Source organism: Eschrichtius robustus, chromosome 3, assembly GCF_028021215.1.
Source record: "Eschrichtius robustus isolate mEscRob2 chromosome 3, mEscRob2.pri, whole genome shotgun sequence".
NCBI lineage: Eukaryota > Metazoa > Chordata > Mammalia > Artiodactyla > Eschrichtiidae > Eschrichtius > Eschrichtius robustus.
In genome coordinates, this window is record NC_090826.1 from 165,826,509 (window position 1) to 165,898,597 (window position 72,089).

The 72,089-nt window shown below is 43.2% G+C and overlaps 1 protein-coding gene, 1 long non-coding RNA gene and 1 other non-coding gene across 3 annotated transcripts; 1 reads left to right on the forward strand and 2 right to left on the reverse strand.

Annotated features, from left to right (window-relative positions):
- Positions 1–17,326: 17,326 nt before the first annotated feature.
- H3-3A (H3.3 histone A) lies at positions 17,327–25,276 on the reverse strand. The gene is made up of 4 exons (XM_068541739.1): positions 25,164–25,276; positions 23,481–23,631; positions 22,144–22,297; positions 17,327–17,778 (listed from the first exon to the last, which is right to left on the reverse strand). The coding sequence occupies exons 2-4, from the start codon at positions 23,606–23,608 to the stop codon at positions 17,650–17,652; spliced, it is 411 nt and encodes a 136-aa protein (XP_068397840.1). The 5' UTR covers positions 23,609–23,631; positions 25,164–25,276; the 3' UTR covers positions 17,327–17,649.
- Positions 25,277–26,991: 1,715 nt separating this feature from the next.
- Positions 26,992–39,073, forward strand: LOC137761602 (uncharacterized). Its single transcript, XR_011073432.1, has 3 exons — positions 26,992–27,051; positions 33,452–33,554; positions 38,905–39,073. It is a non-coding gene; the product is annotated as an uncharacterized lncRNA (long non-coding RNA).
- Positions 39,074–70,748: 31,675 nt separating this feature from the next.
- Positions 70,749–70,821, reverse strand: TRNAE-UUC (transfer RNA glutamic acid (anticodon UUC)). Its single transcript has one exon. It is a non-coding gene; the product is annotated as a tRNA-Glu (tRNA).
- Between the last annotated feature and the right edge of the window lie 1,268 nt (positions 70,822–72,089).

Genomic DNA, 72,089 nt, shown 5'->3' on the forward strand with positions numbered 1-72,089 from the left:
AAAGAATGTGTGGACCATGTTTGGAAAATGCCACAGGTCCCATGGAGCCTACTTGCTGTCAGCTGCAGTGAAGGGGGTAGTGTTTCAGAGAGCTGGCTGCTTGTAACACCAGGGAAGGCAGATCCTAGATGTGGGAGGCCCAGCCTCACCCAAGAACCCCAACTTCATAAGAGGCATGGAAGCAACAGCACCTCCAGACCCTTAGGGACCTTGTGAGCTGGGGTCATGGGTGTCACTGCTGATGGTACTGATGAACCTAGTCGCAGGGCAGGAATAAAGAGGTAGATGTAGAGAACGGACTTGATGACATGGGGTGGGAGGGCGAAGCTGGGGGGAAGTGAGAATAACATCGACATATATACACTACGGAATGTAAAATAGTTGGCTGGTGGGAAGCAGAAGCATAGCACAGGGAGATCAGCTCGGTGTTTGCGATGACCTAGAGGGGTGGGATAGGGAGGGTGGGAGGGAGGCTCAAGAGGGAGGGGATATGGGGACATGTGTGTGCATATGGCTGATTCACTTTGGTGTACAACAGAAACTAACACAGTATTGTGAAGCAATTATACTCCAATAAAGATCTATTTTTTTTAAAAAAGGGAATATGGATACATACCTTATACCCTTCACAAAAACTACCTCTAACTGGATCACAGACCTAAGTATAAAAGGTAAAACTATAAAACTCGTAGAAGATAACCCTGGAGAAAATCTAGGTGAACTTGGGTATGGTGATAGCTTTTCAGGTACAACACCCGACACTGGCTTGTCCCGTGGAATGGCACGTGAGAGGCTGGGCTCGAGCGGGTTCAGAAGACACAAGTAGGTTGTGTGTGCAGGTGGCTCAGATGCGTGTAACAGAGACTCTTTCTTCATCGCCTGTCTTCCCTTAATCCCAGGACTTCATAGAAAGTTCCCTGTGATCAGTTGGCTGAGAAGGAAAAAATTCAGGTCTGGTTTACAGAAGGTTCTACATGATCTACTGGCACCAACGGAAAGTGGGCAGCCGTAACCCTACAGTCCCACGCCAGGGTGGCTCTGAAGGACAATGAAAGAAAATCCTCCTAGTGGGCAGGGCTTCAAGAGGCACTTTGCCCACTTTGTCTGGGCTGAGAGACGGCCGGAAGTATGGGTCTATATGGATTCATCGGCAGGGATGTGGAAGGAATATGATTGGAAGGTTGGTGACAAGGAGGTCTGGGGGAGAAGTATGTGGACGTGTCTCTCCAAACGGGCATGGAATGCCAGGGTATTTGTGCCCCATGTAACTGCTCACTAAAGGGTATTCACTGCAAAGCAGGCTCTTGCCAATCAGGTGAACAAAGCATGTTCTAAGGATGTCAGTCAGCCTCTTTGCACAGCTACCCCAGTGCTTGCTCAAGGGGCCCATGGAACCAAGTGGCCATGATGGCAGGGTTTGAGTCCAAGTCTATGCACGGGCTTCCCCTCACCAGTGCTGACTTGGCCGTCTGCCGTCTAATCAGCCAGCAGCAGATACTAACACTGAGCCATACTGGGGGCCCCAGCCAGCCACCTAGTGGCAGGTTGATTACATTGGACCCTTTCCATAATGGAAGAGGCAGAGATTTGTCCCCAGTGGGCTATACACACATTCTGGATATGGACGTGCGTTTCCTGCTCATAATGTTTCTGCAAGCAACCCCATGCATGGATTGGCGGAGTGCCTCGCTCACGGTCCTGCTGCTCCGCACAACACTGCTTTGGATCAAAGAAGTCACCTCACGTCAGAAGAAGAGCAGCAAAGGGCTGATGCCCGTGGAGTTAACCAGTTTAATCACATACCCTATCACTCAGAAGCAGCTGACCTAATAGAAGGGTGGGATGACCGACTGATGACCTAGTTATGGTGCCCGTTGGGAGTCACCACTCTGAAGGGGTGGGGTTCTGTCTCACAGGCTACAGTGGATGCTTTGAGTCAGAGACCATCACGTGGTGCTGTTTGTCCCACAGCCACGACACGCGGGCCTGGGAATCAGGGTGAGAGTGGCTCCTCTTGCTTTTATCACACCTAACACTCCACTCGTGGTCCCAATTTCCGTATCAGTCAAGGGCCAGTCAGGAGACGGAAGCCGCAGTAGTTTTTTTTAACAGAGAAAATTTAATATAAAGAACTGTTCATTAACACGACATTGTAAATCAACTCTACTTCAATAAAATAAATTTTTAAAAAAAGAACTGTTAAGTAGGTAAACATTTAACTAGTAAGTGAAAGAGTAAAAAGAAAGCTTTAAGGTATCACAAAGGGAGCAACTGCAGGAAGCAGCCGCCACTCTAGAGCTGGGAGAATTAAAGTGGTCAGAATGATGAAAACAGAAACTCACACGAGAGGCCCGGAGCTGACACACAGACCTCAGAGAAGGGGGTACTGCTCGGCTGGTGCTGGCGTCTCTGAGCTGGGAAGAAGGGCCCTGTGGGTCTGGAACCCAATCTTCTGAGGAGGGGGCGTTGTCCAAATAGTGCTGAGATCTCCGGTAGGTGAGGGGGGCGGGGGGTTGCGGTGGTACACGATGAGGATGTAGGAGAAACTCTGCAAACTGGGTTGAGCCGCTGCCACAGGAAAGAACTGCTATTGCTGGGCTGAAGAACTGAGACCGGGGTGATGCCCCCAGAAACTGCAAGCAGATGGAAAGCCCACAGGAAGCCTCCGGGAAGAAGTCAGTCCCCTTCGCCCCCTCTAGGCTGGCAGTCTCCTGCCCTGCTCCCTGGCGGGGTCTACAGGGGAGCCAGCGGGAAAGCAGAGGCGCTGCCCCGCACTGCAAAGTGGAAATGGCACAGGGCAACCCAAGGGGTTGGGGTGCGTTGGTCATTCCCGTTTGGAAGACCCTGCTTACTAAACCTGTGGCTGGGTCCATGTTTGTCCTCATATGCTTCCCAAAACCTAACAAAGGTTTCATCCATTTCCTAATTATCTAAATTTCTCCTTCTACCAAGATTGAAGTCAAGACCTGTCTTATAATTCTGATTCTGCCCCTCAATAGCTGTGTGATTGGTGCCCGTCATTTCATAACTCTGAGCTTCAGTTTCCATATCTCTAAAATAGGGAAAACAATACTTATTCCTCAGCGTTGCTCTGACGATGTGAGAATGAAAGCTTAGCATGGTGTTTGGCTCATGGTGAATAAGATATTCAAGCACATCTCTTCATCCTGAATATGAAGCCAAATATCTCCCTTTAAATTGTTTGTCAACCATTTTCAACATTAAATTCCAGGGTCCTAGAACTCTTGGGTTAATCCATCGTTCTTTATTTCCCAAGAACAGACTACTGGGAGGCTTCCGGAGTGTCCCCACCGCTCAACCAGCAGATGGAAGGGAGGGAGGCTCTGCGGAGATCCCAGGTGGCACCTACCTGAAATCCCCAGGAGTGGAGGTGGCATCGTCTCTCTGGCTGTGCCCTTTCCTTAGAAAATTATTCCCCTGCTGTGCTGAGGACTGTTTTGACCTGCTCTTTCTCTCAGACTCATTGCCAAGTGCTTGATTCTGTGAGGAGGGAGGAAATGGTCCTGTTAAAACCTCTGGGCAGGGGCTGGGGTGGTACAGAGGCAAAGCTCCGTTGAAGGTGGTGTTCCTGCTTGGGTCCCCACCCAGGTCGTCCCAGGCCTCCTCCCCAGCAAGTGGGAGAAGCTGAGCTGGGCCGTTAAGGCACCCTTGGGAGACAGCCCCCATCCCAGGACCCTTCTACATTTGATGTCCCCAAGATGACTCCTCCAGGACTTAGGATTCCCTCTCCCCCAGGGGCAGCTCCTCAGGCCTTGCCCTGACCTCATAACTGATCACTTTGCGACAATCCCACATGACTGATTCCTAAGTAAAATCCCGTCCTACTCCCCGGTTGCCTCTCCTGACCTGTATAAATCTTGCTCATCCTCGAGGGCACGGGGAACGCTAACCTGGACGACCGCCCCTCGCCGCTTCCCTCAGCACTGGCTCCCCTCTCCTGAGTGTCCCCTAAGGACTCGCCTTCTCCAGACCAGGAACCGCCTGGTCATCCTTTCTACTAGCTCCCAGCGGGGCGGCTGAATCAAAGACCGAAGCTCCGGGTAAAAAAAAAACTTAATCCGGAGCACTGGGAATCGGGCCGGTCCGGGCGAGCCAGGGAAGCGGTCCCCTCCGCCACAGGGGAGGCTGGGGCGCAGTGACTGCGCCTCGGAAGCCTGCGGCGTCCTGGCGTTTTCTCCGACAGCCCTGCTTCCTGATCAGTTTCAGCCAGGTCCAGGTGGGTTAAAGGCTGAAGCCCACCTTCGAGGGGCAGAAGGAGGCGGCTGCCGGAGACGACTGCGGGCGCGGCGGGACCAGCAACTCCTGCTCCCCGGGAGCCGCGGCAAGAATAAACGCAGTTTACATGCTCATGGCTTCTCCGTTCATAAATGTTACATTTTCATCCACAGTTTTCATCTGAGGCAGCTGAGCACTAACCAGCTTCGTTTTCCAAAACGCCAAGTGTAACCCCTCGGCGGGACGTGCGGCGTCTTCGGGGCCGCAGCTGCAGCTCGCGGGCCTCCAGATGGCCACGAGGGCGGGCCGGGAGCGGGGAGGCCCTGAGCTCGGAGCCGTGCGGGCCGCCAGCCCCTCGTCGGGGAAAGGGGCCCCAAACCTGAGGGCCGGGAGAAGCTGCGGGGACAGCGAGCCCGGGCCCTGCCCCCCGGGGAGGCTGAGGTCTGGGAAGCAGGCCTCATCGTGGGCGCGTGTGGCCCTGGCAGGGACGGCAGGGGGCGTCCAGGATCTTCCCTCCTGGGCGGGCGGGGAGTGCGCTGCAGAGCCGGGACTCCCAGCGCTAGCTCACCTTCCGGAGCTCCAGAAGAGCAGCCGGCGCGGAGGGGCGTGGTCTAGGAGGGGCGTGGACGCGGAGGGGGCGTGTCGGGATTCCGAGGGGCGTGGTCTGGGTGGGGCGGCCTCCAGTGACAGCGGAGGAAGGTGGCGGTGCTGTCCGCCGGCCTGACATTACGTTGGAAAGGGCTGGAAAGATCAGCTTGGCGTCGTAGGAAGGTCCCTCAGGCGCTGGACAGTGGGTGGGGAGGGAGAGATCGCAGGGAGAGAGCCCAGGTCAGGAGGCGATTTCAGAAAAGTGCGGAAAAGGAAAAGCCCTCATTAGAGCAACAACAGGGGCAAGGAGCGAAAGGGGTGGGCTCGAGAGGCGAAAGGCGTGGAGGACTGCCCTCCCAACCTGAGGTAGATGGGGTGTGGGCGGCGAGGGGCAGGGAGGAGTCTGAGCGCTCGGTTCTCGAGGCTCCGTCCGTGCCCTGTCCCCCGCTGGCTGCTCCCGGGGGCGGGCTGGCAGCGGCAGCCTTTCCCGCACCCGATTCCCCGAGACTGGGCAGCGCTCCTCCGGAATCCGTCCTTGGCAGGCGCCGCTTCGGGCGCTGAGAGCCGCGAGTCGCGCAGGAAGTGCAGGAAGGAACCTATGCGCGGCCCTCTGCTGACCAGTCTGGAGCCAGCGCGGTCGCCTCGGCTCAGCTGGCCGTGAAGCCACCGAGTTCTCCAACACGCTGTCGGGCCCCACCGGGGCTAAACCCGGGCCTGGGACGTCTTGAGGGTGCCCTAGGCTGGTGACAGAAGTCCTGGCCACCTCTCTCTCTTCCCACTCCGTCTCGGTCCCCTACACTTGGAATCAGAACTGCTTATTTCAAGTCCAAATGTGATGATGATAACCAATTAAATCAGTGCATTGAGTTCTCACTGTGTGTGCGTTCTGGCTCTGTGCTAAGCATATTTTCATGCTTTTTCTCATAAATTCCCCTCCTCTCCTACCCCTTTCGTCATTTTGGCCAGCACCACCTGTACTATTATTTACTTATTATAATTTTTAATCCACTCAAAATGTAAAGAGGTGCTATCTGAAATCCCAGGTTTGATGTACAATGTTTATTTTACTAGTTTATAAACTATTATATATATATATATTTTTTTTTTTTTTTTTTTTTTTAATGTTCACTCATGGGGGTTCCCCAGCGGTCCAGTGGTTAAGACTCTGCGCTAAGAACTGCACGGAGCGGAAGTTCGATCCCTGGTCTGGGAAATAAGATCCCACATGCCCCGCGGCGCGGCCAAAAAAAAAAAAAAAAAATCACTCATAAGCCACATGAAATCACCTCATGTCCCACCAGTGGTCCCTGTTTTTTGGACTGGTAAACTGAGGCTCATGGAGGTTAAGTGTCCTGCCCACGGTTGTGGCATTGGCCAAGCTAGTGCCCTACTTAACTCCTGAAACTGCCCGCAAACCAGACACAGGCGACTACAAAAGGATGCAACCTGGAGGGGTCCAAACAGAAGGATTCTCTCAAAGGGGAACCACAAACACAGGGATGTGTCCAAGACACTAGGGCTGGGCAGGGATAGGAAGATGGGGATACTCAGCCTCGCTTCTCCCATCTCTGAAATGGAGGTAGTAACAGTCTCCTTCCTGAGGTCCTTGTGAGAACTGAGATAAAGCAGAGTTTAGTACATTGCTTGGCTTGGCACATAGCAAGCCCTCAATAAATCCCTCCTGTTGCTATAAAAAGTTGGGTAAGGAGCTCTGAAGCCATGCTTGTGAGTGGCTCCTCTGCCAGAATATCTAAGATTCCAGAAACTCTGCTCCCCTTAGGCTACCACTGTTAGCGGTTTGGTGCATCTTTCCAGACCTTTCCTATGCATATGCATGTAGTCTCTGTGTATATATAATGTGTACATACACACACGATTTACAAGTGATTTGCGGTTTTGTTGCTGTTTTTGTTGTTAGACTCATAGAAAGAAAAATGCTACGCTTGTTGCACATCTTTCTTTTTTATTTAACAGTATAGTTTGGAAACCTTTCCACATCAGCATGTATAGGTCTCTCTGCCTCATTCTTTTCAATGGCTATATAGTATTTCTTTCTTTTTTTTAAAATATTATTTATTTATGTGGTTACACCAGGTCTTAGTTGCAGCAGGCGGGCTCCTTAGCTGTGGTATGTGAATTTTTTAAGTTGCGGCATGCATGTGGGATCTAGTTCCCTGACCAGGGATCGAACCTGGGCCCCCTGCATTGGGAGCACAGAGTATTATCCACTGCACCACCAGGGAAGTCCCGACTACATAGTATTTCTTAATATCACTCCATAAAATTTTATTTAGCCGTTCCTGTACTGATGGACATTTAGGATGTTCAAAATTTTCAGCTTTACAAACAGTGCTGGGAAACATATGCTCATCCTAACTTATCTTTGCACTTCTAGGGGACAGGTTCATAGACGTGGAGATTTTGAGGAAGAATATTAAACTATTCTCTAATATTTCCTTTCAGTTCTCTGTTAATTTTGTTTTTGATGTTTATTCTTTTAATCAACCTGAAATTAATTTGGGGGTTATGAAATAGTAATGCAACTGCTGCCTCATGAATAGTGCAATTATCTTACTTTTTCACGATTGAATAGTTTCACCGTTATCCAATGATTTTTTTTTTTTTTTGTAAATTTATTTATTTATTTATTTATTTATTTATGGCTGTGTTGGGTCTTTGCTGCTGTGTGCAGGCTTTCTCTAGTTGCAGCAAGTGGGGGCTACTCTTTGTTGCAGTGCACTGGCTTCTTATTGCGGTGGCTTCTCTTGTGGCAGAGCATGGGCTCTAGGCGTACAGGCTTCAGTAGTTGTGGCACGTGGGCTCAGTAGTTGTGGCTTGCAGGCTCTAGAGCTCAGGCTCAGTAGTTGTGGCGCACAGGCTTAGTTGCTCTGTGGCATGTGGGATCTTCCTGGGCCAGGGCTCGAACCCATGTATCTTGCATTGGCAGGCAGATTCTTAACCACTGTGCCACCAGGGAAGCCCCTATCCAATGATTTTTTAAAAATAAGTTTATTTATTTATTTTTGGCTGAGTTGGGTCTTCGCTGAGGTTCGCGGGCTTCTCGTTGTGGTGGCTTCTCTCCTTGCGGAGCACAGGCTCAGTAGTTGTGGTGCACAGGCTTAGCTGCTCCACAGCATGTGGGATCTCCCCCGACCAGGGCTCGGACCCTATTCCCCTGCATTGGCAGGTGGATTCTTAACCACTGCGCCACCAGGGAAGTCCCCTCAAAGAACTTTAGAATTAATCTGTAAAGCTCCATTAAAAATCCTGTTAGAATTTTTACTGAGATTGTCTCAATGTATAGATTAATGTGGAAAGAAGTGAATTCTTTACAGTATTGAGTCTTTCCATCCAGGAACATATATCTTTCTTACTTTATTCAGATCTTTTCTATGGCCTTCAACAAAAGTTTGTGTTTTCTTTAAATAATTCTCCACACATTTCTTAGGTGTATTTTTTGATGTGTTATAGGTTAGTGGACATGGTAGATAGTATTTTTTTTTTTTTTTTTTTTTAACATTTGATGATTCCATAGTTTTCTGGGAGGACAGTTTTATTTTATTTTTTTTAATTTTGTTTATTTATTTATGGCTGTGTTGGGTCTTCGTTTCTGTGCGAGGGCTTTCTCTAGTTGCGGCAAGTGGGGGCCACTCTTCATCGCGGTGCGCGGGCCTCTCACTATCGTGGCTTCTCTTGTTGCGGAGCACAAGCTCCAGACGCGCAGGCTCAGCAATTGTGGCTCACGGGCCTAGTCGCTCCGCGGCATGTGGGATCTTCCCAGACCAGGGCTCGAACCCATGTCCCCTGCATTGGCAGGCAGATTCTCAACCACTGCGCCACCAGGGAAGCCCGATAGTATTTTTTTTATATTACATATGCATATGTTAATTTATAACCAGCAATTAGTTTCATTATAAATTTTTAACTAATTATTAATGTATAGAAATTATATTGACTTTTTAAAAACTGGAGTATAATTGACTTACAACATTACATTAGTTTCAGGTGTACAACATAGTGACTCAATGTTTTTATACATTACAAAATGATCACCACTATTGACTTTTGTATATTTTATTACCTACCATCTTATTGAGATCTCATTAAAACCAATAATTTTGTAATTGAGACTCTTGGGCTTCCAAAATAAATATTATTTGTTAAAAATAACAATTTTATAATAAACATATCAGTGAATATTTATTGAGCATTTACTATGTGCCAGGAACATTCCAAGCAGTTGACATGTTTTAATTCATATAATCCTCACAACCCCAATAGCACAAGCATACAAAACACACAATAGCAAACAAATATTCTATTTCTCCCATCTTACAGGAAACAAAAACAAAAACACTGAGCTCCACTTTCCTCTTCATTTACTTTCCATTTCTCTTTATTTTAAGCAAAACTCCTGGAGTTACCAATTCATTTCTTCTAATTCTTTTTAAAAACATTTCCAACTGATTGTTTTGAAAATTTTAAGCCTATAGAAAAGTTGAAAGAATGGCACAATGTAAATTTACCAATTGTTATTTTATCATATTTGTTTTATCTTTTTCTCTATATATGTTTTCTTTTTTTAATTGAAGTATAGTTGATTTACAATGTTGTGTTAATTTCTGCTGTACAGCAGACTCAGTTATACATATATATACATTTTTAAAATATTCTTTTCCATTATAGTTTATCCCACGACATTGAATATAGTTCCCTGTGCTATACAGTAGGACATCATTGTCCATTCATTCTATATGTAATAGTTTGCATCTACTAACCCCACACTCCCAGTCTATCCCTCCCCCACCTTCCCCTCTACATATTTTGGATTAAGCTGCAGCTATTATGACTCTTCACTCCTTCAGCATGAGTGAAGAACAAGTACATTCTCCTGTATAACCTTAATACCATTATCATACTCCAAAGAAATTTGAAATTGATATATTATTTAACATATATTCCATACTGAAATTTGCCCAACTGTCCCCAAAGTTTCTTTTTAACTTTTTTTTTTTTAATCCAGGATCCAATGAAGGATTGATTAACATGCAATTAATTGTCATGTCTCTTAGGTCACCTTTAATCTGAAACAGTTCCCCGGCCTTGTTTTGGTTTGTGAAATTGACATTTTTGAAGAGTCTAGGCCAGTTGTTTTGTAGTATGTCTCACGCTTTGGATTTAGCTGGTTGTTTCCTCATGATTATATACAGATTAAACATTTGGGGTAAACGTTTGGGTAATGTTGTGTCCTTAGTGTTTTACATCAGGAGTTTATAATGTCAGTTCGTCTCATTATTGACAACGTGAAGTGTGATCATTTTGCTTAAAGCCCCGGTTGCTCTTGCATCCACTCTAATCAGGTTTTGTTCCCTCGATTTCACCAACATGGTTCTTATCAAGATCACCAATTACCTCCACGTTGCCAAATCCAATGGTCAACTCTCAGACCGCCCTCTTCTTGACACAGCAGTAGTATTTGTCACAGAGACCACTCTTCCTTGGAGTACTTGCTTCTTCGGGCTTACAGACATCACGGATGCCTGGCTTTCTTCCTGTCTGCCCACTCGTATCAGCCTCCTTCGGAGTGCTCCCCTCGCTCCCTAAACTCTGAATGTTGAGTCCCTGAGTGCTTGGACCTCTTCTCTAATTTCTATCTACACCCACTCCCTTGGTGATCTCATCCAGCTTCTTGGCTTTTAGACCATACATTTACTGATGACTTCTAAATTTCTGTCTCCAGCCCAAACCTCTCTCTTAAACCCCAGGCTCGTATCCAACAATCTACTTGAAATCTCCACTAAAGTCTAATAAGTGCCTCAATCTTAACATGTCCATAACTAAGCTCCTTATATTCCCCTCCAACCTGCCCCGTCAGGTTCCCCTGTCTCAAGCAATAGCAACTTCATTCTTGCAGTTGCTCAGGCCAAAAACCTTGGCACCACTAACTCCTCTCTTTCTCATGCCCACACCCGTTAGCAAGTCCCAGCCATCCTACCTTTCAAAAATATCCAGCATGCCACTTCTCACCACCTCCACTGCCATCACTCAAGTCCAAGCCACAATATCATGTCACATTTAGGTTACTGCCAGTAGCTGCCTAAGGGGTTTTCCTTCTTGCTCTACCTTTATTCTCCCCATTTTCCACACAGCAGTTGGAGTGATTTTGTTAAAACTTAAGTCACACCATATTATTCTTCTGCTTAAAACTTTCCCGAGGCATCTCCTCTCACTCAGTGTCCTTACTAGGACCTCTAAGTCCTGCAGGATCTGGTCCCCATTGCATCTCTGATTTCTCGCCTACTCTGCTCACTTTTTCCACTGCACCCATTCCTGTCTCCCTGTGGCTCCTGAACACACCAGGCTTGCCCCCGACAGGACCCCCAGTAGGGCCTGGAATATTCTTCTCTCACATCTGTGTGGCTTGCTCTCTCATTTTCTTTAGGGCTTTACTCCAATGACACCTCAGTGATGCCTTCCTGGCCTAACTCCCAACACCCACCTTCCTTGTATCACAACACTTTTCACCATGTTAATTTTTCTCTTTAGCACCTACCGCTATCTAATAAACGATGTACAGTCGTCCCTCCGTGTCTGTGGGGGATTGGTTCCGGGACCCGCCTCGCATACCAAAATCTGCCGATGCTCAAGTCCCATAGTGGGCGCTCCGTATTTGAAGATGCGGAACCCAGGGAAATCGAGGGCTCACTGCATATTTATTGAAAAAACATCCACCTATAAGTGGACCTGCACAGTTCAAGCCTGTGTTGTTCAAGGACATGAGTTTGAACTGTGTGTGTCCAAGGATACGCGGATTTTTTTCACTAAATACATCCTACAGTACCACACGATCAGTGGTGGTTGATTCCCTGGATGTGGAACCACGGCCGTGGAGGGGCCAACTGTGGGACTTGAGCATCCGAGATTTTGGTATCTGTGGTGGGTCCTGGATCCAATCCCAGGGAATTCAGGGGAACAACTGTATTTTACTTCTTTATCCTTTAAGGATTTTCCTTGTCTATTTCCCTCACTAGAATGTAGCTCCATGAGGACAGAGAACTTTAACTTTGTTTTGTTCACTTCAGTATTCCTTCAACAGTGCCTGGCACATGGAATGTGCTGCATAAATACTGAATGAACAAGGCATCGGGTGGACCTGAACTCCCCCCTGCACCTCTGGTCTTGCGAGATCTTACTTCCCCGACAAGGGGTCAAACCAAGGCCACGGCAGTGGAAGCCCGGAGTCCTAACCACTGGACAGCCAGAAAACTCCCAGAGCCGGAACTCAGCTATGAAGCTATACTGCAAATAATTATTTCCTTTAAAAAAAAAACATTTTCTCATTGACTAGAACTTTCCAAAGAATGTTTAGTGATACTGGTGAAAAAAGTACTCATAAGGACTTTAAGAGAATGCCTCTTACCTATGGTTTCACCACTAGTTATGTACTTACTGATTCAACTGACTGTCGTGATAAGGGTGTTACCTAAATCCTATTTCACTTAGAGACCAATGCTTAATGGCATAAGAATGATAACTATTCAGCAGGGTTTTAACAGAAAATGCATGCTACTTAGAAAGATGGGAAGTTGGAGGCATTTTTCTCTACAACTTTGCAAGAAACAATATATATCTGACTTGCTTTATCGGAATTTAAAATTCTAGCCCAGCATTTTTTGAATATTATGTGCCAAACCTCACGTTTTCACTTAATCTTCAAAACAATAAATCAGTTACTATATTTTAAGGTTATACAAGCTTAATGTGAAAATCTGAAGGACAGCAGGAACATTCATTCTAGCATGAATGCAATTGATTTTTATTTAGGTTTACTATGTACCAGCACTGGGGCTACAATGGAGAAGACAATGAACCCCTGTTTTGTAGCACATTCTAGTAGGGGTAGAGTCAGGAAGAATGTAATGTAATTTCAGATTTTGATAAATAAGGAAATAAAGCCAAGGGATGTGACAAAGGGTATGTGGGCAGAGGGTTTGGCTACAGCTTAATAAGTAAGTGGTGGAAAGAGAAGATTGACAAGGCCAGATCACACAGGGCCTGCCTCATGAGCAAGTTTAGATGTTAATCTGTGAGCAATGGGAAGCCACTAGAAATTTTTAAGTGCGGAAATGATCTGAAATGATTTATGTTCTAGGAACATTCTCTGGGGGCTGTGTGAAGAGGCCGGAGGGAATGAGTGGATGAATGCAGACTGATTTAAGTTATGGCAATAACTTAGCTGCTGATAGCAGCTCGGACTAGGATGGTAGAAGGGTTAAGTGGAAAGTTTTGGATGCACTTTTGGAGGAAGTCAACAGGATTTAATGGAGGTGAGGAAGAGGGAGGAATTAAGGGGGTAGCTCAAGACTGAGCTGGTGGTGAGCAGCATGTTTTCAAATGAAGAGTTTTCTTGTAATTTCTATAATCTGTCCCTATCATTCCCAGTTTTGTCTCCCCTGGCCCCCACTTGTTTCTACTGTCAAGACTTTCCTTAACTTCTTCTAGTGCTCCCGACAAATTAACTGCTCTTACTTGTATATCTCACACTTAGAGCATGGGAATTAGAAAGCAAGGCCTTGGATTTAGTCTATTGGGGAACAAATTCCATCCCCTCTATTTACTGTGTGATCTTGGGCAAGTTTCACCTGTAAAATAGGGTATATAATAGTACCCACCTTACAGAGTTGTTGAGAATTTAAATTGGAGCAGCTTTATACCTTTACATACTCAGCATCTAGCACATCCTCGATATATTCAAATGTGCAAAGTTGATTTCCTCTCAGATTCTAGGCTGTCAGGATGAGAAGGGCAAGAGCTTGGACATCGTTCAAGCACTAACCCACCTGACAGTATTTAGCCAAGGGAAGATTTCCTCCCCTCATTTGCCTAAGAGAATGACATTTCCAAATTCCTTCCTAGAAGTTCTTCCAGCATTCCCTGATTTCCCTAAAACCTTACCTAAAGTTTTTATCTTACCACATGATTTCATAGGGTTTTTCATCTGTAAACTTGTCTTAGACTTTAGGAATATTTTCTGGAAACTTTTACGTATTAATCAGCTATTTTCATAAGATACTTCATATTCAAAAGCTGGTTACCACCTTGTTACAGATGCTAAAAACTGAACTTAATAACGAGAGGTGAGTTTAGCTATGGTCCCCACATATCACTTTGGGCCCAACTCTAATTCACTATAGATTTTTCCTAGGTAAATTCTCATGTAGCCAACTCCAAAGCATAGCAGGTAAGAGGATTTTCAGGGCTTCCCTGGTGGCGCAGTGATTAAGAATCCACCTGCCATGCAGGGGACATGGGTTCGAGCCCTGGTCCGGGAAGATCCCACATGCCATGGAGCAGTTAAGCCCGTGCACCACAACTACTGAGCCTGCGCTCTAGAGCCCGTGAGCCACAGCTACTGAGCCCGCACGCGTAAAGCCCGTGCTCCACAACAAGAGAAGCCACCGCAATGAGAAGCCGGCGCACCACAACGAAGAGTAGCCCCCGCTCACCACAACTAGAGGAAGCCCGGGCGCAGCAACGAAGACCCAACACAGCCAAAAATAAATAAAATAAATTTATTAAAAAAAAAAAAAAAAAAAAAGGAGGATTTTCAGGCCAGGTTAATAAGCAACAATGGGAGTGGCAGATCACACTCATATCTAAGTCAAAAAATAACCCTGACCTCAAAATTATGCATATTGTTTAGACCCTAGTCAAATAAGAATAATCCTCCCAAATTTCATTGCCTCTTTAGTTAAGTAGGAAAGAGTTATCTACCTTATAGGAATAAGAGAATACCTATCAAGTATTAACAGACCATGGTATATTGAGACAAGCTCAGTACATTGACCAGACATCTGTGTACCTGCTTTGAGTGCCAAGTTCATCTATTTTGTATCAAACATACTTCAATTGGCTCTTAGTAGCTTATACTGCAGTGAACATATGTTCCTGCCAATACTCCAAGTAATACTAGTGCCTGCCTGTAGAAGCCTATACAAACGATCACACTAAAACTAGGATACCATGTCAACAAATTAGAAACAGGCTCTAAAAAAATCTCATATTTCTCACATTGATTTTATAATGACATAAATTCTAAAAATGAAGTTACTGCTAAAAACCTTAACACCAATGTTTACGTTTATAAGCCCAATATTGTATCTTATTGACATGAATCTGTTCTTAGCCCATTGATTAGTTCATCTCAGTTCACTTCCAGAGCAGCTTCACTCATATGCTACAACTAATGTCAGAGTTCCCTGTGCTATGCTGTAGGTTCTCATTAGTTATCTATTTTATACATTGTATCAGTAGTGTATATATGTCAATCCCAGTCTCCCAATTCATCCCACCCCCCTTCCCCCTTGGTATCCATACATTTGTTGCCTACATCTGTGTCTCTATTTCTGCTTTGTAAATAAGATCGTCTATACCAATTTTTTCAGATTCCACATACATGCGTTAATATACAATATTTGTTTTTCTCTTTCTGACTTACTTCACTCTGTATGACAGTCTCTAGGTCCATCCACGTCTCTACAAATGACCCAATTTCATTCCTTTTTATGGCTGAGTAATATTCCATTGAATATATGTACCACATCTTCTTCATCCATCCCTCTGTTGGTGGACATTTAGGTTGTTTCCACATCCTGGCTGTTGTAAACGGTGCTGCAATGAACACTGGGGGAGCATGTGTCTTTGTTTTTGTTTTGAACTTTTTAAAAATTAATTAATTAATTTTGGCTGCACTGGGTCTTCGTTGCTGTGCGCGGGCTTTTCTCTAGTTGCAGCACAGACTACGCTTTGTTGCGGTGTGCAGGCTTCTCATTGCAGCGGCTTCTCTTGTGGAGCACGGGCTCTAGGTACACAGGCTCTAGAACGCAGGCTTAGTCGTTGTGGCGCACAGGCTTTGTTGCTCCGCAGCATGTGGGATTTTCCCCAACCAGGGCTCGAACCCGTGTCCCAATCAGGTGGATTCTTAGCCACTGCGCCACCAGGGAAGCCCCTTGTTTTAAATTTTATCTTTTACACAGCAGGTTCTTGTTAGTTATCTATCTTATACCTATTAGTGTATATATGTCAATCCCAATCTCCCATTCATCACACCACCACCCCCTCCCCCCCTGCTTTCCCCCCTTGGTGTCCATACGTTTGTTCTCTACATCTGTTTCTATTTCTACCTTGCAAACCGGTTCATCTGTACCATTTTTCTAGATTCCACATATATGCATTAATATACGATTTGTTTTCCTCTTCCTGACTTACTCTGTATGACAGTCTCTAGGTCCATCCATGTCTCAGCAAATGACTCAATTTCATTCCTTTTTATGGCTGCGTAATATTCTGTTGTACATATGTACATCTTCTTTACCCATTCGTCTGTCGATGGGCATTTAGGTTGCTTCCATGACCCGGCTATTGTAAATAGTGCTGCAGTGAACATTGTGGTACATGACTCTTTTTTGAATTATGGTTTTCTCAGGGTATATGCCCAGTAGTGGGATTGCTGGGTCGTATGGTAGTTCTACTTTTAGTTTTTTTAAGGCACCTCCAGTGTTCTCCATAGTGGCTGTATCAATTTACATTCCCACCAACAGTGCAAGAGGGTTCCCTTTTCTCCACACCCTCTCCAGTGTTTACTGTTTGTAGACAATTTTTTAACGATGGCCATTCTGACTGGTGTGAGATGATACCTCATTGTAGTTTTGATTTGCATTTCTCTAATAAGAGATGTTGTAAGTCTTAAAAGGTTCACCATCCTCTTTTCACATTAATCACCCCAATGCTAAATAAAACACAGTGCTAAGAATGAACTATAGGTGCTTGATTAATAACTTCAGGGTTAATATACAATATCTTAAAATAGCCAGCTTTCTGATGCACTAATTTTTGAGCTGAAGACTGTTACATTTGCAGTTAAATTACCATTAAATATTCATAGTTTAATAACAGATTATGTTTATAAATGTACTTTCACTACTTATACAGATTTAACTATTTTCATGTGATTCTGCTGGCCAGCTAGGTTTGGGAATTGCTGGTTAAAAGTACACATATCCATAGTCAAACTCTGGTTTTGGAAAATAGATATACCATCTTCAAATTTTTAAAAATTTGGAGGAAAGCCAGTAGCTCCAGTTTCCTTCCCATACAAAGCTTATACTTTCCTCCTCTCTCAACAGTATCAGATAAAAAGTGACAAAACGCTTGATACTAAAATTATTCTGAATATGGAAATTTCAAGTAAGTTAATTGTACAGACAAGGCTGATAGTAAAGACCAAAAGCAGGTATAGTTTAATGTATTTTAATAGCAAACTTACAGGAACAGCACAGAAGACAGACAACATTAAAAACATGTACTTGCATATAGGACAACTCAGTTAGAAAAGTATAGTGAATGGATGGAATCTACTGTATGATAAAAATGCTACAAACACCATTTAGTTGCAGTCAATAAGAAATTTACTTGTTTTAAAAAAATCCAAATGCTGGCATTGTCCAGAAAAATTTAACAGGTTTATTTATAATTGTTATAAAGTTGAACTGCTGAAACTTGTTCACTGAAACATTTTGACTTGCATTAATGCTTTATGTCCCCGCATTTATATTAAAAATTCACACACAAATGAAAATGGAAAAACTGCCAATACCTGATTTCTGTCCCCCATTTTTCCACCTGCAATCATATACTTAGGTACCTTTTGACCCCACGGGAAAAAAAAAAAAAAACTAACGTTCAGAACTACCAATAACAGGAAGAGAATTTTTTTTTTTTTTTTTTTTTTTTAAAGAATGAAATGTTTCCCATCATAGTGGATTCTTAAGCACGTTCTCCACGTATGCGGCGTGCTAGCTGGATGTCTTTTGGCATAATTGTTACACGTTTGGCATGGATAGCACACAGGTTGGTGTCTTCAAAAAGGCCAACCAGATAGGCCTCACTTGCCTCCTACAACAGGAATAAAGAAAAAAATATTAACAATAGTTAAGTTACATCTGTATCAGTTAAAAAGATGAGGGTTTTGAGCCCTTAAAAAACCTACTTCAGAAGATGTTGACTATTTTACCAAATGCTTACATTTTAAAACCTGTGCGACTAGGCTGAAAGGCAGCTTATGAAAGTGAAAACTCAAGTCTTTATCAAATAATACAAGTCAAATAATTTCACTACTAAAAAAGTTTAATTTTTTAAATGTTATATGTGATTTTTAGTAAACTGAAATGTGTCTTGAGTAAAGCAAAAAATCCAACTTAAATTCTAACATTCATTCTCATCCTCACAAAGATAAATGGAATCATGTATCTAATCCAAAGTAATATACTCTCCTACCCTGCTGTGTCCTCCTTTTTCTGAATCTTACTCACACTTCATTATACCTGTTTGACCACTGGTTTCCATCATGGTCCTCATCTACCTTTCCTTTAACACCTCAGTTTCACCACTAGAGTGCTGTTGGGTCCCAGAACACACCAGATTTGTGTCTTACTTACATACATTGACCTATTTTGCCGAGATATGCCCCCATGTCCCCCACTAACTGCACCTTCCTCTATGCACCCCTATCTGTAATGGCATTTTTGCTACCTCCCAGCATTAACATTGATCCCTCTGGTTTTTCTCTCTGAAGGCATCTTCTTATCCCTACTTTCACTCAAAAACTGGTAGCTACATGAATCATTCACCAACACTTGGCATGTAAAGAGGAAAAAAGGGGAGCTTCTACTTATAATTAACTCTTAAATTGTTAGTACATCTTACAGCTGTCTGAAAAGCTGAAGAATCCTTTAGTCTAGGTTAAAACATCTGCTTACTCATTTTGAAATGTACCTACTGTTTTACCAGTCCAGTCATCAGTCCAACTGTTTTAGTGGATTAGGAACACACTAAATGAAAGACATTATTTGGCTTCTATATAAGCAAGTTATTTCTCTGTTTGAGATATATTTAGGGGAAAAAAACCAGATTTTTGTAATTGCTATTTTTGTCCTAATTAAAAAAATTATTTCCATTTTGGAAACTTTAGGTAATAAAACTAAGAGAGAAATACACAGAATACTTGAGCAATTCAAGCCCAAAATACTACATAACACACAAGATACAGAGATGGGAAGAACCAGATTTGCTTTTTACAAACATTTTGACTTTGCCAATAAAACTCGAGATTCTGCTTTTAAAAGCACTAACACAGCAACAATTAATTCAAACGGTTTACGTTATTCCATCTTACGAAAAAAATTATTTCCTACATTTATATCTTCATTCTTTTTAGCCTAATCTCTCTCTTCTATAAAAATCTGTTTCACCCAAAGTTTACTATCCCCTACATGTCTTTCTGCAGCATTTGTTATCAAGAGCTAAGTCTTATTTACCTACCCTTTATGGACTACCTCAAGATTATTCCATGAAGGAGAAAGCAAACACTCCTCTTGCCCCTGGTTCCCAGGTGCAGGTAACTTTGAACTCCTAATTCCTTGGCAATCACATTGGCCTTGTACACTAGCCATCTTTTAATGACCTTAAATTACTTAACAGAGATCTCTAACCCTAACTGAAATTTGCATCTTTTCTTTTTTTTTCTTGGCTGGGATATGTGGCTTGCAGGACAGTTCCCTGACCAGGGATTGAATGCGGCTCCTCAGCTGTGAAAGCGCGGAGTCCTAACCGCTGGACCACGAGGGAATTCCCGAAATTTGCATCTTTTCTATGCAATTAGTTCCGTGTATCTTACCTATTCCAAAGAATATATTAAAAGCAAAAGTCCTTAATGTTCAGGGATTAATTCTTGGGATATTCTAGAAATGGGTAAAAAATTTAGGAAACACAGCATACTGTAGCCTACCTACTCTTACGGGTTCACAACACACATCAGATACTAGGACTGAAGTTCCTCAAGAAAGAAACTAGTTTCTTTTTTGTTTCACCCAGCGTATCTCAGGATTATGCAAATCTAGAAGGCTTCTACAAAACACAGCACTATGAGCTGCTATATGGACAAGCCAATAGGTCCTCCAATTCTGAGACCATTTAAGAGTGGAATAATGATCTACTGGCTCCCCTAGTACTACTCAAATGTGGCATGTGGCAGCTGGGCCTCTCACTGCCATCTTACAACCTGGCTATAGGTTTTATAGAGTTGTGTCTGGTCAGCTCTGGGAGAAGAGTCAATACTCATAGGGAATTTAACCATGACTCATATATTTCTAATTCTATTGCCAATGTGCCAAAGTCTCCTAAACATTAAGGCTATGATGGGAATTAAAGACTGACACATTAATTTATAGCCCAATGAACGTAATTTTGAGATAACAGCAAAAGAAAAAATATCTTATAACTGGAAGGAAATGTTAATTTACAACATTTTGAGTATGTTCAATATCTGACTCTTCCACCACTTCAAACCACCAATGTCCATTTTTAACACGATACCTTAGTTCAAACTCTCAGATATTAGGGGCAAAGGCTAAATTTCAAGTTAGCTAATTCTTGATTATTTATGGCAAACCTAGACTAAATTCTCTCCCATCCTCACTGGACTACTTCCCCTCCTCATTTAGTTGTATTAGAAAAGTTGTAAACTGTGTAATTCTAAAGGCAAAAATAGTGACTTTTGGAATTCTATTTCAACTGCTCTCTTCTATTGCCCTATTTCCATTAGCAAATTCTCCATCTCTGTATCTTTAAGAGAACTGATGTATAAAAAAGGCAACACAAAACAAAAAAAATTTCTAACAAAGATTACTCTTCCAATAAAGAGCTACCTAATGCAAGAGTACTACAGGCAGCAGAACTGAACATTTTGCTCAAAACCAATACAACCACACTTACTGACAAATATAAAACACACACCTTAATAACAGCAACGTGGAAGTTTACACATGAATTTTAAAAAGACAATAGTCTTTTACTCAGACTGTTCAGTAATCAATTTACAAAGCTCTATCATTGACACTTAAGCTCAACAATGTTGGACTTTCAAGTATAGTGTGTTCTTCAAGCATAGCCCTGCTAACTGTAACTACAAAACAAAATTGGCAGCTTTAGAGCAATGCTTGAGAATATCAATAATATTTCTCTATTTAAAATTAGTGGGGAAAATGTGATTAGCAATTGTAGTAATAAACAAAATGGGATCTAAAGATAGTCAATGATTAAAACAGAAAATAAAGGTTTTAAATAACAGCACTGGAAGATTTTAGTAGTTTGAAATTTCAGTAATTTCAATTCATTGAGAATTTAATGGATGCCTACTCCTGGAATTCACCAATCAAATGAAGTTCAGACTAACCATAGAAACAGCTCAACCAATTACACTTCAGGGTAGAATCCACCTATCAAATCTTCCTCACACATAAAGGAAAAGCTTGGCAACAGCAGCCTTGAAAAATCCTCCAATGGAGTGTATGTAGATTCTGGACCCTCCCCCAAAAGAGATTCCGATTCAGGTCTGTGGAGGTGCCTAGCAATCTGCAATTTTAATCACCTCAAACCCCACGCTCTGAAGGAGGTGGCAGTCTTACCATACTTTGAGTTACAATTATCTAACGAATGCCAAACTCGTTAACATTATAGGTTACTCAAGTGATTGATGTCAATTATACCCACATACCTAATCAAATATCTTACTTGTGGGCATTTCAAGTTTTAATCTTGGCACAAACCACCAGTATTTTCAAATACATAACCACAGCTAAAACAGTACTTCTCAAAGTTCTGACACACTGGAGCTAAGATTAAATTCACTATGTTTCCCATTTAAGTGGAAATCCATACATAATCCCCTTTAGCAAACTACAAGTCTTCCAATTTCTCTTTACAAGCCTAGTATCTTTTTCTCCTTATCGTCAACCTAATCCTAACTACCTACCATTCATGCTTCTTTTACCTCAATGCACAATTCTTTTATGCTGCCTATTCCCATCCCAGATATTATGTTCTCTCCACTTGCAACTGCCTCTTCAGGTCCAGGAAGCCATTTATTCTAACATTCCATTTATATCAGTCACTGTTTGAAACTAATTACCAATACAGACCTTTAGCCCCATGACTTCCTGATGTCCTGCAGCAACTGTAAGCCAAACCAGAAGGTTCTTTTTCCCTTTAAACACTGCAACGTCTAAAATTTTAAAATCCTATGTCTGCTTGTATGACCTTGAGCAACTTAACCTTTCTGACATCTTAACAGTGAAATAGATAAGACCTACCTCATCTGCTTGTGATGATTAAATTTAACAAGCACATGCAAAGATTTAGAATTGTTCTTGGTACAAAGCAGGAACGGCCAACTCTTAGAGCTTTTCCCACCCGCCATTTTACCTGCAAAGCACCAATAGCTGCACTCTGGAAGCGCAGATCTGTTTTGAAGTCCTGAGCAATTTCCCGCACCAGACGCTGGAAGGGAAGTTTGCGAATCAGAAGTTCAGTGGATTTCTGATAACGTCTAATTTCACGGAGTGCCACGGTACCAGGCCTTTAAAACAAAACACAATAAAGACATGGTTACCAAATACATAAAAAACATAAAAGAGTGGTCATCAGCTTTAAAAAGACGCAGTCACTTTTCAAAAAATAAATCACCCAACTATTCTTCAGCTTCTGTATCAAATTTCACTATTAATTTATGACCGGAATATTCAAGTCTGTTAAGAGTAACACAATACCTTTAAAGCAAAAAGCATGATATTAAAGTAGATTCCTGGCAGAAGGTTTAATCAAAGTCCCCTTTATTTTCTTCCTCTTTAACATATATATCACTAACTTGTTATAATTACAACTTGGGAAAGTACTAGGCCACAAATAAAGAAGTCAAAATTGTTCAGACTCTTCTCAATTTGGCAGCACTCTCCTCCTTGCCACTGGCACCCCCAATTCTTCTAAAAGACCTACCAGCACAACCCAATGAGTTTCCTTTAAAAAATACACTTATGGCATTTAAGTCTGATTTCTCAGAATACCTTTGAATACTGCACACACCTTATGAATGATTAAATGTGAATACCCTTTTATGGTGTATCTTCCATATGGAAGTTTTCTTTCTTTCTTTTTTTTTAAACTAATTTTAAGCAAGAAATTTACCTCAATTCTGACTTATTTCTTCCACTTTTATTTTAGGCTAACTGTAAAATCATTTGCAGAGGACACCTAAATACAGACAACTTCTGCCCTCTAATGGCAGATGCCCTTAGCAACACTGCTCAGGGTAGTTCAAAACTGTGCTAACAGAAGGAAATAAACCAATTCAAGTAAATGAGGGACTTACCTAAAACAAAATGACCCCCAATCTTGATTAAATTACCGAGAGAAAGAGTATCCTCAAAAATGTATTTAAAAACAACACTTTACTATTTAAAAAATACACATTACACCTAACAGCTAAATAAAATGTTACCCTATCCCATTAATGTTATTAGTGGTATAACCTCTCCTTTGGGCTATGGGCAAGATTATGGCTTCAAAATTAAACATGTTCCCAATAAAACCTAACACTAAATTATATATATATATATTTTAAAGTATTAGTAAATATTCAAAAGGAAAAATTATCAGTTTCTCTAAAGCAAAAAGTATGATTATACATCTTTTTATTAAGTTATATAGATACTGCTTCGGGAGATAGGCTTTGTCCCATTTTTTCCCTCCTCTTGTTTTAATACCTGTAACGATGAGGTTTCTTCACCCCTCCAGTAGAGGGCGCACTCTTGCGAGCGGCTTTTGTAGCCAGTTGCTTCCTCGGTGCTTTACCACCGGTCGATTTGCGGGCAGTCTGCTTTGTACGAGCCATGGTATAGAGACCTCCTTACTTACCTACCGGCATCAAAACACAAAAATCACCATATGCAACTACCAAACATACAAGTTTTCCTGCCACTACCACCGCCCCCCCCAATCTGGAAATTATGATCAGTATAAAAAAATAATGTCTGTAACGTTACATAATTTGAAAGTGTGCAGATTACGTCTACCACCCAAATATGACTTCCTGAAACAAACTGTAGTACTAGAAAATTGTTAGCATTAACACCAATCATCTCTCAAAAATGCCAAATGTGAGCGATAAACGGCAAAACAAAAAGACCCCTAACAGCCTTCGCTTCAGTTTCTTTAATTAAAGCAGAAATTAGAAATGTCTGTAAATATTCGATCCACTAACAAGTCAAGAGAACGAAGCCACAAACCACAGAAAGGTCGAGTCAAATTACAGCAAGAAAGGTTTTGGTCACCCCCCCCCGCCCCCCCCTTTACGTCTGGCAGTTGATAGACTGCTGTAAATATCTGAAAACATTCCTGCTTTTGCATCTCTACAGTTCTGTTGACAAAAAGGCGTCTCAAAAAACAAGAGGGGAACAACAGCTACCACCACCGAGCATTCTACAAAGCACCGTCCTGGCGTCCAGTCCTCAGAAGCTTCGCAGTGAAATAAAAAAAAAAGTGCCCCGCACCCAGGCTTTAATTAACGCACGAGACCGGCCGACCAGTCCACCCCAAGCACCACATAAACTTTTGGTTTCGCCTCCTCCGGCCCCTCGGCACAGGGTCCCCCAGCCTGCCCGCCTCGCTCCCAGCGTCTCGCGCAGGCACAAACTCGGCTCCCAGACCAGAACAAAATGGAAACAATCGCAAAACGTATCCGATTCCCTACCGAAGAGACAAAACACCAAATCGCTCGAAAATAGCCCGATCCCCTGCCACGTGCCGCCCTCCAAAATGCAAAAGTTTTTTTTGTGCATTTCAAATGTATCAAGTTTCCGCTTCTCTAAAAAAGGAGAAAAAAATGTTTCTCTTTAAAAAATTTTCCTCCTTTTTTGAAATGGGGAAGAGAGAAACGGGGGAAAAAATATGGTCGGTGACCAGAGAAGAGAGACAAGATGGTGAAGCTTAGCAACAACTGTGGGGAGGCAGCAAAAAGCGAGTTACCCCAGGGTGGGAAGCAGCGGCGATTTCCACCCTTTTCCCGCTCGAAAACTGGGGTCCGGGGTCCGGGGGCGGTAGTTAAGAGGCCCGCGCGGGTCGTGGTGAAGGTCTGGGGTCCCGGGAAGGGGCGGCGGGCGGGATTTCACCGAAGAAAGAGGAGCCAGGGGCGCGGGGAGGGAGAGCAGGCTCGGCGACGCGGCGGTTGCTGCTGTTGGGCTGAGGCGGCGAGAGACTCGGGAGCCGCCGGAGCCGCCGCCGCCTGAGGGGTGAGGGAAACTCGCTCCTCACCTCCGTTTCTGGGCCAAAAAGTTTGTGGGCCAAGCCAGAGGGACCGTGGGTCCCCTCACCGCACCGCCGGGGCCCGGCCCGGGGTTGACGGCAAGCGGGGCTCGGTTCCGGGGAAGCGGGCAGACGGGGAAACTTACCCCCCTTCTCCTTCGGCTGGAGCTCAGCGAGCGAGAGGCGGCGCTGGCGTCGGAAAGCGACAGCGGCGCGGCGGCGGCAGCGAACACAATTGAAAGATGGCTGACACCGAGGCTATCCCCCAACACACGCCGCCCCGCCCCCGCGCCGCGCGCCAACCAATCACACACAATGGAGGGAAGGCTCGGCCCCGCCCCCGCCCCCTCGCTCGCGCCCCGCCTCCGCCCCTCCCCCCGCGCGCCCGTTCGCTGGCGCGCGCTCGCCCCTCCCCCGCGCGCCGCCCGCTCCCTCCTCCCGGCCGCCTCGCGCAGTGTGTGTACAAACACAAAAGACACGCCGAAGGGCCGCCGGCTCGAGCCGAGACGGCTGCCCGCCCGCCCCCGTTTTAACTCCGGCTCTCCGGCCCCGCACTCCCACCCTGCTCCGTGCGCACACGTCTTGGAACTCGGGAAGCCCGGGTTTGGGGCGCCGAGGGGGAAGTGAGGGGGGAGGGGCGGGCGGGAGGAGGTGCGGTCGGTGAACGCCCGGCCTGCGGGCGTCTCGGGCCGCGGCGGGGAGGGCGAGCTCCGCTCCGGCGCGGGCCCAGGCGCGCGTCCCCGAGGCGCCCCGGGCGGCGTGGGGGCGGGGAGGAGGGCACCGCCAGCCGGGTCGGTGCACCCCAGTTGAAAACACTACCCAACAGGAAGCTTGCAAATAGCAGCCTAGCGTCCCGCGTCCACTTTCGGATGGGGCTGCTCTAGCCGCTGGCAGGGCTGCCGGACGGCAGTCTTCACGCTCTCTTTCCGGGCCAGGTGCGGCCGGCCCGCCCGTAGACAACTTTAGTCACTCAACACACCGGCCCGGGCCGTGGCGGGCCCCGCGGTGCGGACTGTAGGCAGTCCGCAAGGGCTCTGCCACCTAGGACGCCCGGCCCCGCGCAGGTGGCATCTCCAGGGCCGAGGGGACGGGGCTCGCCTTCTTCCTGAGCCGGGATGCCTGATGCAAGATGGCTGTATTTTGTAAGCCTCTAAAACAATGTGTGGAATACACAGCTAACTGCACCACAGCCTGACTACCAGTCCTGGCAGCTTGTCCTACTAGCAAGTTCGGCCTTTTAACCTTTTCAGTATTCGGTAGAATTGCCAAATACTGGATAGTCAAGTGTTGTCAGCAGCTTCTGCATAGTTTAGATGCGGTGGAAAACGGCAGAAATAAGGAAAACGTGGTTTGGGGATTATCACATTTATCCATTTTCCAATTCTCAGTAGCATAGGAAACAGACTTCAGGTTCAAGTCATCCACGTTGTCAGCTCATTGGCCTTAGAGTATCTGTACCGTCCCTAGATGGTTTTGACAGCACTAGCAACTATGTGTGAAGGTTTTCAATAGAAGTGTCATGAAGACATCCCATAGGATAGTGAAGGAGATAAATTTCATAGATGGAGGGCATAACTACTATTGGTAGTCTGAAGATCTTATAAAGCATCTTAGTCATAAACATTATCCTGAAACGGATATATGGAAATCAGATATGAGAGATTATCCTGAAACGGATATATGGAAATCAGATATGAGAGAGGGAATAGATTTGTCCAAGGACACTTGAGTGATGAACAGACCCAGGAGAAACCAAAAAAAATCCAGGCCTCCTGTTTCATTATTATTTAATGAATGTTAAGTGTCTGTGGTTGCTCTGCAGAATACATGCAATCTGCAAGCCTGTCTTAAAAGCACGTATGCAAAAAAGCTTAGTTCCTATAATTCGGGCCAAGAAGAGGTTTCTTTGCTTGTTTTATGTTTTGTTTTGAGGAAACCAAAATATTTGTTGGTTTTTTTTCCAGGAGTTTTCCAGGAAGGCTGTTATATATCAATTAAATTCATCATATCTTCAAGAAATGTTCAATGACACTGGTAACGTTCTCTCTATATGCTAGATTTTTCCATAGCTTCTATTTTTTGTCTTCAAAATATTTCTAAGGACAGGAAAGACTATTTTAGGTGAAATAGTTCTGATCTTGGATTATCTGAACCTACTTAGCTGTCCATCTGTAAAACAGGAGTGATATTTATCTGTGTGAAGATAGGCCACAAGTTTTTTCTAGTTGTAGGATCAAGTACGTTTAGCACCTAGGTAGGTGCCTGGTTACCTACCTAGTGGCTTCTGGAAGTTTTCTCACTGAGTGAATGTTTATTGGGTGCTAACTGTGCTTGGCACTGTTCTGGGTGCTGGGAGACAGCGGTGAACAACACAAGCCCTCATGGGGCTTATGATCTCTGGAAGCATTGCTTTGCACAGGGAAGTAGCACTTGGAAGAGGGAAGGAAAGAGGTCCTTTGGAGTCCTAAGAGTGGCAAAAACTGTAGCTGAAGGGAGAAGAGGACTTTAAAGTCAGATGATGGGGGAAGGAAAGCTGTCAGGGCAAAAAGGGATTCTAAAGGGGGTACCAGGGTCAGTCCTGAATTGGCTCTACTTCTAGAACTCTTGGGCTAATAATGGCTTCAAAATTTGGAGTTTAAAAAACAATGGAGGGACTTCCCTGGTGGTCCAGTGGTTAAGGCTCCATGCTCCCAATGTAGGGGGCCCGGGTTCGATCCCTGGTCAGGGAACTAGATCCTGCATGCTGCAGCTAAAGATCCTGCATGCTGCAACTAAGACCCAGTGCAGCCAAATGAATTTTTAAAAAAAAAGAAAAAAAAAAAAAAACCAGTGGAGAGGAGGGGAGCAAAAGCTTTTAAGTTAAAGCATTTTCCCTAGAGTAGAAAGCTTATGGTCACTAATTCAGATTTGTTTATGAGTAAAAGTTTAAAAAGTAGAATGGAAAGGACTTTAAAAGCACCACTGTTGATATCTGTTTAGCTCATGAGTCAGTCCAATGCAAAGATTACTGCCTCAAGGAGCTGTTGCTTCTGGCCACTCAGTTGCAGTACCCATGCACACTTTATCACATCACCCTTCCTCTTTATCACATTGATTTAAATCTGTCATATTTGTTTACTTGCTTGTTATCTGTCTCTTCCCCAGAGAATGTCAACTCTAGGACAGCAGTGGTCTTATGTCTTTCTTTCCACTGCACTAGCACTGCCACCTCCACTCCACCCCCAGTGTGGGGCTGTCCCCATTTGTTGAATATTAGGTGATCTCATCCAGTCCCATGGAATTGTCAGACATACACAAAAGGAGAGTAGTATAATGAACCTCTAGGTACCCATCAGCTAGCTTCAAAAATGATCTGCTCATGACCAATCTTGTGTTTCATCTACACCTGTACTCATTCTTCCTACTTCCCCCACTCAAATGATTTTGAAGCAAATTGCAGGCTTTACATCATTTTACCTGTAGATATTTCAGTATGTATTGTAGGAGCCAGATAAATGATTCATATGCCCATTAAATCTCTTATCATCTATAATTCTATTTGCCCTTTGTTGAAAACTATGTCCTGAGACTTTGGATCCCAGTCCTCTTTCCATAACTGTCCCTCCTTCAGTGTCGCCCAGTAAATGGCATTATGATTTACTTAACTGCTCAAACCAAAAAGTGTAGGCATCCTACTTAAGCCTCCCTTTCTTTCACTCCCATAGTCCTATTGGTCCTACCTCTGAAAAGCTTCTCAGAATGACCTACTCCTTTCCTCCTCTCCTCACCTCTCACCTGGCCCCCAGTTACTTCCTATATGCCCTTTCTCTTTCCACTCTTGCACCTCTGTATTCCATTCTCTACACTGCATGCAGAGATTAGATTTATAGAATGTAAATCAGATTAAGTCACACCCTTGTGTAAATGCATTCCGAGGCCTCCCACTGCTTTTGGTTAACATGCAGGGCCTAGCATCACCCCTGCCCTCTCTAGTGGCATCCTGCTCCCCCTCCCTGGTGGTATCCTGCTCCAGCCCTGCTACCTTATCTTTCAAGCTCTTCCCTCCTGAGGGTCATTTCACTGTGTTTTGCAGCTTGAACGCTCTCCCCAAACTTTTCACAAGGCTGGCTCCCTCATCTTCTAAGGCAACTTTTCCACTTTTCCATGTCTCTTAGAAAAAGATCCTCTTTGTACGGTACACTGAGGAAAAGTGAAGGGGATTTGGAGCGATTCAAATAGAACTTGATTAAAACTTTCCTTATATATTTTTATATTACATAATCACTATGAGAGAAAATAATTACATTTTAAAGAAGATAATAAATATCAAACTTGTGTAAAACTCCCAAATAAAATGTTTTCAAAGTTTTTAATGGGAAATGTTGAGCTTACATCCATGAGCATAATTTTTTATATCAGGTTTTATACTTGAAATGGCCACATGCCATTCCTGATCAAGATTTTAGGATGAAGGGCTCTTCAAATTCTTGATGATCTTACTGAAAAACTTCAAAATAATTGTTTTCAGTCATTCAAAAAAGTGATAACTGTTGAAGTTATATATTTAAAATTCTTGCCTTTCTTTCATTGACAAATGTAAACTTGGAATTTCTTGTGAATGGATTTTGAATCTAATTAAACTTTTTAAAGGTCAGGTATTTTAAAATTATGATACAGCTCAAATTTGCAAAATGTACATGTTGCTAAGCAGTCACCCTGTAGGTGCCTTGGTCACCACCAAAAAGAGTCTAAAATAGTGAGAAGTACCTGGTAGGAGGACAGAAATTCAAATCTGCACCAGCAGCCCTGTTCAGCCTCCTTGTCCCCAGCCCCGACTGGCTGCATTTTGGGCTACACCAACGCTCCTTGGGCACCTGGCATGGTATTCCTCTGTCTCCTTGTGCATGACGGGCAATGTTCCCTGCTGCAGAACTAAAGCAGGGACGAGGGGCTAGAGCACCTCCTGGGCTGTGCTCAGCATATCACATGGAACAGTGGGTCGTGGGCACCGCTTATCTGCTCAGCTCTGTGCCAACCATGGGGCACAGGTCAGACCCATGCCTCTCAGGCTGCCCTCCAAGGAGCCTTGGAAGGGGCTGCTCACAGCCAGGAGCCCTGGGCCATAGGGCTGAGAGGACCTATCTCCTGGTACCTACATAGCCCAGAGTGAAGACCACTGGATGGCTCTGAGGTCTCAGTTCCAATGTCACCCCTCAGAGAAGCACCCTGTCTTCCTTGCCCCCCACCCCTCATGTTATACTCGGTCACATTTCCATGCTTATTTCCATCAGCAGTTCTCACAAGCTGATGTTTTGATTCATTTGCTGATTAGTGGTCTCCCCAACTAGACTGTAAACTTGATGAGAGCAAGGACCTTGATATTTTATACACTGTTCTGTCCCTGTCAACTTGCATAGTACCCAGTCCATGCTGGACACTTAATAACTATTTGATGGATAAATAAACAAGAAATGACCATAGTTTATAGAGTTTTATAACCAAGTTTTAAATGTATTTTGTTTGCAGGATATTCACATCTGAGAAAAAATGTACCTCTTAGAGTTAATGAGCTATGATATCTTTCTCAGTATTCTCATCAGTATAAGGAAGGTAAATATTTTTCTCATGGTGAAGTTGTGAGGATGAATTGTGCTTTTGACCAGGGCTGACTGTCACTATTAATGTTTTTTTTTTTTTTAAAGATTTATTGATTGATTGATTGATTGATTGCTATGTTGGTTCTTCGTTTCTGTGCCAGGGCCCTCCCCAGTTGCGGCGAGTGGGGGCCACTCTTCATCGTGGTGCACGGGCCTCTCACTATTGCGGCCTCTCTTGTTGCGGAGCACAGGCTCCAGACACGCAGGCTCAGCAGTTGTGGCTCACGGGCCTAGCTGCTCCGCGGCATGTGGGATCTTCCCAGACCAGGGCTCGAACCCGCGTCCCCTGCATTAGCAGGCAGGTTCTCAACCACTGCGCCACCAGGGAAGCCCACTATTAATGTTTTATAAATTTTGAACACTCATTAAATGACTAATGGCATCTATTCTTATCATTATTTTCTGCTCACCAAGCAGCCTTGGGATTGCAGTTGGGCTCCTTATGTAGATTGGAGGTGCCTTCCCCAGTATCCAGGAGATTGTCACATTTCTTTGTAAATGAATAAATGGGTGTCCCAGTTCTACATCAGTCTTGGTGAAGTGAGTTGGTGTAGGTCTGCCCTGAAGAAGGACGGCCAAGAGGTTAAGTGGTTTCTAAGACCACAAGGTCCAGAGCCAGGCCTTTGAACCATTGTGAATTCATACATATAAATGGCACCTGGTGAAGCTTGTTGGACATTAAACAGCCTTTGAGACACTCCCCAACCCCTTCCTTCAAACTCCAACATTCTAATATAACGATCTTGATACTTGCTAAGTATTAATAAACAGGTGAGAAAATTCTATTTCATAAAAAGCCTTTAAAAGAAAAGAGGATTCTCTCTTTTTAAAAAATCCCCCCTTTTCCAAGAACTGGATTAATTGTCCAAGGTCAAAGAAAAGTAAGGTTCAAGAAGTATACTGCCTTTGGGACTTCCATGGTGACGCAGTGGTTAAGAATCCGCCTGCCAATGCAGGGGACACAGGTTTGATCCCTGGTCCGGGAAGATCCCACATGCTGGGGAGCAACTAAGCCCGTGCGCCACAACTCCTGAAGCCCGCGCACCTAGAGCCCGTGCTCCGCAACAAGAGAAACCACCGCAATGAGAAGCCTGCGCATCACAATGAAGAGTAGCCCCTGCTCTCTGTAACTAGAGAAAGCCCATGTGCAACAACAAAGACCCAATGCAGCCAAAAAAAAAAAAAAAAGTACTACCTTCTCCTCTGGGAAAAAGAGGAGTTATGCTTCCTTTGACAGACAGAATGTTCTACTCTATAGAGCTTGCCTGTCAGAAGGACAAGGACTTGAATTACCAGGGAACCCTGAACTGCCTGGTACCATTTTTTAATGGTTCAAGCAGTGGTGTTCCCCTTTTCTAGTATCAAAAAAAGAGAGTAAATTCTTTCTTCTATAATCCCCTTTCTCACTCCTAGCATTTATAAGAATACCTCAAATACCAGACAAGTTAACATCCCTAGTATATTAAGATTTTTTTCTTTTCAATAGACTATTTTTTCCCAATTATATTAAGAATTTAAATTATAGAACACATGGGGACTTCCCTGGTGATCCAGTGGCTAAGACTTCACGCTCCCAATGCAGGGGGTTCGGCTTCGATCCCTGGTCAAGGAACTAGATCCCAGATGCCGCAACTAAGTGCACGCTGCAACTAAAGATCCTGCGTGCCACGACTAAAAAGATCCTACACGTGGCAACGGAGATCCCACATGGCACAACTAAGACCCGACACAGCCAAATAAATAAAGATATATTAAAAAAAATTATGGAACATATGTTATCAAACCTTAAGTATGAAGTCTTTACCTGGAAAGGAAAATTTCTAAGTCACCTCAGTCTAAAAATTCATGCACCTCTGCTGTATTCTTAGATGGCTTGTCCTACCCTGGGCTGGAATGAGAGAGCTTAGGGCTCAGATGGCTCCCTGTTGAGACAGTAAGTTTCCCTAACACCGCTTCCAACACTGACATCCACCAACAGCAAGACCCATCCTGGACACACTGTCCCCTCATAGAGGGAACTCTTTCTACTCAAGCTCAGCTCGGCTAGGGTTTCCAGATAAAATGGTGCCTGGGACATATTTATACTAAACAATATTTTGTTGTTTTTCTGAAATTCAAATTTAACTGGGCCTCCTGTATTTTTATTTCCTAAGTCTAACAACCCTTACGCATGCTAAGGGGATATTTCTCTCAACTTTCCATGACCCCAGCTCCCATTGCTCAAGCTTCTCTAAGTTTCTTTAGCAACTGAATCTGGCTTCCTTTCAATGGGCTGGCAGGGCTGGTGTCTGCTGGCACTCTTGCCACACCCATCTTACCCTTTCTAGAAAGCAAAGTGTTCCATGTAAGATCTCCACACTTGAGGAGTTTCCAGGCCCTCTCAGGTCTCTTCTGGGGCCTTTAGAACCCTCCACCGTCATGGCGAAGTGCCGTAATAGCTGAGGTTATTACTCTGTTCTCCCTCCTAAATATTCTGCCGAGAAACTACCCCAGGAAGCAGTCTGGAGTCCTTGTCACATCCTGCCAGTGCTGTGAGGTTTGACAGCGCTATCTGAGTTCAATTCCTACTTAGTCCTTCCCCCAGCAGAACCTACCCAATGATGACTGACACCCATGGCACAGCCAGGATCAAAGGAGACCAAGTAGGAAGGGAGGGGACTTTGGAGTCAAACAGGACTGAGTTTGAATCCTAGCTCTGCCACTTATCAATGGAGCGTTAACCTTTCTGGGTCTTAGTTTCCTTGTCTGTAAAATGAGCAAAATTACCTTAAAGTGTAATAATAATCCTACCTTGCCAGGTCACTAAGGATCAGAAAGAATAAATACAGAGCACCTGACACAGAGTACGGGCTCCACAAATGACCATCATTGTGTCAAACCTGTCTTTACTGCTTTCAAAAGGTATGATCTACTATGTATCATTGCAATTTAAAGTAGCTGTGTTAATAGTTCCCAAACACGTGGGAAAACTGTAACCTTTTTTGAAGCATGAAGCTTAGCTTTAGAGAATTTGTCATGCTTTGTTTAGCTTCAGTCCCCTGCTAGGTAGCTAGTCAGCGTCCCCCCCAGGACATAGTATGGGCCCAGTACTTCTACATAAGGTTTAGGAAGAAGCTTAATTAAGCAATAACCACATTATTAGAAGCCCCACAATGTCCCCCAGTCTCTGAGGTAGAACAGTAATTGCAGAATCAGGAGGGAGGAAGATCTTTCTATGCTGGATCCATAGGAGTGTTAACATCTCAGAGAGAGAGACAGGGAGAGAGAGAGACTGACTCTGCCTAGGTGATGTTTTGGCCTGTGAGTAGTGTCCTTCCCTGGATATTCTCTGATGACCCTTGGAGGTCATCAAGGACACCCTGCTGCTACTCCCCTTATTCTATGGAGGAGGCTCTTCCTGACTTTATATATGACTCAGTTATCTTGAAATGATATGTTTATGTTTCCTCCAAGAGTGATCGGCTTTTCCTTGCCTCTGGGTTATCTTGAACACCAAAAGTAGCTTCTTGACACCTAGTTACCAGGATTCACTGATGAGAGATCTGTTGTCATTTCAGAGGCAAAGTTTCTCTCCCTAGGTGCCTTAAACTTATTAGGAGATGAAGAAACCCCGACGCATTAAACATGGTTTATACAAAGATTATTAAATATCTTTTATATGCACTATTGCCCCCTACAAATTTTCATGCGTGGGCATAGGCTCCCTCCATTTCCTAATCAGACCAGTGCTGGGAAAACTTAGAAGTTAATATATGTGCCAGGAAATGGGAAAAGAAAATTGAAAAACATTGATTTAAATAATTCTGGTTAAAAAATAGTATTTATTTGGACTGAATAGATCTTTTTTTTCTTACTTTATTGCAGTATATGCTTTCCAAATTTTTATTTTTATAGTGAGACTGTATTACTTCTATAGTTAGAAAAAATGGAAGTGCAAAAACTGGGAAAAGGCACCCACGGCTCCTGTCAGAGTGACTGGGAATGGCAGACACAGAAAAATGGCTCTGCTCCGGGGTTTGCCTCTTGCAAATGTGTGCCCAGGATCTGCTAGCTGCTCACTAGGTGTGAACAAGGGCAATTCAGGTCGGTTCAACAAGCATCTATTGAGTGCCCACTGTGTGCCTGGCACTATGCTAGGCACTTGCTACAAAGGCAAAAAGATAGCCCTTGTCCTATTGAGAAAGGGATAATCTCAACACGGTGTGATGTGTTCTCCATTCGAGGCATTTCAGGAGTTCTGTGGGAGCACCAAGGAAACCTCAGGGTCAGGGAGCATTTGGGAAGTGGTGACACCTAAACTTTCTTTAAAATATTTTCAACATTTAAAAATATTTAAAATATTTTCTTATAAGGAAGAAAATTATTACAGATAACTACTTCTAACAGTTTGTATTTTCAAATATTTTGACTTCTTTTATACATTAACATGCATAAACATGATATTCATATGCAAACTTTTCTTTTGGCATTTTTTACAAAAAATAGGAATTAGCCCTGAAGAATGAGTAGGAATAGAGCAGGTGAAGAAGAGATGGAAGGGTGTTCCAAGTAGAGGGAATAGTATGAGTAAAGGTAGTGAGGCAAGCATTTTCATGAAACCAGGACACATATATCAAGACAGGAAGTCTCAGGAGAGGAGGCTGGAGAATGACCAGAGACTTGGTCCTAGATGGCCTTGTCTGTCAGCCTAAGACACTTGGGCTGTGGGGAGGGTTAGGGAAGAGACATGATCAGGTTTTCTTGTATGAATATCACATTGGCAGCAGGGTGAGTGGTGAGTTTGAGAGGGTTAAGACTGAAGGCAAAGAATTTGCAACAATATGGATGGACTTTGAGGGTGTTATGCTAAGTGAGGTAAATCAGACAGAGGAAAACAAATACTGTATGATCTCACATATGTGGAATCTAAAAAGAAAACCCCCAAACACAAAACCCCCAAACCAAGCTCCTATGTACAGAGGACAGACTGGTGGTTGTCAGAGGTGAGGCATGGGTTGTTGGAGGCATGGTGTGTGTGTGGGGTGGGTGAAATGGGTGAAGGGGGTCACAACTTCCAGTTATAAAATAAATGAGTTATGGGGATATAATGTATAACATGGTGACTGCAGTTAAACGTACTGTACTGCACATTTGAAGTTGCTAAGAGAGTACATCTTAAAAGCTCTCATCACGAGAAACAAAGTTTTGTAACTATGTGTGGTGACAGGTATTAAGTACACTTTTTGTGGTGATCAATTTGCAATATGCAGATGCCCCTTGAATTACACGGGGTTGGACTGTGCAGGTCTACTTATAGGCGGATTTTTTCAATAGTAAATACTACGGTACTAAAACAACCGTGGTTGGTTGAATCCGCGAATGTGCAATTGTGGATACGGAGGGCCGATTGTAAAGTTCTACGCCGATTTTTGAATGCCGGGGTGTGTTACCCCTAACCCCTGAGTTGTTCAAGGATCGACAGGATATAAATATTGAATCATTTTGTTATACACCTAAAAGTAATATAATGTAACATGTCAATTATACCCCAATTAAAAAAATTTATCTCTATTCAACAAGTACAATTGAGCATCTACGAAGTACCAGACACTTAAAAAAAAAAAAAGACTGAAGGTAAAGAAACTCATGAGGAGACCTCAGGAATGCATATTTATTATTATTATTATCATCTTTGGCCGCGCTGCATGGCTTGCAGGATCTTAGTTCCCCGACCCGGGATTGAACCCGAGCCCTTGGCAGTGGAAGTGTGGAGTCCTAACCACTGGACTGTCAGGAAATTCCCAGGAATGCATATTTTTTATACTTAAAGATGTAGTCAATTTCACCTCCCTAATCAAGAGGAATTTAGCTTTTTAGCAAAAATAGTTTAATGATTTGATTGTATCAAAGTCTAAGGGATTACACATCCCTGCTTATCCTGTGCTTTCATCTGATGGGCTCCATCATCATCATCATCATGTAAAACAATAATAATAAACATAGATAATATTTATTGAGCATTTATGGTATGTCAGGCACTGTGCTGAGTACATTAGATATGTTTTCTCAAATAATAATAAGTATATATTATTCTGCCCCATTTACAGATGAGGAAACAGGCTAAGGAAGGCAGGACTAGCAAGTTGCAGATCTGGGAGCCCATGCTTTCCTGCCCACATGATTTGCAAACTTTAGTCACAGTTATCGGAAATTTACCTTGAAAATCTTTCAAATGGCCACATTTCATAATATTTTTACCTACTAAGAATTGGTCAGTTTTTCTAGGGTGTCATGCAGATATACTAAGAACATCACAATAAGTTGCTAAAATCTGGAATGTAAACCATAACGCTTACTATTAAAAGCTGTAGTAATTTTCAGAGATTAGCATCTAAATGCAAGAGTCAACCAGTAAAGAGGGTGAATATCAACCATTGACCATGTATCGGCAGTTAGCCTATTAGCCTAGTACTTAGTAAATACCCTTCTATCATTTTAGAGGTGCAGTGCCTGAGCCTGGGGAGCCCCAGCCAAGAAGCCCAAGCTTAGTCACTCTGTACCCCTGGAATATGGTTTTCAGAGCTGCCAAGTGAGGCTGAAGGGCCAGCACATTTGATCCAAGCCCATTAAATGGACAAAACCAATGTGAAGGGCCTGGCTCTTTGTAGGTACCCTGTAAATACTATTTTCCCCTTCCTTTGTCAATGAATTGCTGTTTAGTTGTATCTAGCCACTACTTATTGTTGTATTAGAAAATAATAGAGTCGTTCCCATATATTACATCCATAAGTAGCGTTGAAAAGACCAGTGTGTGGCAACAATGCTTTCCAAGGTATTTACATAGAAATCCGACCCTTCGTATGAGGCAGTGTGCCTGGAGCTGTTTGGAGTTTGGCTTCAGACTCAAATCCACCAAAAGACTTTTCTTCTGAAAAAGCTCCCCTAATTGGGATTGCTGCATGCTGTTTATTTGCCTGCCATAGTTTTGTTTCCTAGCAGTCCTCAGACACATCATTGGAAATTGTGGTTTAGAGCATCATTTAAGTGCTTTTTATTTTTTCCTACTCATCTGACTTGAAAGATAACCTTTGTCAGTTTACCATCGTAGTATATCATCTGTTTATAATCCATTTTGTACCTGTACTTCCCCTTCTAAAACCGGGGGCCCTTACTCAATGAAATTATCATGAGATTTGTTCCAAAACTTCACCTCAACACATCGGTTTGTTGGTGGTGATGACGTGGAACAGATACCCTCATGCATTGCTGATGGTTGTGTATGTTAGCTCAACTCTTTTGGGAAGCAATTTGCAATATGTATTGAGAGTCATTAGCATATTCATACTCTGAGCCTGGAATTCAACTTGTAAAAACTAAACTAAAGAAAAATTTTAAATATAGAAAATGTATCACAATGGTATATATTGTGGATTTATTAACAGTGAAAATTATAAACAAATATAAATATGATTAATGTATTTTAGTAATCTTCTGAATGAAATATTACCCTTTCATTAAAATGCATGCTTTAAAAATGTTTATTAGCAATGTTTTTTAAAAAAATGTAATGTTGGTTGGAGAAAGTAGAATATAAAATTGTGTATTTATTTTGGTAATATGCTGGGAAATTATACACTGGTATATATACCTATACAGCAGGATGGCGGTATTATGGGTGCTATGTTTTTCTTCCTAGTTTTGCAGAATTTTAATAATATGATTATATTTTTTTATAGTGGAAAGATTTTTAATAAAAAACTCTTACAAGTACAATTAGAACCATATGACATTATGATGAGAATTTTTAGAACTAAAAACCCCAGGATACATGGCCTGACTTATGGTCTGGCAACAGGACACAGGATTTGAAATTGGAATATTCCTGCAGATCCAGGACACGTATGTACACGTAAACTGGCAGTGATGGCTGTAAGCCAAAAGTGAATCAGGTTACAGGGCTTTTGGAGGGAAGCCCTCCAGGCACTGTATTGTCAGTGACTCAAGGCCACCCATGGTGCCTTAGTCCCAGGGTGGTGCAAGCTGTCAGGGGACCAAATAAAATCGATACCCTCCTGTGGCTAAAACAATGAATCTTTTGAGCAAGTGTCCTGTTCCAGAAACTTCTCTGTTGGTGGTGTCATCATTCTATACAAAGGCAAGTCCTAACTAACATAAACACTGGTACAGAAGCATTACAATGCCTTACCCATAATTTAGAAGCTTTTTGGTGGAATTCAGATGATGACATTCTGCTACTTTTCCCCTCTCCCAGCGCATTCACCGAGTTTGTCCTGGAAAAGAGCCTTCCTCCCGGCCCCTGCGTTAGGCAGCGCAGCGAGGATGGTGCCTGGAGACTACGCCAGATGCTCATTGCCGTTGCTGCTTTCTGTTCTCCCCCGCCCCACCCCTCTCTTTCTCTTTCTCTCTCTCGCTCTCTCTCTTACTACTGTTACATACACTCCAAATTAAGTTTTCATTAAAAGGGATTGCTGAATGTCCTGAAGACTGATTCAGTCATTTGTTCATTTATTAAAGGATTAATTTAAATGGGCATAATTTATTACGTACTGGAATTAAAGACCACAGAAAAACATCCCCTCCCCTCCCCCTCAGTTTATAGGTTAAATCAGAGTCACAGAAACTGCTGGGGAAAGGGGGGCAGGGTAGGGGTGTCTGTGTGCTTAGGACCCTGATCCCATGAGTCCATGTAGAAAGGGCTCAGACGGGGAACTGCCTGCAGAGAGTGGGCCTCAGGGTTGTGCCTGAGGAAGGCCTTCAGAGGGCTGGTGACTTACTCTTAGTGCTGAGATTAGCTGGAAATTTAGAGGGAAATTCAGAAAGGGGAAGGAGGGCTTCCCTGGTGGCGCAGTGGTTGAGAATCTGCCTGCCAATGCAGGGGACACGGGTTCGAGCCCTGGTCTGGGAAGATCCCACATGCCGCGGAGCAACTACGCCCGTGAGCCACAACTACTGAGCCTGCATGTCTGGAGCCTGTGCTCCGCAACAAGAGAGGCAGCGACAGTGAAAGGCCCACGCACCGCGATGAAGAGTGGCCCCCGCTTGCCGCAACTAGAGAAAGCCCTCGCACAGAAACGAAGACCCAACACAGCCAAAAATAAATACATAAATAAATAAATTTAAAAAAAAAGAAAGGAGAAGACACTGAGGACAAATGTCACATACTGGACAATATTGTTTGCTAAGTGAGGGAACAGTAGGACTTTCGCTTTTTCTTCCTTGATTCGCCTCTGGATTTCTCCTTAGGGTGGTTCTGCTAATAGAAGAGTGTTCATGGCCACTTGCCTAGGAGGCTTTCTAGGAATTTATTGACCAGAGTTCTTTGATGCCTGAGATTTGATGCTTACCAAGAGTCAGTCTGAGCAAATTCCTAAATATTAGACCTGAAGACAACATTCACAGGGGCAGTAGATGATGCTAATCGCTTCTTTCCCTACCAGAGACTGGCAATAGCACGGGCTACCTCTAGCATGTGGGATCCTAGCTCCCCGACCAGCGATCGAATCCACGTCCCCCGCATTGGAAGGCGGATTCTTAACCACTGGACCACCAGGGAAGTCCCTAAAAAATTTTTAAATGAAAAAAATTAATTACAAAGCAGTCCTACATTAGAAAAACATTTGGAAAAGAAATAATAGATCAAGAAAGGAAAAATCCACCCATAATTCCATCACTCTATTATGATCTCTCTTAGCAGTCCCAAACCTTTTAGTTATTAGTTCAGCTTAGTGCTCTAGTGGGTACATAGGGTCAACATGAAGGTACCCACAAAGTCTAAACTTAAAAAAAAAGACTAGTTTTTGAGAATAAAATTAGGAAAAATTGTTGAGATTAGCCATCCATAGAAATGGCCCAATTCATCACACTGTCTGAAGTAAGTTTGCTGAGAAATTTCAGCTTTCTCATCGGTAAAATGATACTTGAATTCCCTTCCTTTTAGAGTTGTTGTGTGATTAAAATGAAATAACTTCCTAAGCATCATCCCTTCATGTACAACTGGCTGGCCCTCAGGCTTCTCCCATCAGAGATCAGGGTCGAATCACTTTGTTATGGACTGAATTGTGTTCACCCCAAAATCTACATGCTGAAGTCCTTACCCCCAGTACCCTGGAGTGTGACTCTATTTGGAGATAGGGTGTTTGCAGATGTAATTAGTTAAAATGAGGCCATACTGGAGTAGGGTGAGTCCCTGACCTGATAGGATTGGTGTCCTTATCAGGGCGGGAAATTTGGAGACAGACACACACACAGAGAAGAGGAGGTGAAGAGACAAAGGGAGAAGACGGCCATCTACAAGCCAAGGGAGAGAGGCCTGGGAGAGATCCTCCCCTGACAGCCCGTAGAAGGACCCAGTTGTGCCCACACCTTGATTTCAGACTCTGGCCTCCAGAATTGTGAGACAATATCTCCTTCTTATACAAGGCACTTTTACTCATTTCATGATTGGTTCCAGGGAGGAACTTCCTGGAGAAGCTGGGCAGGTCAGTGAGAGCTCAGCCTCTCTCATGGGGCAGTTGATTTCCAGGCTGCCAAGGCCCACCCAACACCCAAGAAGGTTGGTGATATCCATGTGAGGCCTGTGAGTTTTGGCACACGGTTTCCCTTCATCTCTGGCACAGACTGATCCTAGCCTAGAATAACCCACATTACCCTCCCTCTCTTGACCTAGACTTGACCACCATTCCTGAGACAACAAACATAGGTGTCATACCTTCTTGAGATTTTGCTTCATCAGAACTTCCTTTGGCCAGAGGCAAGCCAGCTGTGAACCACTGATTACGCAAACCTGCAAACTAGAAACTCTACAGGGCGTGACAAAGGATGCAGAATGTGGACAGAGCTCCAAAGAAATGGCCTGACTTTTCCTTTCCCAAGGCAGAACATTAGGAGATACAGATAGGACATCTTATCCCAGAGTCCTCTGGCCTTTTCTCGTGGTTAACTTAACCTTCCTTGGTTTCTACCAAGAGAATTTTCACTATGAAGAAGAGGGCAGCTGGGTTAAGTGACAGAATGTAGTTTGGAGGTGGGAAGATTTAGGAGTACAGAGTCAAACAGCTAGGGCAGACAATCGGGGCAACCTAAATATGAACAATATATTAGATGATATGGAATTGCTGTTAATTTTATTGGGTGCAGTAATGGTACTGGAGTTATATAGGAGATTGTTTTTATTCTCTACAAGGAGAGGGAGAAAGGGAGAGAGACAGAGAGAGAAGAAAGCAAATATGGCAGAGATGAAGTGTTGAATCAAGGTGTAAATTCTCTGTTTGTTGAAAATTTTCACCAAAATGTTAGGGGTGGGGAAGAAAAAAGGAAAAAAAAAAAAAAAATTCAGGGCAGAGACACGAGAGTAACCAGGAGAGAATTCAGAAGAATGACATAATTTTGAAACAGAGGTAGGAAAAAGGCTCTGGAAAGAGGGAGAACTTGGAAGTTGGAGAAAGTGGACGGAAAAGCGTGGACCACCGTTTTCATCCTTCATTCAGTCCCTCTGTGTCTGGAGGAAGTTCTGATGAAGCACAAGGAACCTCAACAAAATCACCTCAAATTTCTGTTTTTACTTTGACACTGCAACATAAGAATGAAAATGCAAACTTACTTTGTACAGGAATACTAACTGTGCAGGAATACTAACTGCATAATGAGATTGCTGAGATGAAAGGACAGCCTGCCCACTGCTGATGGACCGGGTTGGGTATCTAACTGCGAGGTCACCCGCTATGCTGTGAATCAGCTGCAATCATTTTGTAGATAAGAGTGGCCGTTAGAGAGAAGATTAAGCAGAAGACACTGGTCAAGAGAGAGGTGAGCAGTCCAGCCAGGAGAGGCGGAGCTGAAGAAACCAGAAGCCCTGGGAGAGCAGAGCAACCTCCCTTGGGGTCTATCCGGTCCCCTAAGGCTCCTGCTGCTGCACCGTGTTTCCTGCTCTTGAATCTAAGAACATGCTGTTGCCGGCTGTGTCCCCATGACCCCTCCCGCCCGCCCACCCTCTTTGGGCCAAGCAAACTCCAGCAGGTACCGGTCTCTCGTGACCCAAATCACCTGGCCTGGCGCAGCATGCCGTCCCCGTCCCTGGGCTGCCAGAAGACTGGACCCACTCGCACTTTCATAACCCCATCTGTGTGGATGGAAACTGTGCAGTTCATGGCTGTGGTGCCAGCTCCTAGCAATCCCTAGCAGATGGTAAACACGCGAGGACAGTCTTAGAACGAATGAGATGCACCTCAGCTGGGATCTTTCTTCTTCTCAGCATTTTTCACCTGCCTCAGGGCTTCCTTCCTTGCCCGGGCTATTCTAATAATTTCTGCAGTCCCTCACCCTCCCTGCCTCTCCCGGCAGTGAGAATAGATGACGTGTACTGAGTGCACATGATATGGCCAGCCACTATGCTGAGTGCTTTCCATGTGTTAATTCCTTTAATCCTCCTGAAACCTAGGAGGCAAATCCTGTTATTAGCATCCCCGTTTTACAGATGAGAAAGCTAAGGCATGGAGACTAATTTACTTGTCCAACGTCACAGAACAGTGATAATGAGGATTCGAACTAGGCAGCCTGGTTCCAGCGTCGAGGTCCTTAACCCCTTCTTAGTTTTGTGATAATAAAACCCAGCTGTGCTCAGCAGCCTAAATAAAGAGCAGAGAAAAGGCTTTATCCTTCAGAAAAGAACAAGACTAATTTTTTCTGGAAGCATGTTTGTGAAAAGGAGTGATCAGTCTCTAGCTCTAGTGCCTGCACAGTCACTGCCTCCTAGTTGACCAAGGAAACTGAGGGAATTGGGTGTGAATTCCACTGGCTCCCACCTGCAGACATCTCCATTGGACCACCCTCACCTGCCTCCTCGGGCTCAGAGAACTGGGTATCCCCTCGGTTTAGGTGATCTGGGTCCCTCTGGCATGCTCCGGGGGCTGGCCTCATCGGATGCGTGAGCCAGGGTCCTGGCAGAGGGAGCTGGCTGCTGAGCACCACTAGGGCTTGATGGAGAGACCGTCCCCAGGGATGTGGGCAGGGTAGGAGGGGGCACCTGGGCACAAGCAACAGCAGGGAGCCGTGGCTTACTCTAGGCTGAGGGGTAAGGGGCGTGGGGAGAGGTGACACTGTGAGGAGGGGCTGCCTGAGAGAAGGGGGGCCTTAAAGTCAGGCGGAGCAGAGCTGTGTTTGGGGGCACAGAGGACAGAGGAGGGAGGGTCTTGGATAAATGGAGGAGATACTCCTTCACTCCTGTATTATCAGCCTCTCCCCTTTCTTTTTTTTTTTTTTAATTTATTTTTGGTTGTGTTGGGTCTTCGTTGCTGCGCTGGCGATTTTTCTAGTTGCAGCGAGCGGGGGCTACTCTTCGTTGCGGTGCACAGGCTTCTCAGTGCGGTGGCTTCTCTTGTTGCAGAGCACAGGCTCTAGTCACGCGGGCTTCAGTTGTTGTGTCTCACGGGCTCTAGAGTGCAGGCTCAGTAGTTGTGGCGCACGGGCTTAGTTGCTCTGCAGCATGTGGGATCTTCACGGACCAGGGCTCGAACCCATGTCCCCTGCATTGGCAGGCAGATTCTTAACCACTGCACCACCAGGGAAGCCCGATGGAAGTGTTCTTGACTAGTGGTGGTCACACCAATTGACCATGTGATAAAATTGCACAGATCTAAATACACATATACACACACACACACACAAATAAGTGTGTGTAAAATCGGTGAAATATGGATAAGGTTGATGGATTGTATCCATGACAACTTCCTGGTTGCAATATTGTACTATAGTTACCTAAAATGTTACCATTGGGGGAAAATGGGTGAAGATCTCTCTGTATTATTTTTTAAATAAGTTTTATTGAGCTATAATTCACATCCTATAAAATTCACCCTTTTAAAAATATTTTTATTTATTTACTTATTTATTTATTCATTTTGGCTGCGCCAGGTCTTAGTTGCAGCACGTGGGATCTTTTTAGTTGTGGCATGTGGACTCTTAGTTGTGACATGCATGCAGGATCTAGTTCCCTGACCAGGAATCGAGCCCAGGCCCCCTGCATTGGGAGCGTGGAGTCTTACCCACTGGACAACCAGGAAGTCCCAGAATTCACCCTTTTAACATGTACAACTCAGTGGGTTTTAGTATATTCACAGAGTTGTTCAACCATCACCACTGTCTAATTTTAGAACATTTTCATCACCCCAAAAAGAAACCATGTGCCCACTGTAATCACTCCCCATTCCTCCTTCCTTCCTAACCCCTGACAAGCACTAATCTACTTTCTGTCTCTATGTATTTGCCTATACTAGATATTTCTTTCTTTCTTTCTTTCTTTTTGGCAGCACCACGGCATGTGGGATCTTAGTTCCTTGACCAGGAATCTAACCCGTGCCCCCTGCAGTGGAAGCTCGGAGTCCTAACCACTGGACAGCCAGGGAATTCCCTATACTAGATATTTCATAAAAATGCAATCATAAAATGTGTGGCCTTTCGTGTCTGACTTTTTTTACTTAATCTGTCCTCAAGGTTCATCCATGTTGCAGCAGGTATCAGCACTTCGTTTCTTTTTATAGTCGAATAATATTTCATTGTATGGATCTGTTTCCACATTTTGCTTATCCATTTATCAGCTTATGGACATTTGAGTTGTTTCCATTTTTTGTCTATTATGAATAATGCTGCTATAAACATTCATATGAGGTTTTTTTCTTAATTTTTATTTTATTTTTGGCTGCGTTGGGTCTTTGCTGCTACACGCGGGCTTTCTCTAGTTGCGGCGAGCGGGGGCTACACTTCGTTGCGGTGCGCGTGCTTCTCATTGTGGTGGCTTCTCTTGCTGCGGAGCACGGGCTCTAGGTGCGTGGGCTTCAGTAGTTGCAGCACACAGGCTCAGTGGTTGTGGCGCATGGACTTAGTTGTTTCGCAGTATGTGGGATCTTCCTGGACCAGGGATTGAACCCATTTCCCCTGCATTGGCAGGCGGATTCTTAACCACTGCACCACCAGGGAGTTCCCTCATATGAGTTTTTGTGTTTGCAATTCTTTTAGGTACATACCTAAGGAGTGGAATTGCTGAGTCATAGGGGAACTCTACGTTTGACTTTCTGATGAACTGCCAAGCTGTTTTTCAAAGGGTCTGCTCCATTTTACATTCTCACCGCCATATGAAGCTTCTGATTTTGTCACATCCTTACCAACATTTGCTAGTGTCCATCTTTTTTATTATGACCATCCTGAGTGTGAAGTGGTATCTCATCGTGTTTCTGTATTATCTGGCCTTCTATCTTCCACTGTCATTCTTTTCCCCAGCCCCCATCTCCTGTCCTTTGGCCCCCACAGTCCCATGTGCATGCAGGCAGCTATTAGAGCACTCAGGACACCATGTGTCACCTGTGCACGCACTGGACTTCCCTACTAGGTCCAAGCTCCTGGAGCATAGGCTGCCTCTTGCCCACATGCTTGGTCATCCATCACATTGCTCAGCACACAGCAGTCACTTTAGGACTGTTTGTTAGATGAATGCATGGGCAAACCTCCCCAGAAAGGAACACCAGTGGGGTAGGAAGATAAGGAGCCTCACCTAATGGCAGGTGGCCTCATGGAGGCTACATGGAGGTGGAATGGAAAGTGCTTTGTGAGCAGCAGAAAGAGGGACAGTTGGAAAGGAAGAGGGAAGAGAGGAAATGCCTTGGGGCTACCACCTGGGGACTGAGAGCCTCAGGGACTGCAGGACAGTCTTCCTCCACTGCTGTCCTGGGTGAAGAAGGAAGAAAGTGGAAAAGTAAGGGAAGATACAGAGAATGCAGACTGCCTCTGCTGTTCCTCCTTTGCTAAACTCAGCACCTAAATTCTAAATTTGGAAGCCCTTTATTTACTGAAAAGATATTCAGGAAGAACGGCCTCAAACACTTGGCACTTCTTTTCTCCTTGGATGGAAGGAGAATCCGTCTGAGCAAAGGTTGGACAATGGCTTTGCTGTGTCCACGGAAACCTTTCCCTCTGGGAATAATGCGTCTTCCCGATTACATGGGTATTTTGAGTGTTCTCCTTTTCGGAAAAGTTTAAGAACAATTCATATAAATGCAGTCTTTTCTAATTATAACTTTATACTTGGGTAAAAGTTCATTCACAGCAGAGCTGAAAAAGAATAAATTATAGGACTCAAAGACAGAGAAAACTCCCTGGAAGAAAGTTTGAACTTACTTAAAAATAGTTGAGTGAAATTCATTAGTTTTCTTTTTGCTTATATCTATTTTATAAATGTTTTAGAATGAACATGTCTTATTTTTGTAATAAGAAAAAAAAACCAGTACTCTTTTTTAACTAAAAGAATTGCTGATCAGTGAACATGGAGTAAAGATTATAAGTAAAGCAGAGGAGCTGAGGCCACCTTACCCAGATTGGGGGCTTACAGGATAAGGGAGTGTGTGTTTTCTATGCTGCATAACAAATGACCACAAACTTATAGTGGCTTAAAACAACTCCCATTTATTATCTCACACCCTGTGGGTTAGGAGTCTGGGTGGGCAAGGTATAGACTTGACCCTCTGCAAGGCTGTCATCATGGTGTCAGCCAGGCGTCGGTTCCTCTGGAGGATTAACTGGCAATGGATCTATTTTCAAGGTCACTCACCATTAGTAGAATTTAGCTCCTTGTTGCTGTAAGCCTGAGGACCCAGCTTTTTGCTGACTGTAGGCTGGAGGCCATGCTCATCTCCAAGAGACTGCTCACAGCTCCTTGCCACGTGGGCCTCGCCACAGGGCCTCTTACAACATGGCAGCTCACTTCTGCAAAGCCAGGAAGGGAAACAGCTAGCAAGAATGGAATCTTACATAACATAACCTGATCACAGACTAACATCCCATCACCATCATATTCTAGTAGTTAGAAGCACCCCACTCAGGAAAGGGGATTGTACCAGGAAGTGGGAATCATGGGGATGATCTCAGAGTCTGCTACACAAAGCTCAAAAATTTTTGTGGGAAACACATTCCCTTGTCACTCAGCATTCTGGTACATTCCAAAGGCTGCTACTGCAAGCACCCATGATTCTGCGCCTGACAACTTTCCTTCCATACCACCGACAGACATCCTGGGGAATTAATGTCGCTAGAAGCTGGCCTCAGCCAATGACGGATGGGAAGTGGAGGCTCCCCCGCTACTTTTTTTTTTTTTTTTAGATTTTATTTATTTATTTATTCATTCATTTATTTATTTATTTATTGGCTGTGTTGAGTCTTCCGTTGCTGTGCGTGGGCTTTCTCTAGTTGCGGCGAGTGGGGGCTACTCTTCGTTGTGGTGCAAGGGCTTCTCATTGTGGTGGCTTCTCTTGTTGTGGACCACAAACTCTAGGCACGCAGGCTTCAGTAGTTGTGGCTCACGGGCTCTAGAGCGCAGGCTCAGTAGTTGTGGCGCATGGGCTTAGTTGCTCCGCGGCATGTGGGATCTTCCCGGACCAGGGGCTTGAACCCGTGTGCCCTGCATTGGCAGGCGGATTCTTAACCACTGCACGACCAGGGAAGCCCCTCCCCCATTTCTTAACCCCTTGGGTAGGAAAACCCAGAGGCATGTTCAGTACTGTCTCCCAGAGTCCCCAGCAGGACTGAGCCCCAGTTCCAGTCACCACAGAGCTAACATGCTTGGTAATGTTCTTTACTTGGCTTCCCTCTCTTCCCTGGCTCCCTTCCCCACTCCCAGTCTTCCTCAGATCACCTCTTAAGTAAACTAGTTGCACTCAAATCCTGCGTCAGTGTCCCATTCTGGGACAACCCAACCCAAGACAGTGGGAGTCAATATTAGACTGGGTGGCAGAGGAAAAGAATCAGTTACAAGTTGAATTTAGTATTTTACCTGGAGTGTGTCGTAGTCCATTTGGATGGCTGTAACAAAATACCACAGACAGGGTAGCTTATAAACAACAGAAATGTATTTCTCACAGTTCTGGAGGCCAGGAAGTCCAAGATCATGGTGTGCACAGTTTTGGTATCTGGTGGCGACCCACTTCTGGGTTGCAGATTGCTGACTTCTTGCTGCGTCCTCACGTGGTGGAAGGGGTGAACTGGCCCCCTGGAGTCTCTTTTATAAGAAAACTAATCCCATTCATGAGGACTCCATCTTCACAACCCAATGACCTCCCTAAGGTCCCACCTCCTAATACCATCACCTTGGGTATTGGGCGTGAACATGTGAATTTGGGAGGAGGGACACAAACATTCAGACCATGGCAGAGTCCAACAAAAGGGACCTGAAATCAGCAAGGACTTGGAATTAGAGAAAGAGCCTAGCGGGCCTGGGGGTGGAAAGGAGGAAACTGAAAAATCAGACACAATCCTCAATAAGTTAGTGCAAACGTAACTAAGCTGGGCATGGTTACCTTTCCCATCTAGAGACAGAAAATATCTAAGATTCATCACAGTGTAATAAAGCAGGTTTTTGCACCCTAAACCGCTGCCCCTGAATGGGGCAATCTGGACACATCACAGAGGAAGGGCACAGAAGAGACAGCCAGGTTTCGGTCCTCTGACAATTAGCAAAGTATTGCCACTTCCTTGTTAACTGTACCCTGATTTTCCTTGCAAGTCTTAAAGATACCTCAAAATCAATATGTCCTAAACCAAATCCATGATTCTCCTTGCTACACTCCTGCTTTTTTTTTTTTTTTGGCTTGTGGAATTCCAGTTCCGCGACCAGGGATTGAACCCCAGCCCCCGGCCCTGAGGGTGCAGAATCCTAACCACTGAAGCGCCGGGGAATTCTCACCTGCTTCTGTCAGTATTCCATCACGACCCACCCTGTTGCGTGGGCTAAGCACTCAGGCATTGGTCTGGTTCCCTCTTCTCAGAATCCATCACCAAATCCTGCCCTTCTACCTTCTCAATTTCTGTTGAGTCCGTCCATTTCTCTCCGTGCCCACCACTCTGACTGCCTTAGTCCAGCCCTGCCATCTCTGGACTCCCAAACTGTGTCACTTGCTAATGGGCAATCCCTCTGGGAGGAAGGCCCCTCCTGCAGCCTCAGCTCCCCTCCTTAGGCCCCCATTCCACGCACCCAACCCCAAGATGCACACAATCTCACAGTCCCACAGACCACGTTAACTTTCTGCCATGCTTATTTCAAATCTTTTCCTTCCCCTTTAAAATAAATCAAACAGAAAACAGATGTGGTTGAAATTCTTTTGAACTTTTCCCCTCCCCCTCACCCCTATTCTCTTTCCCTTGTCAGAGGCACTACTATCAAGAATTTCATTGTGTTTCTTTCCCATTCATGATTTTATGCTTTTAATATGTAATGTGTGTTAAAAAATAATCAGTGGTTATGTTCCTTTTGTTTTTTGAAATTATGTAAGTGACACTGTATTGAGGCTAGAGGCAGGAGAAGACGTGAAGCTTTGGGGGCAGAGGATCAACGTGTCCCTGAGTTGTTACCACAGAATTAACTGGGTGCCCAAATGCCTGAGGCCTTCTTTGGGACATTTTCCCCCCTTCCACCTTCAGCCTGTTATAGAGGAGAGGATATGGCTAAATCAGCCTCAGCTTTGTTGCCTCCAGATACTGAGGGAGGGCATAAAAAGGACGCAAACTCTCTTCCAGGTGGTAATGCCAGCCAATCTATACACTCACTCCAGGTTGAGAACTATACCTTGCCATGATAAAGGGTCCAAAGAACATTGTCAACTCAGTGTCTTTGGCCAAGAGTGAAGTTACTGAATCTTAAGGGGCAAGGGATCTTATGGCCTCATGTTGTCAACATACTTGTCAGCTCTACCTAGAACTGATCTGGTCCAATGAGCTCCATCACAGTGAAATTTAGAACCTGCTAATACCACAGTGGGATGGACAACATAGAATTGTTGTTTGTTTATCTATAGTATCTATACTTTTGGGGGGTGAGGGAGGGGTGGAAAATGAGGAAGTGGAAAGGACGTGACCTTTGAAGTCAGACAGACCTGGGTTCCCCTCCTGGTGCTGCCTCTTCCTGTGTGTTGCTTAAGCTTTAGTTTTCTCTTCCATAGCACAAGGAGGAAAATCCCAATATACGAAGCAGTAGAGAGAATTCAGTGAAAGAACTGAGCGCTCTGGGACATGATCGGATCTTCTTTATCTGAATTTGAAGAGAGTGAATGTTCTGGTTCTGGGTTGTGCCTGCGAAGGGCAACATACAATGTGAAGATCAAATTTGGGTGACCATTCATCAACATGGTCAGCTGGCCTCCACCACCATCTCACGGCCTGCCAACAGAGGGAGCTGGCTTTGTTTTGATCCTATGGAGTAACCACAATGATGGTTCAGCGTTTGCGAGTGGCCTCCTTTAGTCCTTCACTGTATCACCTTACCAATCCCAGACCCACAGGCTATCATTCACATGTGGAAGGAGAGCAGTTTTCTGTTTTCAGAGAGCCATGAATGCCATAGGCTCCAGGTGACTATTCAGCTCTGAAGTGTCTAAGGTAGCCTGTTGAACCCTGGCCTGAGTGAAAGAGGCTTCAGACACTGCTATCAGACGTGTCAGGGATCTCTTTCTCCGTGGGAACTAGATTGGAGAATCAGAATCTCTTCTCCTTCTCCACAGCTGAAAGAGCAGTTCTGTCTACTGGCCTCCAGAGCCTGTCGTCAGGCTACAATTTGGCCTTTCATGTTAGGAAGGTCAGAATGGGTAGAACAGCTGGGTGCTGTAATTCCACCCTCTGCTCCATCTTCACTCATGTGTAACTTTAGGCTGGATGAACATTGCCAAAGGAAACATACATTATTCAGGGAATGTGAGCTTGTAGGTCTCACGCCCACAGCATGTATCTGTATCACACACTCACCGAAGAGGTGTGTTGCTGATGATGAGTCGGCCATCTTGTTTCAAACAGTAAGACGCTAACAATAATTGGAGGAAGATGCCCAAGTCAATTCTGTGGATTTTTCTCCTCCTAGGAAAACACAAAGACATTTTGGTGCACAGAGTTCAAGGTGATCACTTCTCCACCTAACCTATTCTTTAAGTCCTTTCAAGCTGGTTTCAGAAGGCTTTCAGTAAGTCACCCAGTTGTGGGTGGGACCTTATCTCCTGGGAACTACTCCCAGGTACCTGAAATACCGTTTGAGAGCAAGCAAGACATGTTCCCAAGCCCCAAGGGCTTCTTTGAGGCTACAGTTACACTACACTTCATGTGCTGATCACACATGGATTTTGGGTTTGACATATAAACCTTAGCAGGCTGTTGGTTAGTGATTCAGAAATGTGAAATCATAAACTGTACGATATTTATCTTTCCCTTTTTGGTTATAGCACTGTTGCCCTGGAGCTAAGGTGGCAGATATCAGAAATGTTTTACATATAGTCCATGTCTTGTATTGTGTGCTCATTCTCAGATTCGGGCTTTGGCACAGATTTGCTAAACACGCAGATGCCAATTAGGAAACTAAAATCCAGTCATTACTCAGAGATTAAATATTTCAACAGTGCCTCAAACTATAATTAAAGACAGTGAGCTTCGTTATTGGGAGAACAAAAACACAGAGAGGCAGACAACTATTTTTGGAATTGTTCTTATCTTCAATACAATCGACACTTTATCAACTTGTTTACAGTATTTCCAAACTTACAAATCAGTCTGAATAAAGTGCCATAAAATAACACATTTGTGAAATGGCCTAGGGAGAAGCAAGGAAGAAGCAGGCAGAAGAAGAGGTGATGAGAACAAGACAGAGGGATAGAATTCTCCCACAAACAAAGGTTAAGAAAGAAAATGAAATAATTAAAATCTGTCATCTGTGTTGAATTTTAAGGGGTGGTACAATTCAATTTTGACCCAGATTTACTCTTTGTATTTTGTTGCATCATCCAGTTTATTATTTTTTATTTATTTTATTTTTTAAAAAACATTTTTTTGGAGTATAGTTGCTTTACAATGTTGTGTTAGTTTCTACTGTACAGCAAAGTGAATCAGCTATATGTATACATATGTCCCCTCTGTTTTGGATTTCCTTCCCATTTAGGTCACCACAGAGCATTGAGTAGAGTTCCCTGTGCCATACAGTAGGTTCTCATTAGTTATCTATTTTATACAGAGTATCAATAGTTTTTATATGTCAATATCAATCTCCCAATTCATTCTACCCCTCCCTTTCCCTCTTGGTATCCATATGTTTGTTCTCTACGTCTTTGTCTCTATTGCATCATCCAATTTAAATTATAGTTGCAAGAGTATAAAGTACACATACAGTATGTGCATGTCTTGAGCATATGCTAATTAAATTAATTACTTTATAAATATCAAGATTTTATAAATGATGGGCCATATATAACAGAATATATATATAATCAGAAAAAAATGACGAGAGAATTAAAGTTAAAAATTCCATTTCTCATTACCTAAACATTTGGTCAACTGTCTTCTTATGATTTCATTTGTCTCCTTTTTATCCTGTTGTTTTGGCATCATTTGAGCACTTCCTTAATGGCTTTTTTAAAAAATTAAGAGTTAATATAGGTAAAGTGCTTAAAAGCACTGTGTAAGTGTGCACAATTATTATTACTTCTAACTCTAGAAATTAAGAGAACTAAGAATATTTTGAAGGTACTGAGAATATTTTACTATATATTTTAATACTCATACAGCACAGGTATTTCCAAAGCAGTGTCAGGAAACACCACACATTTCAATAACATTTCATACTTCTGACTCTACAGAGAGTGGAGCAGATAGATGTATGGCAGGAAACTGTACTTAAGCCAACTAAGATTCATCTTGGTTAATTACATTTTCTGACAACTAGTGTGATGTCACAGCATCCAAAATGGAAACTCATTTCACAGGTACTGTAATAATATCCAATCCACAGATACTAAGGAACTCCCCTCTAGTACTTACAAACATCTGTATCTAAAAGAAATATGGGGCTTCCCTGGTGGCGCAGTGGTTGAGAATCTGCCTGCCAATGCAGGAGACACGGGTTTGAGGCCTGGTCTGGGAGGATCCTACATGCCGCGGAGCAACTGGGCCCGTGAGCCACAATTACTGAGCTTGCGCATCTGGAGCCTGTGCTCCGCAACAAGACAGGCCGCGATAGTGAGAGGCCCGCGCACCGCGATGAAGAGTGGCCCCCGCTTGCCGCAACTAGAGAAAGCCCTCGCACAGAAACGAAGACCCAACACAGCCATAAATAAATAAATAAATAAATAAAAATTTTAAAAAATAGAAATGACAAAATTAAAAAAAAAAAAAAGAAATATGCATTCTTAGAGATATTTTACAAAGGAAGATGTCTAAAGTACTTTCCCTCTTAGTCAGTTTCCCTCTAAAGTTTATTGTGGTAGGTGGGTATCATAATACAGAAGATAGCCAGTTACAACAGAATTAAATAGACTATTTCAACAACCAGAGAAATCTGATTATAGTCTGGGTATTAGGAGAAACCAAAGAAGTACAGTTCTTTCTGCTAGGTGTCATATTGACATTATGGTCATGTGAGAACATACATATATTTAAGAGAGGCACACTGAAATATGTAGCAGTGAGTTGAAATAACTTCTAGGATTAAAAAAATAATTCAGGGGGTTTCCCTGGTGGCGCAGTGGTTGAGAATCTGCCTGCCAATGCAGGGGACACGGGTTCGAGCCCTGGTCTGGGAAGATCCCACATGCCGCGGAGCAACTAGGCCCGTGAGCCACAACTACAGAGCCTGCGCGTCTGGAGCCTGTGCTCCGCAACAAGAGAGGCTGCGATAGTGAGAGGCCCGCGCACCGCGATGAAGAGTGGCCCCCACTTGCCACAACTAGAGAAAGCCCTCGCACAGAAACGAAGACCCAACACAGCCAAAAATAAATAAATAAATAAATAAATAAATAAATAAATAAATAAATAAATAAATTTATAAAAAATAATAATAATAATTCAGAGAAAAAGAGAGAAGGGATAGTACAGCAAAATCTTGCTAATTGTTGAATCTGAGTGATGGAAATATGAAGGTTTATTGTTCTACTCTGTCCACTTTTGTGTGAGTTAGAAAGTTTACATAATAAAACTTACTTTAAAGAACGTTAAAATATTTGGTTTAACAGTTTATTTTTTGCATATGCAGAGCATGAATTAGATGGAGAGAGTTCTGCCATATTTGAGACTGTTAAAGGAATTTTTTTCTAGTTTACTAGCTCTCAAACGAGTATGCATCAGAGCCTGGAAGGCTGGTTACAACTCACATTGCTGGGTCCCCCCGCCCCAGAGTTTCTGATTCAATAGGTCTTTGCAGGGGCCCAAGAATTTGCATTTCTAAAAAGCTCCCATTTGATACTGTTGCTGCTGGTCCACGGACCACACTTTGAGAACCACCACTCTAGCTAAACCATCTCTTCTAAACTATCTTGCTTCTTCTTTTTATTTACTTATTTATTTATTTGGCTGCACCGAGTCTTCATTGCGGCATGTGGGATCTTCATTGCGGCATGTGGGATCTAGTTCTCTGCTCCGGGAGCTCAGAGCCTTAGCCACTGGACCGCCAGGGAAGTCCCCTGCTTCATTTTTTCTGTCACCAATTCCATTCCTTTTTTATTTCATGTCAAGTATGAACTTCAACTATTCACTTCGGCCAGTTTCTGATCCTATTTAATTTATTGTAGAATATGCTGAGTGTCAAAATCTTAAGAATTTAGTATTAAGATTTTCACTGTTTGATCCCAATCTACTTAGCTTTCCAATCTTATCTTTCACTCTTCTCCCGATTCTAAAAATATCAGGCTACCTGACTTCTAAACAAATCAGTCATATTCCTACCTCAGTACCTTTGCCCATGCTATCATCCCCTTCTGGGATGCACTTCTGGACTTACACACATACACTTACACACTGAGTTCTGTCCAAATACCTCCTCCTCCATGAAGCTCTCCTGGGCTACCAGCATCCATGTTGATCTCTCCCGCTGAAAACCTCTCATTTTACACTAATCATATCCTGTCTTGTAATAATTTTTAAATTATTATTGGTTATATGCATGCATCTTATCTCCAATAGACTGTAAACTCCATAAGGGCAGGGGCTGTGTTTTATACAGAACTTTTTTTTTTTTTTGGCTGTGTTGGGTCTTCCTTGCTGTGCATGAGCTTTCTCTAGTTGTGGCAAGCAGGGGCTACACTTCGTTGCGGTGCATGGGCTTCTCATTGCAGTGGCTTCTCTTGTTGCAGAGCATGGGCTCTAGGCGTGCGGGCTTCAGTAGTTGCAGCATACAGGCTCAGTAGTTGTGGCACACAGGCTTAGTTGCTCCGTGGCATGTGGGATCTGCCCGGAACAGGGCTCGAACCCCTGTCCACTGCATTTGCAGGCGGATTCTCAACCACTGCGCCACCAGGGAAGTCCCTATACAGAAATTCTTTGTACAGCTTACAGACTTTGGCAAGTTCGTTTACCCTAAAAAATGGGGGAGGGGGATACTTTTTTGCTAAAGTAAATAATGGGATGGAACCTGAAGTCTACAGATGTAGAAGCATCAGTGAAAGGCAACTGAATCCTAATACCTGTTTACCTCCGAGCAGTGTTATGGGAATAATTAATGTTTATACAGGACTTTGAGATGTTCATCTGAAAGGGACTTTAAAAGAGTTGAAATGATGATGATGATCCCTGGAACTCTTTCAAAGCCTCGTACCAAATTTCATAGCACCCCTCAGGTTTTCTCAGGCTGGGAAGAGGGTCGAGGGCTACTCCTCTGATAGTGGCTAAGAGGTGACTTCCCAACAGCGCTTGGGGTTTTCAGGGAACACAAACTTTAAGACTGGATGTGTTGAAAATCTCAACATAACAAACTCTTGGCTTCCTGAGCAAAACTGAAACTGGAATGCTCCTTTTCATCCTCCCGCAGGGATGTTGGACTCTAGAGCTGGTTCTATGCTTCACTTCTGATATCATCCCCTTTGTTGTTATCACTCTCAGCGATAACAGGATTGTGCCTGCAGGTACCTGGATTAGAACCTCCATATTTGTGTTATTACAGTTCAAAGGCATTTTTGTTCTGAGTATATATATGTCTGAGTTCTGCTCTTCAGGAAGCATCCTCTCTCTGTCTCTCTTATAGAATATCTCAAGAGGTCTCTTGTTTACCAATTGAAAATCTGCTTGTGACCCAAGCTAGAGAATGTTGCATCAACATCTCAACTCAGGTTTTCTCTAGCCCTCATTTTCCTTGGTAAGAACTTTCCTCTCTCTTTTTTCTTTGCTTTATTCCTGCATCCTTGTTTAGGCTGACTTAGCTTGGTACCACTTTGGTTTATGGTTAATAATTCATTCACCATAAAAAAATATTTTCTCTGAATCCGTAACTATGACTGCCTATTATAGATGAAAAGAAAAGAGCTCCAGTTCTTTTACAGGCCCAGGCAGATGTGGATACAGTTATAATTAAACAGTAAATCAAAACAAGATACTGTCAGAGCATGCCTCAGATGTGTTGGGAAAAGTCAAATGTCCTCACCTGCCAGCGGGAAAGAAAGAAAGAGGGAAAAAAAAAAAAAAAAAGGCTAGCCCAGTCAAGCTTGACCAGACAGGGTTTATAGTGGTATGATCATAAAGCCACTCCTGGTCTGTATTTCCAGGAATAAAAAAACCAGTGTACAAAGAGCCAGGGTCATGTTCCATACCAGATGCTTATTCCTTTCTTAGCAGCAAGATCAGGTCAAACCATTTCCTGGTTGGCAAGGGGCAACTTTGGTTAAACTAATGCATGAGATTAGAAGTCCTCAGCCTGCTATGACTTGTGTGCCAAGAAAATCTGCAATTTAATTAAAACAACAATAACAAAAATCACAGAAAAAGACTCCACTCCAGACCCTAAATTAGAAGGTGTTGGTTCTGAACCTGGATCTGCCATCAGGTAACCAAGATCTCAGGGCTACTTCCTCTGGCCTCGAAGGCTCATTGTTGACATTTGCCCTTGCACAGGGACATCAATGTGGGTGGCCCTTGATTCCTGACTCAGACTTTAGGAAAACAAACAAATAAGCAGTGGAGGAGGCCTGGATTCTCAGTCTCTAACTGCCCTTTGAGCCCAATCCAGGATATGCTTCTGTGAAAGAAGCATCTCTCTCATGGTCGAATGTAAACGAACGATAACTTAATGATGCTTCCTCCCTACATTACTGTTATAGGAAAATGTTTCCTGAGGTGTACACAGCTGGCTTATTACCTTTGGTACACAAATCTCCCAGTAAGTTGATGACTGTCTGTCCTCATCATAGGATCTGATTCTGGAAGAAACCTTACAGATAATACAGTCCGAACACTAATTTTTCTATGCCTTCTTTCAGACTGTTTCAAGGTAAAGGGAGCAAAGGATTTGCCACAGTTACAGACCCACAGTCTGTAACGTGTCCTCTAAGTGTGGCTCCCAACAATCTGGCAGCCACAGCATCGCCTGGGAACTTACTAGAAATGCAAACTCTCAGGCCTCACCCCAGACCTACAGAATGGGAAACCCTAGGGATGGGGCCCAGCAATCTGTTTTAACAAACTGACCTGATGGTGCTAAAGTATGAGGACCACTGGTCTATAGGAAAAACATATTTATAGAGGCAGAAAATTGGGGTGGGGAGGGATGCTTTATTGTCTGCCTTGAGAGTGATTAACATTTGTATAAATAGCCATTTTTCTCCTTTCTTTGCAACTCAGTTTCTTCGTGTGAAAATTTAAGATTACCTTATTTTGCTCTATTAACCAAGAGAGGGCTGACGATGTAAGGGAAGAGCATTCTCTTCCTACCCGTCTTTCATCTCATGATGGAGCCAAGATTCTGCTCAGAGAGAGGCACTCCTGCCAGTACCAGCCCAGGAGGCTGCTAGGCAAAGAGCTTTCCTGTATGATTCAGAAGCAGCCTGGGCAAGCTGAGGGAAGAAATCTGCGGGAGGACCGCCTGGTTAGGAAACACCTGGTAGAGAAGTCCACATACGATCAGAGGGGCTGAGGGCCTGGGGCCTCGCAAAGAAAGGACAGACGTCCCCAGTAACCTTCCATGGGCTGTTATCAGAATAAATGATGATAAGGTGGGGTGTGCCCAGAGGGCTCTGAGTTGTCAAAGAAAGGCATAGTATAAGGACTATTCATAGCGACCTGTATTTATTTATTACATGTGGGTGACATTTTTCCTATTTATCTTTCTGCCTTGACAAATCCATCTGAGAATTCTTTTTTTTTTTTTTTTTTTTTTTTTTGGCTGTGCCACTTGGCTTACAGGATCTTAGCTCCCCGACCAGGGATCGAACCCAGGCCCCCAGCAGTGGAAGCGGGGAGTCCTAACCACTGGACTACCAGGGAATTCCCCAACTGGGACTTCTTGAGGAGGTCCATTACTTGGACTTCATAACCCTGCCACCGGGTACCTAGTGAAGTCCTTCAACACTGACCGTGTGTGGAGACAAGTTAATTGCTTATTGAACTTGCGGCAGTATGGGCTGATGGTTCGGCATGGGAATCAGACTGCTTGTCTTCTGCGTTAACTAGAGAGGCGGAGAGTTATTTAACCTCTTTGGGGGGGACTTCCCTGGTGGTCCAGTAGTTAAGAATCCGCCTTCCAATGAAGGGGACGCAGGTTCGATCCCTAGTCGGGGAACTAAGATCCCACATGCCTCGGGACAACTAAGCCCACGTGCTGCAACTACTGAGCCCACGTGTCACAACTAGAGAGAAGCCGGCGCGCCACAATGAAGAGCCTGCGTGCTGCAACAAAAGATCCCGCATGCCGCATCAAAGATCCCACGTGCCACACCTAAGACCGGATGCAGCCAAATAAATAAATATCAAACAAAACAGGGACTTCCCAGGTGGCCCAGTGGATAAGACTTCGTGCCCCCAATGCAGAGGGCTTGGGTTCGATCCCTGGTCAGGGAACTAGATCCCACATGCATGCTGCAACTAAGAGTTCACATGCCACAACTAAGGAGCCCATGAGACGCAACTAAAGAGCCCACCTGCCGCAACTAAGACCCAGGGCAACCAAATAAATAAATAAATAAATAAATATTTAAAACAAAACAAAACAAAACAAAAACTTCTTTGTGCCCCAGGATTTCTGCAGGAAAAAAAAAAAAATCAGTAATAATAGTATCTACCTAGTAAGACTTAAAAGAGATAATCCATATAAGTGCCTGGTATGAAAGCATGAGTAAAATCAAAGTCCCCTGCTTGCGCCTGCGGCTTTGGTTCTGCCATTCTGCTCCTTAGAGCCTCCCTGGGCCTCGCCCCGATCCGTCGCAGAGGTTGCCTGTGCCGCCTCTTTCTCCAGAGCGCGCCTCAATCGCCGCTCCTCCCAGAGCCCCTCTCGATCCCCCATCAGGCACACAGCGCTGTGTTTTTATACTTTTATCGTATTCATCACATTTTTCCTCAGATTTTATAATGTACCAGGGACCTCAGCTTACTTGTTCTGTTTCATTTTCTGTATCCCTCTGACGTGCCGAGTGAGAGGCGTCCTAGGCTGAGCATCTTGGTGTTACGAGGTTTTCCTGTCACAAGGACTCAAAAACCCAGTTCAGGTTGGCTTACAAAGTAGAAGGACTTTCTTGCTCGTGAAACTTAAGATTCCTGAGGAAATACATTCAGACTTCATGGGTGGTTCCATCAGGGCTCAGGCTCTGTGTCCCGGGATTCCCTCAGCTCTGGTTTCTGAGGTGTCACCTCTGTTCTCAGTACAGCCAGTGGCAACAGGCTGGGCTACAGACTTCTCAGTTCAAGTCTGGGGGGGAGAATGCATTTCCCTAAACAGCAAATGAAAGTCTTTAACTTCATTCTGGTGAGGCCAGTTTACATCAGATACTCATCCCTCAACCCATAAGGGATAACTGAGGCAGGGGGGTGGGATCACCCCGGTCAGTCAGAGCCTGGCCGGGAATGAGGGGGCGTCCAACTCCTCCCAAACTCCCGCTGCTCCACAGTGGGGATGCTGAAGACAAGTTTGGGGCTGTTGAAGAAGGCAAGGATGCTGGGCAGGAAACCCTTTATTACCCACCAGAGTACACAATCCATGCAGATTAAATAAAAGAGTGTGGAATAAATAGCAGTGTAATTTTTGATCACACTCATCTGCTAGTCTTTACAATATCTTTGTCAGGCAGTTTCTGAGTAGCTCTTTAGATTACACTGAAGTGCAGCAGCAAAAATCTTTGGACTTGGAACATTTAGAACTCAAAGTACCTTCTCAAAGCCCATTTCTATATCTTTTATTTATTTATTTATTTGACTTATTTATTTTATTTATTTATTTTTGGCCGCTTTTGGTCGTCGTTGCTGTGCGCGGACTTTCTCTAGTTGTGGCGAGCGGGGCTACTCTTCGTTGCAGTGCGCTGGCTTCTCCTTCCAGTGGCTTCTCTTGTTGCGGAGCACGGGCTCTAGGCGCTTGGGCTTCAGTAGTCGCAGCACGTGGGCTCAGTAGTTGTGGCAAGTGGGCTCAGTAGTTGTGGCTCCTGGGCTCTAGAGCGCAGGCCCAGTAGTTGTGGCGCACAGGTTTAGTTGCTCCGCGGCATGCGGGATCTTCCTGGACCAGGGCTCAAACCTGTGTCCTCTGCATTGGCAGGCGGATTCTTAACCACTGCGCCACCAGGGAAGCCCCTATATCTTTTATTTCATTTCATCTTTTAAATCTCAGAATTGGATTAAACATATCCTCATTATTCAAGCAAGTCTCTCTTTTATTTAGTTATGTTTATTCATGTAACAAGCACCCATAAACCCACCCCCAAGAGACACATGCCTTCCTCTACCTCAAGGAACCTGTCATCCTGAATCCTGTGTTCTCATTTATTTGCTTGTCTTTTCATATCATTTTATTTCATCTCTATGTATTTTTACAAAGTACATTTTTATTCTGGTCTTTTTTGATTATATAAAAAGGGTCTTATAATAAATGTAATTTTTTGGAATTTAGTTTTTTCACTTCATATATTGCTAAGATTCAACCATATTGTTACATGAAGCTGTAGTTCATTTGTTGTAACTGCTGAATCACATTCCATTGTGGGAATAAAATAGAGCTTATCCAGCTATTCTCCTTTTGATTGGCATTTGAGTTGCTATGGAGTTTTTTGTTACAGTGAAGAGCAGATAGGATACTTGTGAAAGAAGATCAGCAAGGAGAAACTTATGCTGTAGATAGCAAAAACTATTGTGAAGCTATAGTAATGAAAGCAGTGTAGTGCTGGCCCAGGGATAGACAAATTGACCAACGGAATAGAATGGGATGATATGAAATGTTTCTGTGTGTCAGAGGTGACATTTAAGACTAGTGGGGAAAGGAGAGACTACTCAATAAATGGAGTTGGATAACATTATTATCCGTATGAAAAAGGATTAAGTTGAATCCCTACCTCAGACTATAAGTAAAAATTAACATTAAATGGATTAAGATCTTATGTATAAAAATACACGTAAAAACTCTAATTAGAAAATGCAGGTGAATCTTTTAGAACCTGGAGTTGGAAAAGACGTCTTAAGACACAAAAAGCATTTAACCAGAAAGGAAAAACTGATAAATTTGACTACATACAAAGTAAGAACATTTGTTTGCCTATAGATTTTAGGCAAACAATTTCCAGGACTAAAGATTATTCTGCTGTTTTAAACCCCACCCCCATGATAAACATTTTATAATTTGAGATTAGATATGAATATAAATAAAACTGCAGCTGACTTCATAGTCTTAAAGAGACCCATTGTTTCCTCCAAATTGCAATAGTCTTACTGTAGCCAAATCGCCCTCTTCACTGGATGTGGCTCTGCTTAACCAGGTGTTCGCCTCTTGCTTCCTGATTGCTCTCTCACTCCCACTTGGAATATAAACATCAGAGTCTTTACACGCTGGAAATAGTGTTGGGAGAAAAAGCTTAAAATCGTCTGTATTAAAACAAATGGGATATTATGCCTACCCCAACGTAAAAATTTGAAATTCCTAAAAATAAAGTTTCCAAAGAAGGTAATAAAAATTAATAAACATTCCTTCCTCAAGAAATTAAAGATGATACAAACAGATGGAGAGATATACCATGTTCTTGGATTGGAAGAATCAACACTGTGAAAATGACTATACTACCCAAAGCAATCTACAGATTCAATGCAATCCCTATCAAACTACCACTGGCATTTTTCACAGAACTAGAACTAGAACAAAAAATTTCACAATTTGTATGGAAATACAAAAGACCCCGAGTAGCCAAAGCAATCTTGAGAAAGAAAAACAGAACTGGAGGAATCAGGCTCCCTGATATCAGACTATACTACAAAGCTACAGTAACCAAGACAGTATGGTACTGGCACAAAAGCAGAAATATAGATCAATGGAACAGGATAGAAAGCCCAGAGATAAACCCATGCACATATGGTCACCTTATCTTTGATAAAGGAGGCAAGAATATACAGTGGAGAAAAGACAGCCTCTTCAATAAGTGGTGCTGGGAAAACTGGACAGCTACATGTAAAAGAATGAAATTAGAACACTCCCCAACACCACACACAAAAATAAACTCAAAATGGATTAAAGACCTAAATGTAAGGCCAGGCACTATCAAACTCTTAGAGGAAAACATAGGCAGAGCACTCTATGACATAAATCACAGCAAGATCCTTTTTGACCCACCTCCTAGAGAAATGGAAATAAAAACAAAAATAAACAAATGGGACCTAATGAAACTTAAAAGCTTTTGCACAGCAAAGGAAACCATAAACAAGACCAAAAGACAGCCCTCAGAATGGGAGAAAATATTTGCAAATGAAGCAACTGACAAAGGATTAATCTCCAAAACTTACAAGCAGCTCATGCAGCTCAATATCAAAAAACCAAACAACCCAATCCAAAAATGGGCAGAAGACCTAAATAGACATTTCTTCGAAGAAGATATACAGATTGCCAACAAACACATGAAAGAATGCTCAACATCATTAATCATTAGAGAAATGCAAATCAAAACTACAATGAGATATCATCTCACACTTGTCAGAATGGCCATCATTGAAAAATCTACAAACAATAAATGCTGGAGAGGGTGTGGAGAAAAGGGAACCCTCTTGCACTGTTGGTGGGAATGTAAATTGATACAGCCACTATGGAGAACAGTATGGAGGTTTCTTTAAAAACTAAAAATAGAACTACCATACGACCCAGCAATCCCACTACTGGACATATACCCTGAGAAAACCATAATTCAAAAAGAGTCATGTACCACAATGTTCATTGCAGCCGTACTTACAATAGCCAGGACATGGAAGCAACCTAAGTGTTCATCGACAGATGAATGGATAAAGAAGATGTGGCACATATATACAATGGAATATTACTCAGCCATAAAAAGAAACGAAATTGAGTTATTTGTAGTGAGGTGGATGGACCTAGAGTCTGTCATACAGAGTGAAGTAAGTCAGAAAGAGAAAAACAAATACCGTATGCTAACACATATATATGGAATCTAAAAAAACAAAACAAAAAGTGGTCATGAAGAACCTAGGGGCAAGACGGGAATAAAGACATAGACCTACTAGAGAATGGGCTTGGGGATACGGGGAGGGGGAAGGGTAAGCTGGGACAAAGTGAGAGAGTGGCATGGGCATATATACACTACCAAAAGTAAAATAGATAGCTAGTGGGAAGCAGCCGCATAGCCCAGGGAGATCAACTTGGTGCTTTGTGACCGCCTGGAGGGGTGGGATAGGGAGGGTGGGAGGGAGGGAGACTCGGGATGGAGGAGATATGGGGATGTATGTATATGTATGGCTGATTCACTTTGTTATAAATCAGAAACTAACACACCATTGTAAAGCAATTATACTCCAATAAAGATGTTAAAAACAAAAACAAAAACATTCCTTCCTCAAATATTTGTTGAGCACCAACTATCCATCAGACACAGTGCTAGAAGCTACAAGTACAAAAATAAATAAGATGCAGCCCTGTCCTTAGGGAGACTACAGTGTGTTGGGGAAGACAAGGAGATGATAGGGCAATGAGAGTCCTTGGCTCTGTTAGAATTGTCGTAGGGTCCAGTAGGGCACCAGGGAAGAGATGGTCCATCCCACCAGAAAAGGCAGGGAATATTGAGGAAAGGTAGGCATAGGAGAAGCTTGAAAGATGCAATTGAACAAAAACGTGTAGGTGTGAATAATAAGGTAAATATAGAGAAACATAAGTAGCCAGCATGGCTGAAGCATAGAGCCCAATGGGGAAGGTTAGATGAGATCATGATGCAGCATTAGGCAGAGGCCGGTGGGTGCTTGAACTTTTGCCTAGAAGCCCCAGGGTGCCACTGAAGAGTTTTGAACAGGGAGTGACATCATTAAATTTGGTTTCAGGGAGATCACTCTGGAGTGTGGGTGGAGGGACTGAGGATGGTGGCTGAGAGCCCACCCAGGCCAGAGACCATGACAGCTGAAACAAGGTGTTAGCATCAGGGGAGGAGGGGCTGGGAGAGGTGTGAAGGATTTGGACATTGATTTGATTTCAAAGAAAAGGTAGTGGTATTTCCAGGAAGCCACTTTTACCCTAAAATAAGTCCTAGATAGTGTCAAAATTATAGCACCTCTTGCCTCACGGACAGCAAACAACAATTTCAATGCACAAACAAGGTATATATCCAACATTACAACAATCACACAAAGGAATGTAACTCAGGGTAACAGGTTCAGGCCTAACGTCTTTATCTATATCTGTATTCCATGAATATGCTAGGCATCCAGCCATTTTCATTGGGGTTTTCTACTTATGCAGATGTATTCGGTTGGCTAAAAGTTTCCTTCGTTTTTTGTTTATTTATTTATTTATTTTTGGCTGCGTTGGGTTCTCATTGCTGCGCGCGGGCTTTCTCTAGTTGGGGCGAGCGAGGGCTACTCTTCGTTGCGGTGCGCGGGCTTCTCATTGCGGTGGCTTCTCTTGTTGCGGAGCACGGGCTCAGTAGTTGTGGTGCACGGGCTTAGTTGCTCTGCGGCATGTGGGATCTTCCTGGACCAAGGCTTGAACCCATGTCCCCTGCATTGGCAGGCAGATTCTTAACCACTGCGCCACTAGGGAAGTCCCTCCTTCGGTTTTTAAGTAAAAATAAAAGACATATTTTGCATTTCACCAACAACTTCATTGAACAACATATTCACCCTTTTGTTCCACTACCTTCTGCCATTTTTCAGGCAACTTCATAATTCCATCTTCCCAAAACTTTTTATCTTTTTGAGCAAAGAACTGTTCCAGGTGCCTTTTACAGTCTTCCAGGGAATTGAAATTTTTTCCGTTAAGAGAATTCTGTAAAGACTGAAATAAATGGAAATCCGAAGGTGCAATGTCTGGTGAATACAGTGGATGAGTCAGAACTTCCCAGCCAAGCTGTAACAGTTTTTTCGTGGCCAGCAAAAAAACATGCGGTCTTGCGTTATTCTGATGGAAGATTATGTTTTCTGTTGACTAATTCTGGACGCTTTTTGTCGAGTGCTGCTTTCAGTTGGTCTAATTGGGAGCAGTACTTGTTGGAATTAATCGATTGGTTTTCCAGAAGGAGCTCATAATAGAGGACTCCCTTCCAATCCCACCATATATACAACATCACCTTCTTTAGATGAAGACCGGCCTTTGGTGTGATTGGTGGTGGTTCATTTCACTTGCCCCACGATCTCTTCCGTTCCGCATTATTGTACAGTATCCACTTTTCATCCTCCATCACAATTTGTTTTAAAAACGGACCGTTTTCATTATGTTTCAGTAGAGAATCGCATGCGGAAGTATGGTCAAGAAGGTTTTTTTTCCTCTTAACTTATGTGGAACCCAAACATCAAAGCAATAAACATAGCCAAGTGCGTGCAAATGATTTCCAACGGTTGATTTGGATATTTTGCATCTGTCGGCTATCTCCCATGTGGTGTAACATTGATTGTTCTCCATTTGATCGCTATCAACTTCAACTGGTCTACCTGACCCTGGAGCATCGTCCAGCCAGAAATCTCTAGCACGAAACTTCACAAACCGCTTTGGACACGTTCGATCAGTCACAGCACCTTCTCTGTACACTGCACAAATCTTTTTTTGCGTTTTGGTTGCATTTTTACCGTTCTTGAAATAATAAAGCATCATAAGCCAAAAATGTTGCTTCTTTTCCTTCCATCTTCAATATTAAAATGGCTACACAAAAATTCACCAGTTTTGACAAGTTTTTTTTTAAATGCATGCTGATAGGACAGCTTTCATAATACAATCTAGCAAAATTGTTTTGAATGAAGTTGAAGACAATTAACTACTATTAGAGCCATCTTATGGAAAAAAAACAAACGAACTTTTTGGCCAACACAATATGATGCAAACACACAAGCATTTTCCAGATTCATGCAGATAATAACAGAATATCATTATGCATTCATAACACAGACATTGACAGGCTGCACACGGAACCCAGATATGTAAAACGAAAGGCAAAGAAAAGGGATCTGGCAAGAAGTGCATTGAAGATAAGACACAACAGAAACGAGTCCCTGAGTTTCCCTGCTCAGCACTCAACAGCCATCTTGAGGCAGGAAGAAGATGCTCAAGATTCACCAAATGTCTTCCTGTTTCTTCCCCCATGATCATCTCTCTTCTAGATGGTGGTTTCTCTGTGATTTCTCTGTGAGGATGCCACGTCATGGTGAATAGGCAGGGAACCAGCTAGCCATTCTGCTTCCTCAGTGTCTCCCACCTATTCTCTTCTTTTCGCTGTCACTGCCTGCAGGCCTTCATTCCCTTTGACCTTGGCAACAGCCTAATGTAGGACCTACTGGTAGGTCTTGATGCTGTGGAATCAGCTATCAGTAGGGAGAGCTACTCACTAAAGTGTGGCTCTTGTGATTGCTTACGCCTCTGATCTCTCCCCAGATTTATTTTTCTGAAATATAGATCTGATCATGTCTCTTCTGTTCGAAACCTGCTGTGGTCTCTCCCTCCTTCCTTGCAGATTGAGGTCTGGATTTCTCAGCCTGGAGTTAAAAGCCCTATCCACCCCTCCAGCCATTCTCTTCTGTGGTTTCCACGCTCTTCCCCCACCTTGCATGCTTTTGCAGTAACTCAGACTTCTTGCACTCCTGAACCCTGTGCTCTCTTCTTCTGTGCCTTTCTATCGTGTGCATGTGTGTATGTGTGTGTGTGTGTTTACCTAACCAGCCTATACAAAGCATAGCCATTCAAAACCCAAATTCTTTGCCTTTCTCTCTCTCTTCCCTATATGCCTATAGGATGTAGTTCGTATCTGTCTGTTAGAATGCCTATTATAGCATCTTTTGGTCTGAGCTGTTTTAAGAACGATTTTTCATTTATTATGGTTTTAGAGCGTCAGGAGAGTAGGCCCTTAACTTTTTTATTTTGGTATCTCTCTGTCCAGTCCCCTCTCTCTCCCTTCTCTTCTCCTGCACTTAAGAGGTAAGCAATAAGCGGTTGTTAAATTGAATTGAACAATTCACTCACACTGCAGGTCTCTAAATCTCCAATATGAACTATGAAGGTAACGGAGGCTCATCTTGACATAGTAAATTCCTTTGTGTTTATTGACTCTGCATGTGGGCATGAAGAGGACAAGGAATGTCATTGTGTTCACTTATTACCTTATCCCACAAGAGGCAGAAAGAAGACTTAGCTCGCCAGCATAGGTCCTAACAATTTAGAAAAAATATACATGGTAAAGCGGATTTTGATAGTGTGTGGAGGGAAAAAATGTGTTTGTTTTTACGAATTAAAATGAACTGAGCTCTAAAATACCCTGAGGAATTGCCTTTGTGGTCAGCGTCTCTGGTTTTTTTTATTTAGAATCCCCATAGGTTAATATCCAAGAACTCATACAACTCAATAGCAAAAAAAAAAAAAAAAAAAAATCCCAAATAATCTAATTCAGAAATGGGCAAAGGATCTGAACAGACATTTTTCCAAAGAAGATATATGAATGGCCAACAGGTACATGAGAAGGGCTCAACATCACTAATCATAAGGGAAATGCAAATCAAAACCACAATGAGATATCACCTCACACCTATTAGAAAGGCTATAATCAAAAAGACAAGGGAAAACAAATGCGGATGAGGATGTGGGGAAAAGGGAAATTTTGTGCACTGTTGGTGGGATTGTAAATTGGTACAGCCATCATGGAAAACAGTACGGAGGTTCCTCAAAAAATTAAAAATAGAAGTACCACATGATCCAGCAATCCCACTCCTGGGAATATATCTGAAGGAAACAGAAACACTATGTCGAAGAGATAACTGCATCCCCATGTTCATAGCAGCATTATTTACAATAGCCAAGACATGTGAACAACCTAAATGTCCATCAGCAGATAAATGGATAAAGAAGTTGTAGAATACATACAATGGAATATCATTCAGCCATGAAAGAGAAGGAAATCCTGCCATTTACAACAACATGGATGGATCTTGAGGGAATTATGCTAAGTGAAATAAGTCAGACAGAGAAAGACAAATACTGTATGATCTCACTTATATGTGGAATCTAAAAAACAAAACAAAAAAGTACTCACAGAAAAAGAGATCAGATTTGTGGTCAGCAGAGGTCAGGGAGTGGGGTGGAAGAATTAGATGAAGGTGGTCAAATGTTCAAATTTCTACTTACAAGGTAAATGAGCACTAGGGGTGTAATGTACAACATGATAGCTGTAGTTAACACTGCTGTGTGGTATATTTCAAAGTTGTTAAGAGAGTAGATCCTAACTAAGAGTTCTCATCACAAGGGAAAAAACTTTTTTTTGGTACCTCTATGAGTTGATGCATGTTAACTAAACTTATTGTGGTAATTGTTTCACAACATATGTGAGACAAATCGTCCTGTACACCTTAAACTTATACAGTGCTGTAGGTCAACTATATCTTAATAAAACTGGGGGGGAAAAAAAGAAACCCCACAGTTAACCATACTTCAGCCTCAGCCTTTTTAAAATACTAATCCTAGGGCAAGCTAATAGGTGTATCTAGAAAAGAAGTTCCATAGTCAAATAAGTTTGTGAAATATTGGATTAAACAAAGATAACAGAATTTCTCAGGGCTTTTATCATGTTAATGAACTTTGTGAATCTCTAGGAGCCAGCATACGGTATGTGAGTGTTCCCAAATTTATTTGAAAATGGAATTCTTTTATAATAGTGCATTGTAAGAACCTAGCGTTTCATGGAACACACTTTGGGAAACACTGCTCTAATTTAACACTAATACCTGAAGACCGTATATGAGTTTTTTGCATCTCCTAATAGCAGCACATAATATGCATTACTCCTCTCCTTCTTCCAAGGTCCAGAGGATTTCACCAGTGATTACAGGAGAAATATGCATTTTATATCCTTTATGAATCCTTTAGCCCAGATACATGGGTTGTAGATTTTTAGTAAATATTCAAAGGAAAGCCCTCTACTATTTTTATGGAAAATGAGAGAATTTTTGTATCATTTCCAACCTTATCTTCTTACCCAGAGTGGCACAGATTGTCTTTCAAGGCACTGGGTAATTAAAAGAGAAGTTATGTGTTGAAATCACTGTCATATTATAGTAACAAGGAGAAAGTTGTTTATTTGTATACAAAGCAGTCTGTCTTACCCTCTATTTGAAATATGTTAGAAGACAAAAGTTATTTGTGGGGAGAGCCTAAACAGCTAAGACTTTCACTATCTGGAGCTTTCAGGAAACATGCTGTTCTGGATAGCTGAGTTTTCTTTATTGCTAGAGTTTAACCTATATTCTCATGAGTTTTCAAAATTCTACCTTTTGGGTAGATCTTTTCTAAAATGTGTATCATGCCACCTTGTCATCTTAACTAGGGTACACTCCACATAACTGAGTCTTTCCTTCAAGGCTTCCACTCTGCTGTGATATAGGAAGATCTCTAGGGTCTACAGTGGTGTGTCACGCTGTTTGACCCATCACAAAATCTCCAAATCTTCCCTGGCATTAGTTTTGTCTTTTATATCACTCTAGCCAGCAACTATTACTTCTCATTCTTGTTCCCACACCAGACTCTTGCAGCCCCCATTTCGCTCTTCATTCTTGCCTCCCCATTTCATAGAATTTACTTCATATTAATTTACTAATTTTCCGTAGCAGACCACCACCCTCCTTAGAATTCTTTTTATTTTTATTTTTTTAATTTTTGGTGACGCCACGTGGCTCGCTGGATCGTAATTCCCCGACCAGGGATTGAACCCAGGCCCACGGCAGTGAAAGTGCCGAGTCCTAACCACTGGACCACCAGGGAATTCCCTTAGAATCCTTTTTAAAACAAAAAGAGTCTAGGGTTCTGTTGTTATAAATTATGCTGAAAATCTCTTCATGTTTATTGACTATTTGGCTTTCTTTTTCTATATCATTTGCTCATTCTTCTATTGGGTTGTCTGTCTTTTTCTTTTTGATTAGGAAGGGTTTCTATATATTCCAGATACTAATCCTTTTTGGTTATGTGCATTGCAAGTATCTTCTCCTAGCATTGTCATTTTGCTGGTGACATCTTTTGTCCTTTAGAAGCATTTCCATTTTCATGTAATTAAATGTATTATTCTCTGCCTCTATGGTCCCACTAGAATCTAAGTTCTCTGGGATGAAGAATTGTCTATCTTACCCTCTTCTTGTTCTCAGTGCCTAGATTAGTGCCTGGCATCTAGTAGATTCTCAGTAAATATCTGTTAAATGAATGAATAAATTAATTAATGGATAAAAAAAGGAGTCTAGGGTTTTATGAGATAAATTCACAGACGTTAGCTGTGTAGAGACTTTTGGGCTTATTTTATTTTTTACTTTTAAAAAATGTGTTCTTAGGTAGGTGAGTTAGGCAGACAGCTGAGTTATTAAAATAAATTTAGTTAATTTATTTAACCTAGAATCGTAATTCAGTTGCCCAATGACCCCTGACATTTTAATTAATAAGGTACAACACCTTTCATTCAAAAAATCTCAAAGGATTTCACCACATGAACTTTGACCAAACCCTGCGGTACAAAGATAAATTCGAACAACAGTTGTAGTGTAGTTCTTCAGCCATTCAGAAGCAGATACACAGAGCAGTCAGATGAGTTTCCTGAGTTCACCCAGTGAAACCTCTGGGGAGTAAGAAACATCTGATTTTTTCTCAGTCTCTCTATTCACCACATAACATTTCCTCTTCAGGTGCAAAGTAAAATTAAATAGTGAAGGTTATTTCTTTACTAAAGATAACTCCAGTTAGTGGACATGATGGTTAATTTAATTTTTACTATTTATTTTTTTAACATCTTTTCTTTTAAATTTTTATTTATTTTATTTTTTGCTGTGTTGGGTTTTTGTTGCTGCGTGTGGGCTTTTCTCTGGTTGCGGTGAGCAGGGGCTACTCTTCATTGTGGTGTGCGGCCTTCTCATTGCGGTGGCTTCTCTTGTTGCAGAGCATGGGCTCTTAGGCGCGCGGGCTTCAGTAGTTGTGGCGCACGGGCTTAGTTGCTCCTCAGAATGTGGGATCCTCCCGGACCAGGGCTCGAACCCGTGTCCCGTGCATTG

What these genes read in the sequence shown, in the direction of transcription:
- H3-3A (XM_068541739.1), bottom strand. Translation starts at nt 23,608, where the DNA reads ATGGCTCGTACAAAGCAGACTGCCCGCAAATCGACCGGTGGTAAAGCA. An exon ending in AAGAAACCTCATCGTTACAG is followed by an intron (nt 22,298 to 23,480) that starts GTATTAAAACAA and finishes TTTGTTTTAAAG; the next exon opens with GCCTGGTACCGTGGCACTCC. An exon ending in CAGCTATTGGTGCTTTGCAG is followed by an intron (nt 17,779 to 22,143) that starts GTAAAATGGCGG and finishes TTCCTGTTGTAG; the next exon opens with GAGGCAAGTGAGGCCTATCT.